This window comes from Hordeum vulgare, chromosome 7H, assembly GCF_904849725.1.
Source record: "Hordeum vulgare subsp. vulgare chromosome 7H, MorexV3_pseudomolecules_assembly, whole genome shotgun sequence".
NCBI classification, from domain to species: Eukaryota; Viridiplantae; Streptophyta; class Magnoliopsida; order Poales; family Poaceae; genus Hordeum; species Hordeum vulgare.
This window is the reverse complement of record NC_058524.1, coordinates 50,925,857-50,997,945: the sequence shown is the minus strand read 5'-3', so window position 1 is coordinate 50,997,945 and position 72,089 is coordinate 50,925,857. Positions and strand designations below refer to the sequence as shown.

General features: G+C 44.8%; 2 protein-coding genes across 4 annotated transcripts; one reads left to right on the top strand and one right to left on the bottom strand.

Moving 5' to 3' along the window:
• The first annotated feature begins 39,313 nt into the window (after positions 1–39,313).
• Positions 39,314–52,538, top strand: LOC123407268 (AT-hook motif nuclear-localized protein 10-like). 2 transcript variants are annotated; one of them, XM_045100371.1, is made up of 6 exons: positions 39,314–40,098; positions 49,132–49,697; positions 50,143–50,195; positions 51,058–51,186; positions 51,621–51,782; positions 52,124–52,538. In XM_045100371.1, the coding sequence occupies exons 2-6, from the start codon at positions 49,214–49,216 to the stop codon at positions 52,307–52,309; spliced, it is 1,014 nt and encodes a 337-aa protein (XP_044956306.1). In that variant the 5' UTR covers positions 39,314–40,098; positions 49,132–49,213; the 3' UTR covers positions 52,310–52,538. The 2 variants fall into 2 exon arrangements, with proteins under 2 accessions (XP_044956306.1, XP_044956305.1); XM_045100370.1 differs by lacking the exon at positions 39,314–40,098 and adding an exon at positions 40,546–41,681 and having other exon boundaries at positions 42,138–49,697.
• A 140-nt stretch (positions 52,539–52,678) lies between these two features.
• On the bottom strand, positions 52,679–56,829 carry LOC123407267 (uncharacterized protein At5g41620-like). 2 transcript variants are annotated; one of them, XM_045100367.1, is made up of 4 exons: positions 56,024–56,829; positions 55,249–55,663; positions 55,040–55,138; positions 52,679–54,025 (listed from the first exon to the last, which is right to left on the bottom strand). In XM_045100367.1, exons 2-4 carry the CDS (start codon positions 55,630–55,632, stop codon positions 52,805–52,807), a joined length of 1,704 nt encoding a protein of 567 aa, XP_044956302.1. In that variant the 5' UTR covers positions 55,633–55,663; positions 56,024–56,829; the 3' UTR covers positions 52,679–52,804. The 2 variants fall into 2 exon arrangements, with proteins under 2 accessions (XP_044956302.1, XP_044956303.1); XM_045100368.1 differs by lacking the exon at positions 56,024–56,829 and adding an exon at positions 55,757–56,005.
• Positions 56,830–72,089: the final 15,260 nt, after the last annotated feature.

The following is a 72,089-nucleotide window of genomic DNA, read 5'->3' as shown; positions in this document are numbered from 1 at the left end:
CTTCAGGCTCTTATGATCAGTAAATATATCACAATGATTACCAACGAGATAATGCCTCCAAGTTTTCAATGCATGCACAACCGAGGCTAACTCCAAATCATGTGTAGGATAATTATGCTCATGATTCTTAAGCTGGCGTGAAGCATAAGAAACAACTTTACCTTCCTGCATCAAAACACTCCCAAGTCCCTGACGAGAAGCATCACAATATACCTGAAAGTCTTTGTGTATGTCTGGCAGAATTAAAACTGGTGTTGTGACTAAACGTTGCTTCAACTCCTGAAAGCTAGCTTCGCAATCATCGGTCCAAACAAACTTATTCCCCTTCTTCAACAATTCCGTCATAGGCTTTGCAATCTTTGAGAAATGCTCAATAAACCTTCTATAATAACCTGCTAAGCCCAAAAAGCTGCGAATCTCACCAACTAACGTGGGTGTCTCCCACTCTGTAACAGCAGCAACCTTGGATGGGTCAACTGCAACTCCATTACCTGATATAACATGGCCAAGGAATGCTACCTCATCCAGCTAAAACTCACATTTGCTGAACTTGGCATACAGCTGGTGCTCCCTCAGTTTCTCCAACACCAAACGCAGATGCACTTCGTGCCCTTGCTTATTCTTGGAGAACACCAATATATCATCAATGAAAACAACCACAAATTTATCCAAGAACTCCATAAACACCTTGTTCATCATATTCATGAAGTATGCAGGGGCATTAGTCAATCCAAATGGCATAATAGTATACTCATACAGCCCATACCTCGTAGTGAAAGCGGTCTTTGGAATATCTTGCTCACGAATCTTTAATTGATGATAACCAAAACGAAGATCAATCTTACGAAACACAGTAGCTCCCTCCAACTGGTCAAACAAATCATTTATCATAGGCAAAGGATACTTATTCTTAATGGCTACCTCATACAGAGAACGATAATCAACACACATCCTCAAGGTTCCATCCTTCTTCTGAACAAACAAAACAGGGGCTCCCCAAGGTGATGAACTTGGGCGAATAAATCCTTGTGCCTGCAATTCCCTTAACTGCTTCTTCAATTCCTCCAACTCTTGAGGAGGCATTATGTATGGTCTCTTTGCAATAGGCCCAGTACTAGGCATTAAATCAATGAGAAACTCAATATCTCTATCTGGTGGCATACCTGGCAACTCCTCTGGAAAGACATCTGGATAATCCTTCACAACTGGCACCTCTTCCAGGCTACCCCCCTTAAGAGAGTTCACCTGCATCCTCTTATGCTGATACTTACATACATATTTGATTCTCTTCCCTCCTGGTGCACTGAGAGAAATAGATCGACTAGCACAATCGATAACACCTTCATATAATTGTAACCAGTCCATACCCAAAATAATATCCAGACCTTGTGACTTCAATACGATCAAATCTGTAGGGAACTCATGCTTCCCAATAGACAAGTTTAACTGATGACAACCAACACCTGCTATCATCTCAGCTCCTGGGGAACTCACTCTAATAGGCATACTAAGGGTTTTGGTTGGCAATCCATGTTTATCAACGAATAACATCAAAATAAATGAATGTGATGCACCAGTATCAAAAAGAACAAGAGCGGGTACTGAATTGATCAAAAACTTACCAATCACTGCATCAGGCTCATTATAGACCTCCTCCACATTAACATGGTTAACATGACCCTTTTGGAAGGGGTTTGGCTTGATGACTCCAGAATTCCCATTACCATTATTGCTCTCCGGGCATGCATTGGAGTAGTGGCCCATCTTTCTGCACTTGAAGCACTGGACCTGATTAAGGTCTCTCCGCACTGGCACATTCTGGCGGTTCTGGTTATTATTACCTCCATTACCATTGCCATTACCATTGTTACCCTTGTGTCCATTATGATGATGGTGGCCATTATGATTGTGGCCATTACCTCCATGATGATGATGCCCATTACCTCCATGGTGATGATGTCCATTACCTCCATGATTATGATATGAAGTGTGTGGCTTCTGCTGTGGTCCTGAATTAAACTTGTTGTTGCTATACTTCCCCTTGCGGTTCTCTATTGCCTGATGCTTTCCCTCAAGCACAATAGCCTTATCAACAAGCTCCTGATAATTACCATATGTGGCCACAGTCAACTGAACTCCCAAATCATCATTCAGGCCCTCCAAGAACTTCTCCTGTCTAGCTGCATCAGTATTAACATCATTAGGAGCATAACGTGCAAGTTTATTGAACTCCTCCACATACTCATTAACTGAGCGACCTCCCTGACGCAAGCCGCGAAACTCCTTCTTCTTTAGACTCATGGCGCCAGCAGACACATGTGCGGCGCGGAAAGCTGCCTCAAACTGTGCCCATGTGATAGTATCAATGGGATAGGTGACCAAGTAATTGTCCCACCAAGCTGCGGCAGGACCCTCCAATAGATGTGAGGCAAACCTCACTCTCTCTGCATCTGTGCACCCAACGGTCTACAGGTTCCTACCAATAGAACGAAGCCAATCATCTGCCATAATAGGTTCAGGGGTGCTGGAGAACCTCTGAGGATTCAACCTCAAGAACCTAGTGAGCATATCCATAGGTGGGGGAGGCGGTGGGTTGTTGTTGTTATTGTTAGCCAAACTCTGGGCAAGCAACTGGATCAACTGGCCTTGTCCCTCAAGTATTTGCCGCACATATCCTGGCGGTGCATCATTACCATTGCCATTATTGTTGCCTGCTCCTGCATTCCTGTCCCTAGGCTCACGTCTCGGCGGCATCTGGTGGGCAAGAATAGATAAGAAAATAGATAGAATAGGTCTAGAGGAATATAGATATTCTACCCATATGCATATTATGATCAAGGTAATAGATATGAGGCAACAAAACATCATAACAAATAACACAAACAAGCATAATAACATTCAAGCAAGCAACCTAGTATCGTCATGCCACAAAGCGGGCATAATCAGATACGCTAACACGTTAATATCGCAAATAAAACCAAGATAAGTGGTGGTCTCAGCACTAGTTCCTACTTAAGTTGGTCAAGATACTAGAGTGGTTGTCTAATGAAACAGTAAGATGTAGACGAAGTTTATAGAATAATTTTTTCACTCCTATGGCTTTTCTAATCCATTTTCTAGGGCCACGACCTACAGTCAACGCATTGCTCTGATGCCATCTGTAACGACCAAACCTCGAAGGATTTGAGTCTCTGTGCTTTACTGTGTTAGTCCCTGGATCGACTCGCTAGCACACAAAGTATAGATGAAAACCAGATATAGCAAGTGCATCATTTATAATAACGTATGATCCAGAATTTATAAAATATAACAATCTGCATAGCACTTAGCTAGCTTTATTCTATCAAACAGCGGAAAAGTAGCAGAATAATAACGATGAGTCCCATCATAGCCCACTGGCGATGTTGAGTGAAGACTCGCGACTCTAACGGTACCTTACTCCTCGTCTGAATATCCTGCAACATGATACGTTGCAGCCATATAGGTCAATACTTTGAATGTATTGGCAAGTTACACAGGAAAAAATAATATAACAGACCTACATGTATATGCATAGTATAACAAGAGAAAGGCTGATTGTTATTTTGCAGAAAGCTGATTTTATCCTCATAGCTACCTAATAGTCAATTTTAATTTGTTTGCTACAATAACTCACATATGGTTGAATTGGCATCTCCAACTCCAACCTATTACCATCATTAAGTTTCCCATCAAGTTTTATTAAGTGTGTCATCTGTCAAGATCATCCAACAACTGTAATGGCCTAGCTGCTCAAAATTGTCCATAACCGGGGACACGGCTAATCATGATTAGTTTATACACTCTGCAGAGGTTAGTACGATGTACCCACTGGACCCAACACGAAGATTGAGAAGAAGTCTTTCAGAAGCAGTCACCTAGTCCCACAGGAGGCCCATCCCACCTACCATAGCTACATCAGCTGGCACATCCGGGTAAGGTTTCCACAACTGATCAACTAAGCTAGAGCCCATAATAGCTAGTGGTCGCACAAGGAAGCTACTAGTCACTAAGTCTGTTTGATCTTTTTGAACCTGGGCTGCATCCACTTACATTCAGAGGGTTGATACCATGATGTTCTTGAAACCACCCAGCAATACCATATCCGCCCAGAGGTGAATTAAATCCTTAATTACTACCCAAATTTATTGTGTAGTAATCCTCACATAATCTCAATGAATACAGGAACCAATCCCCGTCTACATAGCATAGCAAAATTTTATCTAACACGATCTTCATGACAAGGGGATATAGCTCAATAGCATAGCAATACCAATAATATTCCTATACATGCATAATTTTCATAGGGTGATATAATACTACATGCATAGAAAAAATAATAGGAGAAGGATGATCAACATGTAACTTGCCTTGATTCTGGTTCAGAAAGTCACACTCCTGACAATAGTTTGCGTCGCACTCCGCACAATCTACACGTTGCAAACAATCACAACAATCAATCACCACAATCACATACACCAAATAAAACCAATGGCAATAAAACAACTTGTTTAAAACCAAAGCATAAATAGCATGGCAGTAGGTATAAAATTATCTACCTGCTGATACGATGACAACGCAAAAAGAATAAACTAAATCGGATGAACGGTTTGCAAAATATGGCCTCCGGTAGGTCTAAAATAAATCTGATTTAACAAAAAAAATCGCAAAACTGAAAACTACTGGTTCTATCATGTTCTACTCATCAATACGAGATCACGGGAAAAAGAACTTCCTGATTCGGAGTGACGAGTAAAAAGATAAACGCGTTTCAAAATTATACCGAGAATCTGACAGAGCTAAAAACAGGTTAGAAATAGATTTTATTCGCCCAGAAGCTGTTCATCGGGGTTTGTGGAATCGGACCGTGTGTGCGTTCTCACCACGAACAGCAGGGAAAAACGGAACCGTCTCGGTGTGGTGCCTCCGATGGTGCTTCTCCGGTGGCGGACGGACAAACTCCGGTGACGTGCGCAAACTCCGGTGAAAACGGATGAACTCCGGCGATGGCGGCTCCGCGAACTCCGGCGTCACGTTCAACGGCAGCAAGACGGCGACACGGGAACTCCTGCGGTCTCGGCGAGATGCAATCGGGGCTGTAGGGAATTCGGTTCCTGGGATCTCTGCTTGCGGGAGAAAAAGATCCCGTGGAACGATGGGAGTCCGGCTCGGTGTGGTTTCGGGACTCCTGTGTCTGGCTCGAAAAGGAATACGGGTGCGGGGGTGATGCGCTGGCGCTGGGGATCACTGGGGCTGGCCTGGGCTCGCTCGGAACTGGCTCGGTGGAGCCTGGTGCTCTCGTGGGTGGTGGTCAACGCTGGCCACATGGGAGCTGGCTCGATGGGAACAGGGTGCTGGCCTGCCAGCTCGGTGCTGGTGGGCTGGCCCCTGGTGGTTTCCCTTTTCTTTTTAAGAAAACAGCTACGAAAAATAAAAATTGAAAGAAAAGAAATAAATATTTTTTAGCTAAATAAATACCAACAAATATATACTGATATAAATATATACTACGATAGTAATATATAGATACACAAAATATATACATATAATATACGCATATAGTAATATATATATATGTACATATAGATATATACATATATTAAAATGCTAATATAGACATATATACAAGTATAAAATAAATCCACCTCATAAATAATAAAGGAACCTAGTTCCACCTAATGCAAACTTTTGAAAATAGCTTTTATGCAATAGGACGAACAACGAGCTTTTAAAACTCAACTAAAAATAATTTCGGACATTATAAAATTTGCAAAACCAAATCCGTGACTCCAAATAATATTCGAAACATTATGCACTTTTATTTGACAGGGGAGAAGTCATATTATCTCCACTCCAATAAATTGCCCGAAGTTACATAATGAATAGAATTTCCAGAAGAGAAAATAATGCATAGGAAAATATGAGATGCATATGAATGATCTATTAACATCCGAATTTAAGAAAATTGGGATGTTACACATACCAGCTTTTCCAGGCTCAGTCACTTCATCATATATCGTCATTATTGCCTTTCACTTGCACGACAGAATGATGTGAACAATAATAAGAGTGCTCGTGCATTGGACTACGCTGGAATCTGCAGGCAAACACAAAGGAGAAGACAAAGTAATATGGCTCTTTGATAGATAAACAGATATGCATGCGAGAACTACTAAACATTGTAACCATGGTCCTCTACCTTGACACAAAGAAAAATAAAACTATTTACACGGGAAAGCTCCCAACATGCAACAGAAGAACAAGAAAATCTTTTTGGGTTTTCTCAAACTAGACAGACACACAAAAAGAAAACGAGAAAAAGAAATAAACTAGCATGGATGATACAGTGGCAAAGTGTGAACACCGACTAACAAAGTGAAAGCATAAGCAAGAATATAAAGTCGGTGAGAAACACGTACTCCCCCAAGCTTAGGCTTTTGGCCTAAGTTGGTCTACTCCCAAGGAGGGAAATAACCAGCTCCGGGGTAGTCCAGAGTGGACTGAGGATGCCACTGATGTGTGAGCTCCTCTGGCTCACACTGATAAACTGGCATCTGGTACTCGACTGGTGGCTCGGGCACGGGCACCTGTGGTTTGGCTATGCCCCAATATGCGTAGATGTCCGCGGGCATAATAATGTACCTGCCTGCATGAAGATTGAAAAAAATAGGGAGCAGGCAAAGTAATAGTCTCACGAGTACCCTGACTAAATACCAGGTTATAAATCATCCTTCTATTTATATCTCTATTAAGAAAGTCATGGCGAACCATGCTATCATAATCTAGATATCTCTCAGGAAGAAGAATCTCTTCTTCCTCGTCCAGTCTAATAGGTATCTCAAAATGTCTAACAAGATGAGTAACATAGATAACTCCATAGACAACACCTTCAGAACGGTTCGTGTTCAACCGTTGAGCTACTATAGCACCCAAGCTATAAGTTTTATCATTATAAAGGGTTTCGCGCAAGACCGCAAGATCTGGGGAGCTAAGGGACCCAGCTTTCCCACGGCCAATCAAACATTTTCCCACAAATAATGAGAAGTACCGAAGCACGGGAAAATGTATGCGAGCAGCTCTAGCGCAAGATACTCCTCTCTCCTCTCCTACAGAAATAGTGTCGATGAAAGCTTCCAAGTCCCGTGGACGAGGTTCATGAATATCCCCAACGTAAGGTAATTTGCAAACATTGCAAAAATCCTGGAGTGTCATGCGCTGGGGGATATCATATAATTTGAACTCAACCATAGGAGGGTTCTTCCTTGGATAAAAGTGAAAGCTTTGCACGAAGATATTAGTGAGGAGGAGGTATTGTGGACACTTATCTCAGATAAACGCGGTAAGGCCTGCGTTCTCCACCAAGTGATAAAAATCCTCATATAGGTCGTCGGCGTGTAAGAACACATCGCTTGGCCACTCGCACGCTCGAACTTCCGCAACTCGAGGGACCAGATACTTGGGCTCTCACTTCCATCATCCTTGGGGTCACGGCTTGAATTACCTCTTAAGAACCTCCTCATCTTTTCCTTTTTCTATCTCTGAAAATTTCTGAAATTTTAGTGATTCTAAGGAAAAGTAAACAAGGCTCAACTAAACTAGTAGCAACTACTCCGACAAGTGCCTAGAGGCCATATTACGCATCAAAACTACTTGGGACCAGCTAAAATTAGCATGCAAAGCTCAAGAACAGGGTCACCAAGGCAGCAAAAATACGCGATGTATAAGGCACTAGAGCAAAAACTAATTGGACCAATAAAGGAGTCAGTTACCAAGGAGTAATTTCCCCAAAACAGTTCGGAGAATGGTGCTTTGAGCAATGAGATCGAAAATCCCAGCAAGAAGAGCAAGAACATGGGTTTGAGCTGCGAAACGATTTTTTCTGGAGGTAGTAGAAGCAGATGGGAGCTAGAATGAGTGGAGGGGGTGCACGTGGGCCCCACAAGCCTGGTAGGCGCAGCGAGGGGGGTGCCCGCGCCTCCATGGCTTGTGGCCCACTGGTGCAGCCCCCAGACTAGCTCTTCGTCTCAGTATTTTTCAAAAATTCCAGAAAATTCATACTTGATTTTCACGGCGTTCGGAGAACTTTTATTTTCGGGGTACTTTTCTATGGGACGCTAAAACAGAAAACAAGGAAAACTAAACTAAACCTATCATTTTTCTTCTAAGCAACCGAAGGTGAAAGCTTGGATCAGAGGTTTGTGACTCCTCGATTCATCCATCTCATGGTCATTGAAAGAAATCTGTCAATGAGGTTGATCAAGTCTCCTTGACAAACATTTTCAAATTGCAAAAGAGAACGGAGAATTTTCGAATAGCCACTAGGTCACCTCAATGGGGATGTGTATCTACCCAACAAGCAAATCATACTTCAACTTAGCAGGAGGTATAGGGCATTCAAAGCTCCCAATAAGAACCGATGAAGTCTTTTCGATAGCATTGATGCAATGTACTCGATATTGTTTCTTCGGAAAGTGCACTGTATGCTCATTACCGTTGACATGGAAAGTGACATTGCCTTTGTTGCAATCTATAACAGCCCCTGCAGTGTTTAAAAAGGGTCTTCCAAGGATGACCGCCATGGCATCGTCCTCGGGAATATCCAGAATAACAAAGTCTGTTAAGATAGTCACATTAGCAATCACAACAGGCACATCCTCGCAAATGCCGATAGGGAAAGCAGTTGATTTGTCGGCCATTTGCAGAGAGATTTCAGTGGGTGTCAACTTATCCAGTTCAAGCCTACGATAAAGAGAGAGAGGCATAACACTAGCACCGGCTCCAAGGTCGCATAAAGCAGTTCTAACGTAGTTGCCTTTAATGGAGCAAGGTATAGAGGGCACTCCGGGATCACCTAGTTTCTTAGGAGTTCCACCCTTGAAGGTATAATTAGCGAGCATGGTGGAAATCTCAACCTCAGGTATCCTCCTCTTATTAGTCACAATATCCTTCATGTACTTAGCATACGGAGACATTTTGAGCATATGTGTCAAACACATTTGCAGAAAGACAGGTCTAATCATTTCAACAAATCGCTCAAAATCTTCATCATCCTTTTTCTTCGATGGTTTGGGAGGAAAGGGCATGGGTTTCTGAACCCATGGTTCCCTTTCTTTACCATGCTTCCTAGCAGTGAAGTCATTCTTATCATATCTTCTCTTCTTAGGCTGTGGGTTATCAAGATCAACAGGTTCAATCTCCACATCCTTATCATTGCTACGTTGAGCATCTACGTGAACATCACTATCGATATTATCATTAGGCTCATGTTCATCACCAGATTGTGTTTCAGCATCAGAAACAGAGGTATCGTTTGGACTCTCAGGGGTAACAGCATCTCGGTTGCTAGCGCGCAAGTTCCTATCATCTTTCTTCTTCTTTCTAGGATGACTAGGTGTGTCACTGCTAACTCCTTGAGAATCTTGTTCAATTCTCTTTGGATGACCCTCAGGATACAAAGGTTCCTGGGTCATTCTACCGCCTCCAGTGACGACTCTGACAGAATTGTCATTCAACTCATTGAGCAAGTCATTTTGAGCCTTAAGTACTTGTTCTAATTGAGTAGTAACCATAGAGGCATGTTTACTCAAGAGCTTAAGATCATTGACATTTCTGTCTACACAAGCACTTGAATGACTAAGCATACGAGCATTCTGCTCCAATTGTCTGCTAACATAATCATTGAACTCTGTTGTTTGGCAACAAAGTTATCAAATTCATCCAGGCATAAGATAGCAGGTTTATCAAAAGGAATATCACTCTCATCAAACCTACGCAGAGAATTTACTTCTGCTACCTGTATCGGGTTATCAAGACCATGGATCTCTTCGATAGGTGGTAGATTTTTGACATCCTCAGATTTAATGCCTTTCTCTTTCATAGATTTCTTAGCTTCTTGCATATCTTCAGGACTGAGGAATAGAATACCTCTTTTCTTAGGAGTTGGCTTAGGAGGTGGTTCGGGAATAGTCCAAGCATTCTCATTGCACAAGATATTATTCAATAGGATCTCAGCTTGTTCTACAGTTCGTTCCCTAAAAACACAACCAGCACAACTATCTAGGTGGTTTCTAGAAGCATCGGTAAGTCCATTATAGAAGATATCAAGTATTTCATTCTACTCAAGAGGGTGATCAGGCAAAGCATTCAGTAGCTGGACAAGCCTTCCCCAAGCTTGTGGGAGACTCTCTTCTTCAGCTTGAGCAAAGTTGTATATTTCCTACAAGGCAGCTTGCTTCTTATGGGCAGGGAAATATTGTTGAGAGAAGTAGTAGACCATATCCTGGGGGCTACGCACACAACCAGGAGCAAGAGAAGTGAACCAAGTCTTAGCATCATCCTTTAGCGAGAAAGGAAACAGCTTGAGGATATAGTAGTGGCGGATCTTTTCCTCACTAGTGAATAGGGTGGCTATATCGTGCAGTTTGGTAAGATGGGCTACAACCGTTTCAGACTCATAACCGTGAAAAGGATCATATTCGACCAGAGTGATTAACTGAGGGTCGACAGAGAATTCATAATCCTTATCGGTCACAAAGATAGGCGAAGTAGAAAACTTCGAGTCGTATTTCATCCTAGCGTTCAAAGAATTTTCTTTCCACTTGCGCAGTAATTTCTCAACATCATAGCTATCCTTACACACAAGAAAGTCCTCAGCTATCTCTCCATCCATAACAAAACACTCAGGCATATCAGGCAATTCATGTCTAGGAGAGCTAGTTCTAGCACGCAAAATAGCAGGTTCTACTTCAATAGTATCAGCAGTTTTAGAAGTATCATCACGTCTAGCAACAACTCTAGCAATTTGTGCATCAAGGAATGCACCTAGTGGCAAAGCAGTATCAAGCATAGCATCATCACAAGCATCATGGATAGCAGAAGTAGCATCATCAAGCACAGGCGACATATCAAGATTTCTAGCAGGAGGTGGTGTCGCAAACTTACTCATAACTGAAGGTGAATCAAGTGCAGAGCTAGATGGCAGTTCCTTACCTGTCCTCGTAGTTGAGGGCAAGACTTTAGTTCCTGGATCTATCGGATTCCTCATAGTGATCAGCAGACGTAAATCCCAAGTGACTCGGAGAATATTGCTAAGCCTCCCCGGCAACGGCGCCAGAAAAAGGTCTTGATAACCCACAAGTATAGGGGATCGCAACAATTTTCGAGGGTAGAGTATTCAACCCAAATTTATTGATTCGACTCAAGGGGAAGCCAAAGAATATTCTCAAGTATTAGCAGTTGAGCTGTCAATTCAACCACACCTGAAAGATTTAGTATCTGCAACAAAGTAGTATGATAGCAGCAGTAGCAACAGTAACCAATAGCAGCAAAGTGACAGCAGTAGCAGCAAAGTAACAGCAGTAGCAACAGCGTAACAGTAGCAGCAGTGATAGCAATAGCGGCAAAGTAGCGTAGCAAGGACCAGTAGGAAAAGACTCGTAGGCATTGGATCTGTGATGGATGATTATGCCGGATGCTATTCATCATGTAACAGTTATAACACGGAGAGATAAGTAACTAGCTCCAGTTCATCAATCTAATGTAGGCATGTATTCCTTATGTAGTCATGCGTGCTTAGGGAAAAGAACTTGCATGATATCTATTGTCCATCCCTCCCGTGGCAGTGGGGTCCTAATGGAAACTACGGGATATTAAGGTTTTCCTTTTAATAAAGAACCGGACCAACGCATTAACACTTGGTGAATACATGAACTCCTCATACTATGGTCATCTCCGGGAGTGGTTCCGGCTATTGTCACTCCGGGGTTGCCGGGTCATAACACATAGTAGGTGACTACAACTTGCAAGATAGGATCAAGAACACACATATATTGGCGACAAGATAATAGGTTCAGATCTGAAATCATGGCACTCGGGCCCTAGTGACAAGCATTAAGCATGGCAAAGTAGTAGCAACATCAATCTCAGAACATAGTGGATACTAGGGATCAATCCCCGTCAAAACTAACTCGATTACATGATAGATCTCATGCAACCCATCACCATCCAGCAAGCCTACGATGAGATTACTCAAGAACGGTGAAGCGCATCATGGAATTGGTGATGAAGGAAGGTTGGTGATGACGATGGCGACGATCTCCCCTTTCCGGAGCCCAGAACGGACTCCATATCTGCCCTCCAGATGAAGAACAGGAGGTGGCGGCGCCTCCGTATCGTAAAATGCGATGAACTCTTCTCCTCGATTTTTTTTCACACGAAAGGGACTAAATAGAGCTGGATTTCGAGGCGGTGGAGCGTTGTGGGCCCCACAAGCCTGCCAGGCGCGGCCAGGGGGGGCGCGCCTAGTGCGCTTGTGGGCTCACAGCTCCACTTCCTCCGCTAATTCTTGCGCCAGTATTTTTCATATATTCCACAAAATTCTCCGTAAATTTTCAGGTCATTCCGAGAACTTTTATTTCTGTGCAAAAACAACACCATGGCAATTCTGCTGAAAACAGCGTTAGTCCGGGTTAGTTCCATTCAAATCATGAAAATTAGAGTCCAAAACAAGGGCAAAAGAGTTCGGAAAAGTAGATACGACAGAGACGTATCACACCCCGCCAGCCCGACACGGAGCACGACGCTAGTCTACCACCGTGTCAGCGGACTCCATCCCAACCCGGCATGGATCCCGGCGCTATTCCGCCACCACGTCAGCCCACTCCATCCCACCCCGGCATGGAGCCCAGCGCGAGTCCACTGCTACCTCTTGAGCTTGCGTTGGTTTTTCCCTTGAAGAGGAAAGGGTGATGCAGCACAGTAGCAGTAAGTATTTCCCTTAGTTTGAGAACCAAGGTATCAATCCAGTAGGAGTATCAAGGCAAGTCACCAATGTACCTGCGCAAAAACAAAAAACTTGCACCCGACGCTATAAAGGGGTTGTCAATCCCTTCATGATTGATTGCAAGGTGAGATCTAAAGGCGGAAAGTGCAACAAAGTGAAAGTGAAAGTGTACAGCTGAAAATATGAAGTGAAGTAGACCCGGGGGCCATAGTGTTCACTAGAGGCTTCTCTCATGATAGCAAATATTACGGTGGGTGAACGAATTACTGTCAAGCAATTGATAGAACCGTGCAAAGTCATGATGATATCTAAGGCAATGATCATACATATAGGCATCACGTCCGAGACAAGTAGACCGATACTTTCTGCATCTACTACTATTACTCCACACATCGACCGCTATCCAGCATGCATCTAGTGTATTGAGTTCATAACAAACAGAGTAACGCCTTAAGCAAGATGACATGATGTAGAGGGATAAATTCATGCAATTGATATAAACCCCATCTTTTTACCCTTGATGGCAACAACACGATGCGTGCCTCGCTACACCTTATGTCACTGGGTGAGGACACCGCACGGTATGAACCCAAAACCAAGCACTTCTCCCATTGCAATAATTATAGATCAAGTTGGCCAAACGAAACCCACAACTCGGAGAGAATTACAAGGATACGAAATCATGCATATAAGAGATCAGAGGAGACTCAAATAATATTCATAGATAATCTGATCATAAATCCACAATTCATCGGATCTCGACAAACACACCAAAAAAGAAGATTACATTGGATAGATCTCCATGAAGATCATGGAGAACTTTGTATTGAAGATCCAAGAGAGAGAAGAAGCCATCTAGCTACTAGCTATGGACCCGAAGGTCTGTGGTGAACTACTTACGCATCATCGGAGAGGCAATGGTGTTGATGAAGAAGCCCTCCGTGTCCGAATCCCCCCTCCGGTAGGGCACCAGAACGTGCCCCAGAGGGGATCTTGCGGAGATAGAAGCTTGCGGCGGCGGAAAAGTATTTTCGTGGCTCTCTCTCGTGGTTTCAGATTTTTAGGGAATTTATAGGCAGAAGAAGTAGGGCAGGGGAGCCACAGGGGGCCCATAAGCCTGCTAGGCCCGCCCCCCACCCCCCTAGGGTGGGCCTGGGTGGCTTGTGACCTCCTTCGAGGTCCCCTACCTTGGTTCTCAAGTTTCCTATGTGTCTTCTGTTATGGAAAAAATCATTCCACATGTTTTATTTCGTTTGGACTCCGTTTAATATTCTCCTGTGAAAAAGGTCAAAACACGGAAAAAACAGGAACTGACACTTGGCACTGAGTTAATAGGTTAGTCCCAAAAAAGATATAAAATAGCATATTCATGCATACAAAACATCCAAAGTTGACAAGATAATAGCATGGAACCATCAAAAATTATATATACGTTGGAGACGTATCAAGCATCCCCAAGCTTAACTCCTGCTTGTCCTCGAGTAGGGAAGTGATAAAGACTGAATTTTTGATGTGGAATGTAACCTAACATACTTGTCCTTTGTAACTTCTTTCTTGTGGCATGAATGTTCAGATCCGTAAGATTCAAAACAATAGTTTGCTATTGACATGAAAACAATAATACTTCAAGCAAACTAGCAAGGTAATCATGAACTTTTGAAATAGTAAGGCCAAAGAAAGTTATCCCTACAAAATCATATAGTCTGGCTATGCTCCACGATCCCCACACAACGAATTTAAATCATGCACAACCCCGGTATTGGCCAAGTAATTGATTTCGCACTCTTACTTTCTCAAACATTTTCAACTCTCACGCAACACATGAGCGTGAGCCATGGATATAGCACTATAGGTGGAATAGAGTGTGGTGGAGGTTGTGAGGAAAAAAGGAGGAGATGGTCACATTGACTTGGCGTATTAATGAGCGATGTAGATGCCCATAAATAGATATCAATGTGAATGAGTAGGGATTACCATGCAACGGATGCACGAGAGCTTTAAGTGTGTAAAAGCTCAAAAGGAGACCTAGTGGGTGTGCACCTGCTGCTGGCTATGCCTATAGGGATTTCCTTGGCAACTATGCAAAGGATTCCCCCGCGGCCTTGGAGCCTTGCGTTGGTGTTCCCTTGAAGAGGAACGGGTGATGTAGCACACCGGCGGTAAGTATTTTCCTCAGTTTGAGAACCAAGGTATCAATCCAGTAGGAGGATCGCGTCAAGTCACAAGTACCTGCACAAACACAAAGAGCTTGCACCCAACGCTATGAAGGGGTTGTCAATCCCTTATAGATTGTTTGCAAAGTGAGAACTGGAAGCAAAAAAGTAAACAAAGCAAAGTAAAAGTAAAAGCTGAGATGATAATTGTGAGTAGACCCGGGGGGCGTAGTGTTCACTAGTGGCTTCTCTCATGAAAGCAAGTAGGCGGTGGGTGAACGAATTACTGTCGAGCAATTGATAGAACCGCGCAAAGTCATGACGTCATCTATGGCAATGATCATACATATAGGCATCACGTCCAAAACAAGTAGACCGATACTTTATGCATCTACAACTATTACTCCACACGTCGACCGCTATCCAGCATGCAACTAGTGTATTGAGTTCATAAGAACAGAGTAACGCCTTAAGCAAGATGACATGATGTAGATGGACAATCTCAAATCTATGATGGAAGCCCATCTTGTTATCCTTGATGGCAACAACACGATGCGTGCCTTGCTGCCCCTTCTGTCACTCGGAAAGGTCACCACACGGTATGAACCCAAAACCAAGCACTTCTCCCATTGCAAGAATCATAGATCTAGTTGGCCAAACAAAACCCAAGACTCGGACAGACTTACAAGGATATCAAATCATGCATATAAGAAATCAGCAAAGACTCAAATACAATTCATAGATAATCTGATCACAAATCCACAATTCATCAGATCTCGACAAACACACCGCAAAAGAGGATTACATCGGATAGATCTCCATGAAGATCATGGAGAACTTTGTATTGAAGATCCAAGAGAGAGAAGAAGCCATCTAGCTACTAACTATGGACCCGTAGGTCTGAAGTAGACTACTCACGAGTCATTGGAGAAGCAATGATCTTGATGTAGAAGCCCTCCAGCTCCAAAGTCCCCTCCGGCAGGGCACCGGGAAGGGTCTCCAGATGAGATCTCGCGGAAACGGAAGCTTGCGGCGGCGGAGAAGTGGTTTCGTGGACGCCCTTATTTTTTCTAGGATTTTAGGGAATATATAGGAGAAAGAGCTAGGGCAGGGGAGCTCCAGGGAGGCCACAAGCCTGGTAGCCGCGGGGCCCCCCTGGTCGCGGCTACAGGGCTTGTGGGCTCCCTGTGGGCCTCCTGCCTTGGCCCTCAAGTCCCCCAATCTTCTTCTGTTCTGGAAAAATTCAATTCAGGGATTTTATTCCGTTTGGACTCCATTCCAAAATCAGATCTGAAAAGAGTCAAAAACACAGAAAAAACAGGAACTGGCACTTGGCACTGGATTAATAAGTTAGTCCCAAAAAATATATAAAAGGTATATAAAACATCCAAAGTAGACAAGATAACAGCATGAAACCATCAAAAATTATAGATACGTTTGAGACGTATCAGCACCCAACTTGCTTGCTCACGAAGACCTAGGGCAATTTTGAGGAAGCCCATCATTGGAATATACAAGCCAAGTTATATAATGAAGATTCCCACTAGTATATGGAAGTGTCAAAACAAGAGACTCTCTATCATGAAGAACATGGTGCTATTTTGAAGCACAAGTGTGGAAAAAGATAGTAGCATTGTCCCTTCTCTCTTTTTCTCTCTCTCTCTTTTTGGGCTCTTTGGCCTCTTTTAATTATTTTTTATTTCCTCACATGGTACAATGCTCTAATAATGATGATCATCACACTTTTATTTAGATGACTCTATGGGAAATGCCTTCGGCAGTGTACCGGGAAGTGCAACAATCTAGCTTAGCGTATGACGTTGAAACATCTTGCTAGTTATCTTACGATCATGCAATGGCAATATGAGAGTGACGGCACAAGTCATGAAACGGAACGGTGGTAGTTGCATGGCAATATATCTCGGAATGGCTATGAAAATGCCATAATAGGTAGATATGGTCGTTGTTTTGAGGAAGGTATATGGTGGGTTTGTGCACCGGCGAAAGTTGCGCGGCACTAGAGAGGCTAGCAATGGTGGCAGGTGAAAGTGCATCTATACCATGGACTCACATTAGTCATGAAGAACTCATATACTTTTTGCGAAAATTTTATTAGTAATCGAAACAAAATGCTAAACGCATAGTCCTAGGGGAAGGGTTGGTAGGTGTTAACCATCGCGCGATCCCGACTGCAACACAAAGGATGACAATCAGTAAATCAATTATGCTCTGACTTCCTAACATAGCGGTTCACCATACGTGCATGCTACGGGAATCACTAACTTCAACACAAGTATTTCTAGATTCACAACACCCTACTAACATAACTCTAATATCACCAAATCTATGTCTCAAAATTTACCGAGAGGAATCATACTTCTCTTTATAATCAATGCACATGAATATGGAAGTTTTTATTATATCCTCTTTGTTTGCCTATCATCTTTTAGGACTACTTTCATAGCACACGCCAACTACCAAGTTACTTAGAGAGAGCACTCTCAAAAAGATATAAGTGAAGATCAAGAGTTCTTATTTCTCCAAAATATGACACCGCCGTGCTCTACAATGATTTAAGTGAAGCACTAGTGCAAAGTTATCTAGCTCAAAAGATACAAGTGAAGCACATGCGAGCTAAATTGCCTAACTCAAAAGATATAAGCGAAGCTCAATGAGTATTCTAGAAAATTCACGATGAATGCATGTCTCTCTCAAAACGTGTGCAGAAAGGATGATTGTGACACAACAAAAAGAAAAGACTCCTATAATACACGACGCTCCAAGAAAAACACATATCATGTGGTGAATAAAAATATAGCTCCAAGTAACGTTACCGATGAATTGAAGACGAAAGAGGGGATCCCTTCCCGGGGCATCCCCAAGCTTAGGCTTTTTGGTGTCCTTGAATTTGGCTTGGGATTCCTTGGGCATCCCCAAGCTTGAGCTCTTTCTACTCTTTATCCCATTGTCCATGAGAACATCACCCAAAACTTGAAAACTTCACAACACAAAACTTAAACAGAAACTCGTGATATCATTAGCACAAGAAAACAAACTACCAACTCTTTAGGTACTGTAGCAAACTTGATTTATATTTATATTGGTGTTATATTAATATATTCTCACTTTTCCATGGCTAGTACCCCCCGATACTATCCATAGTTTCATCAAAATAAGCAATCAACACAACAAAAACAGAATCTGTCAAAAACAGACCGGTCTATAGAAATCTGTATACCTCGTATACTTATGGTATCTAAAAAATTCTGAACAATTATGACAATTGGGGCAATTGGCATATCAACCAGAAGAAAAAAGAATCAACTCAAAAGTTCTTTCTGGATAAGAATTAAAAATAATTTCGTGAGCGCAAAGTTTCTGTCTTTTTCAGCAAGATCAAACAACCATCACCAAAAGTAGTCATAAAGGTTTTACTTGGCTGAAACACAAAAAACACAATCATAACAGAATTATAATGGTGTGGACACAACAAAACAGAAAGCAAAAAGCAAAGATAAATTCATTGGGTTGCCTCCCAACAAGCGCTATTGTTTAACGCCCTTAGCTAGGCATAAGGCGATAGAATCACGTATCGTCATCTTTGGTGCTCAAACCATAAGTATCCCTCATCATGGATTCATAAGGAAATCTTATTTTCTTTCTAGGAAAATGTTCCATGCCCTTATTTAATGGAAATTGAAATCTAATATTCCCTTCCTTCATATCGATGACATCACCAATAGTCCTTAGGAAAGGTCTACCAAGAATGATAGGACATGTCGGATTGCAATCAATATCAAGCACAATGAAATCTACGGGTACATAGTTCCTATTTGCAATAATAAGAACATCATTGATCCTCTCCATAGGTTTCTTAACAGTAGAATCCGCAATATGCAAACTAAGAGATCACTCATCAATCTCATTGAAGCCTAGAACATCACATAAAGACTTTGGAATAGCGTAAACACTAGCACCCAAATCACAAAAAGCATTGCATTCATAGTTTTTAATCTTGATTTTGATAGTAGGTTCCCACTCATCATGAAGTTTTCTAGGAATAGAAATTTCCAACTCAAGTTTCTTTTCAAGAGATTTCATCATAGCATCAACGATATGATCGGTAAAGGCCTTGTTTTGGCTATAAGCGTGTGGAGAGTTTAGCATGGATTGCATCAAGGAAATACATTCAATCAAAGATAAACTATCATAATTGAATTCCTTGAAATCCAAAGTAGTAATTTCATTACTACTCAAAGTTTTGATATCCTCTACTCCACTTTCAGTGCTTTTAGCATCAAGATAGATAGACTCCAAATCATTGGGGCGTTTCTCAACCAAAGTGGATTCATATCCAGCCCCATCATCATTAGGATTGACATTATAAAACAAGGATTCAATGGGAGTCACACCAAGCACTTTAAGATCTTCGTGATTGTCATCACGAGAACACGCCTTTTTAAGCCATTCATGTCTAGCACGAATTTGGGCGGTTCTTTCTTTACTCTCATTCATGGAAACACGCATAGCTTTTAAAGTTTCATACATATTGATCTTGGGAGGAGCACATCTCAATTTCAAAGCATCAATATCAAGAGACATTCTATCAACGGTCCTAACCAATTCATCAATTTTGAGCAGTTTTTCTTCTACGGACGCATTGAAAATCTTTTGCGAGTTGAAAAACTCTTTAATATTACTCTATAGATCAGAGGGTAATTTATTGTAATTTCCATGAGCAATGTTGTAGGAATTGCCAAAGTTATTAGAGGGATTACTAGGAAAAGGCCTAGGAATAAAGTTTCCTCTATAAGCATTGTTGTTGCCAAAATTATTCCTACCAACAAAATTAACATCCAAGCTCTCATTGCTACTCTCAATCAAGGAAGACAAGGGCATATCATTTGGATCTAAAGGAGCACCTTTACTAGCAAACAATTTCATTAACTCATCCATCTTAGCACTCAAAGAGTTAATTTCTTCTATAGCATGCACTTTCATACTAGTAGGTGACCTTTCAGTCTGCCATTGAGAATAGTTTGTCATGATATTGTCTAGGAGTTTTGTGGCTTCTCCTAATGTGATTTCCATGAAAGTTCCACCGGAGGCGGAATCCAAGATATTTCTAGAAGCAAAATTCAAACCAGCATATAAGATTTGTATAATCATCCAAAGACTCAAGCCATGAGCGGGACAATTTCTAATCATCAATTTCATTCTCTCCCAAGATTGTGCAACATGTTCATGATCTAGTTGCTTAAAATTCATGATATCATTACGGAGAGAGATAATCTTAGCCGGTGGAAAATACTTGGATATATAAGCATCTTCACACTTGTTCGAAGAATCAATGCTATTTTTGGGTAAAGATGAAAACCAAGTTTTTGCTCGATCTCGCAATGAGAACGGAAATATCTTCAATTTAATCACATCATTATCCACATCTTTCTTCTTTTGCATATCGCATAACTCAATGAAGGTATTAAGATGGGATGCGGCATCTTCACTAGGAAGGCCGGAAAATTGCTCTTTCATAACAAGATTCAGCAAAGCAGCATTGATTTCATATGATTCCGCACTAGTGGCGGGAGCAATCGGAGTACTAATAAAATCATTATTATTAGTATTCGAGAAGTCACAAAGTTTGGTGTTTTCAGCCATGGTGACTTCAGCAAGCAGACAAGCACACAAGCGAACAGAAAGCAAGCGAAAGAAAAGGGCGAACGAAAAAGGCAAATATTTTTGTAAATTTTTGTTTTTCGGAAGTGGGGGAGAGGAAACCGAGAGGCAAAAGGCAAAAAAAAGGAAATGCAAGAGATGAGTTTGCGATATTTACTTGGATAAGCTTCACTTAGAATAGTCCACGGTGCCAGAAATTGACATGTTGGAGGAAGACTATTCTTGACTTGATATTCCCTGGCAACGGCGCCAGAAATTCTTCTTGCTACCTCTTGAGCTTCCGTTGCTTTTTTACCTTGAAGAGGAAAGGGTGATGCAGCACAGTAGCAGTAAGTATTTCCCTCAGTTTGAGAACCAAGGTATCAATCCAGTAGGAGTATCAAGGCAAGTCACCAATGTACCTGCGCAAAAACAAACAAACTTGCACCCAACGCTATAAAGGGGTTGTCAATCCCTTCACGATTGATTGCAAGGTGAGATCTGAAGGCGGAAAGTGCAACAAAGTGAAAGTGAAAGTGTAGAGCTGAAAATATGAAGTGAAGTAGACCCGGGGACCATAGTGTTCACTAGAGGTTTCTCTCATGATAGCAAATATTACGGTGGGTGAACGAATTACTGACGAGCAATTGATAGAACCGTGCAAAGTCAAGATGATATCTAAGGCAATGATCATACATATAGGCATCACGTCCGAGACAACTAGACCGATACTTTCTGCATCTACTACTATTACTCCACACATCGACCGCTATCCAGCATGCATCTAGTGTATTGATTTCATAACAAACAGAGTAACGCCTTAAGCAAGATGCCATGATGTAGAGGGATAAATTCATACAATAGATATAAACCCCATCTTTTTACCCTTGATGGAAACAACACGATGCGTGCCTCGCTACCCCTTCTGTCATTGGGTGAGGACACCGCACGGTATGAACCCAAAACCAAGCACTTCTCCCATTGCAAGAATTATAGATCAAGTTGGCGAAACGAAACCCACAACTCGAAGAGAATTACAAGGATACGAAATCATGCATATAAGAGATCAGAGGAGACTCAAATAATATTCATAGATAATCTGATCATAAATCGACAATTCATCGGATCTCGACAAACACACCGCAAAAGAAGATTACATCGGATAGATCTCCATGAAGATCATGGAGAACTTTGTATTGAAGATCCAAGAGAGAGAAGAAGCCATCTAGCTACTAGCTATGGACCCGAAGGTCTGTGGTGAACTACTCACGCATCATCGGAGAGGCAATGGTGTTGATGAAGAAGCCCTCCGTGTCCGAATCCCCCCTCCGGCAGGGCACCAGAACGTGCCCCAGGTGGGATCTTGTGGAGACAGAAGCTTGCGGCGGCGAAAAAGTATTTTCGTGGCTCTCTCCCATGGTTTCAGATTTTAGGGAATTTATAGGCGGAAGAACTAGGGCAGGGGAGCCACAGGGGGCCCACAAGCCTGCTAGGCCCAACCCCCCCCCCCTAGGCCGGGCCTGGGTGGCTTGTGACCTCCTCCGAGGTCCCCTGCCTTGGTTCTCAAGTTTCCTGCGTGTCTTCTGTTATGGAAAAAATCATTCCGCAGGTTTTATTCCATTTGGACTTCGTTTAGTATTCTCCTCTGAAAAAGGTCAAAAACACGGAAAAACAGGAACTGGCACTTGGCACTGAGTTAATAGGTTAGTCCCAAAAAAGATATAAAATAGCATATTCATGCATACAAAACATCCAAAGTTGACAAGATAATAGCATGGAACCATCAAAAATTATAGATACGTTGGAGACGTATCATCCGCCACCGTGTCAGCCAACTCCACCCCGCCAACCCGCCACTGGGCGGACATTTCATTTTTTGATGAAGAACCAGAGTCCAAAGCGTAATAAGCCAAGGAACAAACGCACCCCTCCTCCCCCGCCAAAGTTGGCTTACGAGAAGACCATCGAGGAAAGAGACGAGACAATGGCTACTAAGTTGCGGGCCCATTTAGCCAAGAGAAAGCCCCCGCCAAAGGAGATAATACCTCTGGAAACCGTCAAGCGCACTCTGGCCAATCTTGCGGACCCGTCGACTCCTAAGATAATTAAATCAGACTATGACCGCTCTATTATCAATGCTCCTTACTAAAAGAAGCAGGAAAACCATTCACCGATTGGGAGAATAGTAAGTGCAATCGATCCCGCCGCTCAAGATGGGTATCGATGAGTTGGTAATCGATCCCGATGTTGCTAAAGAGATGGCTAGAGAGGCGTGTGTCATTGTTGCACAACTCCTAGTCTACGAAAACATTCCCACGATAGAAGGGGGTAACCAACTAGTATGGACATTTCAACCCAAGAAACCTCTCGTCACGCATGAGCTTGTCAAGTAGCTATCAACGAAAGTGTAAACATTCCATAGTTGGTACATGAAGGAAGCAGAACTCGGGTCTACGCGCCTCATGGTGAAAGTCAAGGCAGAGCATTTCTTCAATGAAAAAGATTTGTGGATTGACAATCCAGAATCTTGGCAGATATACAATCAAGACGCACTCGAAAAATCTCTCGTTAGTTGCTATTGTCTGTTAGTGATTTATTTCTATAATTCAAGTCCCTAGCTCATCGGCTCGTTCATTTCCCTCTAATTATCTTCACTATATTCTTTTGTGTGTGGTGTTATGCAGAATGAAGATGTTTGAAATGAAGAAAGATGGGGTATATGGCATTGGCTTCATTGACCCAAATAGCATTTATGAGAAAGCAGTAATAGAATTCCCAAAAGATACAGAGGAGAACTTGTTCCGGTTTTTGTAGATACTAAGTCACAATGAAAAAATATTATTTTCTTACAACTTCACGTGAGTGTTACTGTCTTGTACTATAAATTCTATTTTGCTTACCCGATCGATGTTAAGTTTGCGTATAGTGCTTGATGAGTTGCATGCATTCCCGCTTATACAAAGAAGATTCCAATAGATCCTGCTAGTCATTAGTTCACGAGGGACACGTTCACGTACTAGACTTACTAAGAAAAGACGAGGACGAGTACATGTCACTGAAGTTGGTGCTCGACCGATAATTTTAATCATTGTTACACTATATCGTCCTCTTTAGTTCATTTCCTGATATAAATTAATCAATTACTCCATGTATTATTTTTCTTTGTCGAACAGGGTTTGGAGCCGGTTCATCAAGAATGTTCACGGTGAATGGAAATCAAAGCTGCAATGGACAACGTCCAGGGTAATTAAGTAGTACTAGCTACGTCCGTGCATCTCTTTAGTGCTAGTTTCAATACCATTATAATGCTTGATTATTATCTAGTTAAATTCTATTCTTGTAAAGTGTTGTATGCGGCAGGAACCGGAGAATAATCTATGTGCATACTATGTTTGCGAGAACATTCGCTTTATGACCGAACGGGTCAAAAATCCAGAAACTCTTGAGGTACGTAAACAGTATTCATTTTTTATCATGGTCTAATATATATACGCACATATTAAATATTCATATTGGTCTCCTTCTTTAAAAAGATGTTGGAAAAGCGGGAGGAACTCCTTCGAACGGAACGCATAGGAGCACTTCAAGAGGAAATTTCAGGATTTTTGCCGGAGCACGTAATAGATCCCAACGGAGAATACCACTTCACCAATTAATACATGCATGTAATTGATGCGGAAGTTGTAGGAGAAATTGAATATATCAAATTATATATATATATATATATATGTATGTGTGTGTTATATAATATGCATGCATGATTGTACGAGAAATACTATGATATATGATTGGTCCTACGAGAAATCCTATGATATATGCAAAACATGTACGGTACGTACTAGCATAAGATATGTTATAAATGAAAAAAATTAAACGAAAAACAGAAAATGGAAAGCAAAAATAAACAATAAACCCCCTAATCACCAAAGCGTGTAGTCCCTGGTGTTACCAGCCGGAACTAAAGATCCTGGCCACGCCACACACGCTGCCACCCACATGGAAGGGTATTAGTCCCAGTTCATGACAAACCGAGACTAAAGGGGGGTCTTTAGTTCCAAGTTAATAGTCCCGGTTGGTGAACCGGGACTATAGGCCCATACCAACCAGGAATATAGCTCCGTTTTCTACTAGTGTGAACCCATATCTCAACGGAAGGAATTGGCCAGGTTCTAATGTCAACTTGTCCGATGTGGAGACACTCTTGAAGGTGACTTCTAGGGGTCCTAGCTCTAGTATGTTTCTACTCTGCATCGACATGTCATACCTGCAGCCCCACAGTCTCACATGTACCACAGAAAAAAGGAAGCATATGTACAAAACCTCAAAACCAGTGGTGGAGCCATGATGTTTTTTCAATGGGTGCACTTATGATTTGAGTATGAATTAGCCATAATACAATATGAGACCATCTCATAGAAGACTATAAATAGTACCAAATCTATGTGTATATGGCGGGAGGGTGGAGGGGGGCAATTGCCCCCAACCTTCAAAATAATGTGAAGTTGAGAAAAATTGCAAGGCTTCGATGGATTATTTTTTGTTTGTCCCTCTCATATCAGCATATTTTATTATGTCTCTTTTTCTCTAGCTCCATCATTGAGTATAGATAACATTTAAAGAAAATATAAACAATAAAAAATATAATCACGTATAACTGTTACACTATAACAAAATAAGGAAGACATGCCAATTTAATGCACACCTCACACCACTTGCTTAGATATTCCTAATAAAGTAGTAAATAATAACTTTGTAGCTTTATAGGGAGCTTTGTTCTTACTAGAAAGATTTAACAAAATTAACATGTAAATTTCACAAGCTTTTAACAAGTACATTAAGCAAAACATTTCAAAGTTTCCTTTTCCTTGATTGCTTTTGTTTCTTGAGTCTCAATGTAGTGCTTGCATAATTTGAGAGATGATCTAGATCAATCAAGGCCCATTTCACCTTTGCAAAATTTGTGCGGCAAGATTTGGCCTTTAGGCCTAGAGTTATCAAAATCCAATAGTAGTTTACATATAGTTTTGTCTCTGGTTGTTTTCTTCATGTCCCTCTTAAACATGCCAAAATGTACATATTTTCTCCTTAGTGAAAAGGCAGTTCCCGTGTCGTTTTTCCAAAGGAAATATACCATGAGTATGACAATATGAATCTCGTACCGAATATGTGTTGTGTATAGGATTGCTTCATTTTACTTGTGTATTATCAATACTAGTTTGAATATTTCAGAGGTTGATACATCAAAAAACAAGTAATATGAAAAAATTGTCTGCATGAGTAATATATGAAGATCATTGATCCTATCCAAATTGATGAACCTCTAATCTACACGCACATTGTTGTTGTGATTATGAAGTTCAAGACCTAGACCATCTTTTTTTGCGAATAATAATTATCTAAGCTAGTTTATTTATGGATATAATTAGTTGGGAGAGTATCTGAGATAATGACATTTGATGGACTTCGCTTATAGAGTGGCCTTGAAGTGCCAACATTGTTATCTGAATTTGATGATCTATTTGTTTTCTATGAAGTATACCGCTCCATAACCTAGATTAATCAAAGCTCAAGAAAATGCAAATGAAAAATTAAGGAAAATATCATTACCAAAATAAGCTACTTGATTAGATTAGACATGCAAAAAGAGGAAAGATGTGATAAACTAGTGATGTAATCCTTCGTACCTTAAATTGGACCGGACATGTTGTTGCTGACGGCTTGTCTGGCTATCGAATGACGGACCAACAAATGGGGCCAGGAGGGACAGGACGAGATGATATCACGGTGGAGGAGTTACCGAGCGATCTAGTCAAGTTAGAAGCTTGGGCGTCTTGCGGCCCGTGGTACATGGACGTACAACACAAACCATGGGAATCGTTCAGTTAATCAAAGGCTACTATTGTGCTTCTGATCGGGCTAATCAAGTTAGAATATTTTAAATGGACTAAAGTCTTTGGTTGTATATTGTAGCTACTTTTCGATGGGTTCAGTCTTGAAAAATTGATGGTTCATATTACTCGGTAACTATGTACATGTACGTGTCACAAAAAAGTTATTGGGTTCAGTTGAACCCAATGGTTGTACGCTGCCTCCGCCCCTGCTCAAAACTGTCCGTGACTCCGTCTCCGTCGTGGCTCCATCGGTGGCATGTCTCCACGAGTCCAAACTGGCCTCACTTGACGAGCATAAAGCTCGCTCTTTCCTCCCCGTCTGCCTTTCCAAGTTTGTGACCAAGGAGGCGGATGGGTCTAGGGGGGTATGGTCACGGCTTGGGACTTGCGTCTCATGTCTCTCGATCATGTCGCTAGGTTCCATTTTTCGCTTTCCACTTCGCTCGTTTCCACGGTCTCTGACATTGCGTCCATTGTCACTAATGTTTATGCCCCCGCCGATCATTCCCTCACCTGGCTTTCGTTGATGACATGCTCGCCCTTGCCCCCATCATGGATGGCCTGTGGTTGGTCGTGGGCGACTTCACTCTTATTCGTCTCGGACAACGACTAGTTTGATGCCGGGTGGGTGTTGGTGTTTAATGCCATGATTAACGTTTTGGCATGGTTCAGAGGATGCTTGGATACGTTTTAGTCCCATGACTAAAAGTAATGAGACTAAAACTAGCTAGCCTCACCCATGCTTGGATCCAAGTACTAAAGAGACTAAAATCAAGTTAATGAGCATTTATTATCCTTCAAATCCTCCAATCCAGAACTCGCATGAGGAGTTAAATGAAGAGAGAGAGGACTAATGCACATTTTAGTAGGGGTACCCCTGACTAAAAGATTTTAGCCTCAAGACTAGTTTTAGCCTCTCTTTAGTCAGACCTGCTTGGAACTTTAGCCTCTTAAAGAGACTAGTTTTAGTCAGACTAGTTTTAGTCTCTTGGATCCAAGCACCCTCTCAAGCTTCCGCTGATGGATCGTCTTTTCACTTGGACTAGCAAGCGGGACCTTCCTACACTCGCAAGGCTCGATCGTGCATTTTTTATATGAGCTGGCACTCTCTTTTTCCGGATTCCTCGCTTTGCTCACGTCCTCGGACCACGTCGGACCATGTCCCCTGGTTGTCATTGTCTCTACGTGAATCCCCTATGCTGGAAAATTCTTCTTCAAAAATTCTTGGCTGCTGGACCCGCAGTTCCTCCCCTCGGTTTTGTCGGTCTGGACAAGTGACCCCCCCCCCTCCTCCTGTGCCGCGTCTCCCCTTGCTCGCCGGGAAAACGTCCTCGGGGGTGCCAAGGTTTGGAAACGACAACACAAATTCATTCCCGCTTTTGATAATGATTGCAAATTTATTATTGATCTGCTTAACTTTTTGGAGGAGCATCGTAGGATATCACAGGCCGAGGGTGAGCTGAGGTGCGACGCTCGCGAGGCGCTCGCTACGTCTGTTGCGCATCAGGCCGCGTACTAGCGGCAGCGAGGGAAATGTCGTGTCGTGGTGAAGAGCAACGAGAACACCGGCTACTTCCATGCCCGGGATTCTCAGCAACGGCGGTGCAATGTCGTTCGTGTGCTCGTCGGCGGCGGGATCGAGCTCGTCGCGCACAACGACAAGGAGGCAACGCTTTGAAGGTTCTACTCCTGCCTGCTGGGACGGACCCCTCCTATCTCCTGGGGCTTCGACCAGGAGGCCCTCTACTCTTGACGTGCCATATGTCGATGCCCCCCCTCTTCATCACTCCTTTCACGAGGGACAAGATCAAGGCGGCCGTTTTCGCGCTAGACTAGACAGTCGCGCTAGACTAGACAGTCTCGGGCCAGCCTTCTACCAGATCGCCTAGCCGAAGGTCGTGGGGGACATCCAACGCCTTCTCGAAGAGGTCCACTACGGGCGCGCGCGTCTTGACGGGCTCGACAAGGCGCTGGTGGCCCTCCTCCCCAAGACGGTGTGGGGGTCCCTGGCCTAGGGGATTTTTGTCCCGTGTTGCTGTAGAATGGGAATGTTAAGATCCTCTGTCGGGCCCTCACTTCTCGGCTTCAGCAGCATATTGTTGGTCTTATCGATGAAGACCAGTCTGGTTTTCTCTCTCGTAGGAGCATCTCTCAGAACTTCGTCTATGCGACGGAGCTGGTGCAGTGTTGTCATAAGTGTATTGTGCCCACCCTCATGTTCAAGCTCAACTTCACCAAGGCCTTCGACTCCATTGCGTGGTCCAGCCTGCGTCAGATCATGGAGACACGCCCCCCCCCCCCCGCTTGGTGCGATTGGATGGACCTCATCCTTCGCTCCTCAAAGGCGGCGGTGCTGCTCAACGGCATTACGGGGAGGTGGTTCGCCTTGAGGAAGGGTCTGAGCCAGGGGGGCCCTGCCTCGCCCTACCTTTTCCTCCTGGTCATGGACGTGCTTAAACGCATGATTCAGGGGACGAGGTCCTTCGTCACCCCCTGGTGGACAGGGCGTCGTCGGTGCTACTATAGTACACGGACGACACGCTTATCATCTTACATGTCGACCCGGCGGCGGCTCGGCAGCTTGTAATTCTCGACCTTTTTGCCGCACCTACAGGGCTCATGATTAACTTCTCCAAGAGCACCCTCGTGCCCATGCACGTCGACCCCGTGGTACTGGCCACGGTTGTGGGGTCCTTCCAGTGCAGTGTCGGCTCTTCCGCGCAGTCCTATTTGGGGCTACCGCTCTCCTGCGACAAACTCAGGCTCGATGACTTCGCTCCCTTGATTGCTAAGGTGGATCACTACCACGCGGGGTGGCGGGCGTGCCTGCTATCTCCCGCGGGGAGGCTGGAGCTCATCAACGATGTTCTCGATTCCATCCCCACCTATGCCATGGCCGCCATGCGCCCCCCTCCCCACAGTGTCCGCAGCGCTCGACAAGCTGAGGACGGTGTTCATGTGGAATGTTGCCGACCAAGCCTCCGGGACATAGTGTCTGGTTGCGTGGGAGCATGTATGTTGGTCCAAAGCGGAGGGCCAACTAGGAGTCCGGGCTCTTGAAGTCGAGAACGACTGCCTCTCCTTAAGCTTTTGCACCGTTTGCACTCTTGTGTCCCGTCGAGAGGTGGGCTTCGTGGGTTTGGGAGCATTTGGGCGGGCGCTCTCTCGTCACCCACGGTCGCCCCCCTCTGAGGGGGAGCACTGGCATGCCCTTAGGGGAGGTGAAGTTGCAGTTGAGTCGCAAAGAACCATCTCATTGTCACGAGATCAAATAGGAATGTGAGATGCGGAAGCCGAAGAAAACGCAAATTTGGCAAGAACAGAGCCAAGAATTTGCTCCGAGGCGAATGCAATTAAGGTCCAGTTCTTTTGAGCAGATTCTAGAGAATCTGAGTCCCGAAAATCCCGAGCCAAAAGAACTAAATTGACCTTTCAAAATCTTGATCGGATTGTATAGAATCCTAGTACAATCCAAAATCCAAAAAAAACCCGATCTTTCCCACAATCTCAAGATTCTGGGTAATCCCACAAAAACACGTTTCAAAATAAAATTATGCCCCTATTGTGTCAGGTAATTACGGCCAAACTACCATCAATTAAGGCCCAGTTCTTTTGAGCAGATTCTAGAGAATCTGAGTCCCGAAAATCTCGAGCCAAAAGAACTCAATTGACCTTTCAAAATCTCGATCGGATTTTGTAGAATCCTAGTACAATCCACAATCCCAAAAAAACCCGATGTTTCCCACAATCGCAAGATTCTGGCTAATCCCAAAAAACACGTTTCGAAATAAAATTATGCCCCTATTGTGTCAGGTAATTACGGCCAAACTGCCATCAAGGGGTCCAGCCCTGAAAACGACCGGGTGCCCCCGAACGAGCGATCTCGGCGGTCATATTCTGATGCATGTTATGTTAGGGTATGTTTGGTTGGAGAACCAACTGTCATGGAATGGTTCCATTTCAAAGGAACGGGTCGGTTCCGTTCCTCTGTTTGATCAAATTCAGGAAGAATCAAGAAGCGGGCATGGCGGACTCACCCCAGCCGAACGTGGAAGGGGAGGGATGATCTCCCTGGCGGGGATGGGCTCCACGACCCAGTGCATCATCGTGCTCATGTCGTGGATGCCGTTGATGTTGCCGACGCTGGCGCCGTTGCTCCAGCAGAGGTACTTACCGTTGGCGCGGAGGTTGTCGCCGTTGAAGTGTTGGAACAGGACGTCGTCCCCGAATTCCGTCCGGACGGCCATCCAAAACACTGCCTCCACCTCAGGATGGTCGTAGCTGCGCTGTTCCACGCGGTGCCCACGGTGGCCTAGCGGCGTCGACGCACCCGTGGCGGCGAGGTACCGGCTGTAGGCGGCGCTCTGGAGGAGCAGGTACGACACCTACGCGTGGGGAGGCTGGTACAAGTGCACCGCCCAAGCCGCGTACATCGACGCCCGGCGGTGGTGGTGGGAGACGCCATGCCCGTCTTCGTCGGCGTGCAGGTACGAGCCGCGCTCGCGGTTCCGCGGCCGCACGTGGTGGCCGTTTGGGCGCGATGGCGGAATATTTCAAGGTGCCTGACGCCGTCGCCAGACTCTGCTTTCGGCACTAGGTGGGCTTGTGGGCCGTAGCCTCGGAATAGGAATACTACTCTTCTATGTTTCACGCGAAATCACTAACTTATTAAGAAAACAAATTCTCTTAATTTTTTTAATTAAGGTGTACTCCTTACAAAGGTCACTCACACCATTCCATGTAGCGACAAGTGACGCATTGCATGCATGCCACTTGTCGCAATTCAACAGTTTTTTTTTAAATCATTGATTTGTTTATTTAAAATGGTCTATATCTTAAATTATGAGTCCAAATCTTGAACCATTTTCATCGTGGGATTTCTCTGCAGTGCTATGATGTAGGTTCGATTTGGGCCAGCGCGCGCGAGTGGCGGCGCCACCCGTCAACCGGCGGGCGTGCGTGGGCACGACACCTTCCGGGTGCTCCCGCATCGCCTCTCCTCGCTTGGTGCTCCTAGAGGCTCCTGGCTTTGTGTTGGTGGATGTTGGGGCGAACAGATCTGGACCGTGCAGGCCTTCGGCCGGCAAGGGTGGTGGTGGTGTGAATGTTGTCGTTCCGGCTGGTGGTGGCGGTGGTATGGTGTTTTGCGCTGTGGCTCGTCGGTGAAACCATGGGCGGTGGCGGGCATGCCATGACCTTCTATGTCGGATGGTTCAGGTGAGCAGTTTACCCAGTTCAACTCGTGCTTTGGAGTTTGGTTGTGCATGCTCAACTCGGCGAAAGTCGTACTCTGACCAGAGCCAATGACGGTGACACCTTTGGGTGCCGCGGACCTTCTTGAAGGCGTCATTGTAGGTTGTTGCTTTGCCAATCTCTTCATGACTTCGGTGGAAACCTTGGTTCTAGGCTTGCCCGAAACGGATGACGGCGACACAATATGCGGTGCAACCCCTCCTTAATGCATCATCGAGAAGTCAACTTTGTTGTCATGTTCGGTGTTGGGTAGATGCTCGTTGCGGGGATGTCGATGGGTTTGTTGGTGGTGGGGATGCAGTCGGCTAGGGGTCGACGATGGCGTCATCTTGGCTCGGTCACTCCTTGGAGTGGTTCCGGTTCTTCCTTCCGAAACCGGGTTAGCGGGGTGCGATCCTGTGTGGACCACCTCGTTCCTGTACGATACCTCCTCCCTTTGTGGGGTGTTGTTGGGTGGCGACCAGACGACCAACGTTCAAGGCTCACCTTGCTTGGTAAGATGATGATGGAAGTTGAGACCCCGGGGAAACCCCTAGCCCAGGTCCTCCTGGTGCGGATGATGGCGACGCAGCTGGCGTCGTGCCCCTTCTTGAAGGCATCATCTTGGGGTATACTTGGGTGATGTGTCGTTGGTGCTTGCTGCGGTATGTTGGTGGTGGTGGTGCGACCGGATGGGTCGACGATGGTATGTGTTGCTTACGGTGGTGTTCTTCGGTGTCGTCCCTCTTGTTGTGCAAAGACATCCCATGGTTGCCATTGTGCTGCGATGAGTTTCATGTTCTTGGCGTTATCTTGGTTCTTCTTTGTCTTCGACTGTCCTTTGCGTGGTCTTCGTCATGTTGGCATGCTCAAGACCCTCCCATGGTTTTTCGTTGTGCTGGTGAGCCTCGGGCTTTTGGAGTTGTCTTGGTTCATCTTAGCTCAATGACGAAGCAATGATGCCTCCCCAACCTGCTAATCGTTTTGACCGTCCATGGCGGATCTTCCAGTCAAGGTTCGTGTTAAGTTTGGCACTCGTTGTTTTGGTTGATCCTCCGTTGTGCCAAGGGGCTCGGTACGCATGCTGGTGCGGTGCATTAGGTTTATTTGCAGAGTTGAAAGTGCAGTCATGCCCTTATTCATGTTTTGGTGTTGCTGACAACACACATATAGATAACTAATCACTAATCCCCTTTAAGTTGTTGTTAATGATCATGTGTTGATAAGGACAAGCTCATGTGCTAACAAGGACAAGATCAAGAAAAGCCTTCCTGAGTACTACATGCTTGAATCTTGTGGATGCTCACATGGTGGACAGATGAAGATGAATACACAAGCTAGGCTTTCCACATTGTGTATGGGAGAGCTTCTTGAAGACTTCATCATGTCTTGCTTTCAACTTGAGTCAAGAAGGAACAACAACACCAAGCTCAAGTGAAAGGCTAACTCAAAGGTATCAGTTCCTTTGACGTTAGTGGTGCGGAGTGATGATCAGCGAATAAAAGTATACACGCAAGTATAGATCATCGGTACCCCTTCTTTTTATGATTCTTGAGTCTTTAGGGATCCCGCACTATTAAGAGGGGATCACTGGGTATTGCGATAAATTTGCTCGAAACTACATCTCTACTTCTCTGCTCAAGCCACATCTCCTCTGCTATTGTTTGATTCCAAAACAGAACCAAAGCCTCGGACATCCGGCTCTCTCCGGACGTCCGAGGGGCGGACGCCCGACCACTTCGGAAAACCGGAGCCTTATACCAGAGTCAAAATCTCGGACATCCGGCTTCCTCCGGACGACCGAGGGCCGGACGTCCGACCACTTCGGAAATCCTAAACCTTATACCAGAGTCAAAGTCTCGGACATCCGGCTCCCTCCGGACGTCCAAGGGCCGGACGCCCGACCACTTTCGGAAATTCGGTGCCCTTGAACAGAGCTGAACTCTCGGACATCCGACGCTCTTTTCGGACGTCCGGTCCCTGTTCGACTACACAATGGCCAACTGATATGAACACTCCTTCGATCGTCCGACGCTTGTCAGACGTCCGGAAACCGTCGGACGTCCGACCACTGTCAGACTTAAGTGACCCCAACGGTTACTTTAGTCTCCCCACTATATATACCTCCCTCCCACTTCGTGAGAGGGAGTTCAACACAGCCATATCTTCATAAGAACACATTTCTACCTCACACACATTTGCTCACACCAAATCTTAGATCACAAGAGCATTTGTGAGCCCCTTTGAGAGTTGTTCGAATCAAAAGATAGATCGTCTCCCTCTCCTCCTCTCAACCCAAGCTATTTGAGATTTGAGCAAGTTTTGAGCATTCCCCGTGATCTTGTTACTCTTGGAGGTTGGAGACTCCTAGGCGGTAGGAGTTCTTCGGAGAGGAATCAATCCGTGTGGTTACCCCCGGAAAAATTTGTGAGGGTTTGGAAGCCACCTCAAAGGCTTACCACTAGTGGTTGAGAAACGCCTTCGTGGTGTTATCTCAAAGGGAGAATAGGATGAGCCTTCGTGGCGTTGGTGTGCCTTTGTGGTAACATCCACCTCTCTAACGATGACTAGCTTCACTCCAAGGAAGTGAACATCGGGATACATCTTTGTCTCAGTGACCTTGGTTATCCTTAACTCTAACTCCTTACTTGTGGTTTACTTGTGTTACTTGAGCATACATACATTGCATATTGTTTGTGCTCATTATATTGTGTTGGCTATTTCTTTGTACAAGATTAATCGTTCAAGCATACCCTCTATATCCACACGTTCACACTTGCAGCTTTTGATATATCGAGTGCTATAGTGTGATCTAGTATCTTGTGTCGTTCACCTACTCGTCGTGTGATATAGCTCAAGTAAGATTGTGTAACTTACTTGTGCTTGTTAGTAACCGTGTTGTGTCCATCTTGGTAGATCGTGTTGTTGGTGCACGTTGCGGTTCCTATTGCATTTAGAATTTGTGCTTGAAAAGTATCCTCTTAGTTTATTTCCGCATTAGTTTTAAGCCAAATCTAAAGAAGTTTTTAAATAGCCTATTCACCCCCCTCTAGGCGTCATCGTGGTCCTTTCAAGAGTCTAAGTATGATGCTTCGACAACATCCCACATCTACTTGTGTCTCCCATGGTATTGGTCTTTCTGCGTGCTAGCTAGGTCGTGGCAAATTTTTCCTCACCTTATGTAACCTTGTTATCTGTACGGTTTTCAGCCCGGTTTCCGTCATAAACGGGGTCAACTTGTTTAGTTTTTTTTGATCCGGTTTTTCTTATAAACTTGATCGGCCAAAATTCAAAGGATGACTCTTGACTTCGACAACTTTTTGAGCAATATATTCATGTAGGGATCCTCTTTACCTGATGACCATTCAAAAAAGGGCCGTTTGAGGTTCGTCTTTTTGCTGGTTCATTCGCCTATAGTTCCTTTTTTGGAGAGATTCTATTTGAACGCAGCGCAAACGGTCCGGCCCATACCCAGGCAACGAGCAAATGTAAAAAGTTAACGTAAAACAAAATGTTCAAGATGAAGTCGAACACACGACCTCATGCACAGCAGCAGTATTCATTGCTGCTCCTAATACTAGAGTGCCAATGCAGTGATATATCTACTTTTTAATCGAACAATTGTTTTAAAAATTTGTGAAAAATTCTCCTTAAAATTTTAAATAATGTTTAAAATTTGTGATTTTTTTAAAATACGAGCAGACTTTATAACATAATTATGTTTGAAAAACATGAATACTTACAGAAAACATGAACACAATTATGGAAATACAAACATTTATTAATTTTTCTTATATATGATGACCAACTTTTAGATGAGCAATGAACATTTTTTTAATATATGCGGAAAAAAATTAAGTACACATTGAACATTTTTGTAACATATGATGAACAACATTAAATACACACTGAATTTTTTTTATAAATAGATTGAACATTTTTGTAATATTTGATGAACAATTATTTAGTACACACTGAAAATTTTATGGATATATGTTGACTAATATTTCAATTTACATAGAACATTTTGTGATGTACATTTTTATATATAACATTTTGTGATATACGTTGAGCAAACTTTGAATTGTGAAATAAACTTTAACAATATGTAACTTTTTTAGGGCCAATAATTTTGGTAAATCGTGAACAAATTCTAAATACAAGAATAATTTTGGATTTGCAAAATAATATTTTAAATTTTAGAACAAATATTTGAAAAAAGAAAAAATAGCAATACCTATGTGGCCGGCCCAACTGGGGGCGTCTTCAGCGAAATCCCGATGTTGTGACGCTAATCGAGCTAACTTTCTAGTTCCGAAATCACTAATTAGCGAATACACTTTCCAACGATTACTTCCACCTTCACAGGTTGTGATAAATGACGCACTGCATGCGTGCCACTTGCCGCAACCTGGAAGTTTTCTCTTTTTTCGTAGATCCGTATTTTCAAAACGTTTTATCTCCTAAACCGTGCGTTCAAATCTCGAACCGTTTTCACCGTTGACTTCCTCGCGTCGAGATCTTCAAAACTAGATCCCATGTTGATAGGTTTTGATGGAAAAAAATCGTGAGAAAAACCAGAAGAAAAAAAACGGATAAAAAACCGTGCCTCACGCGATAGAAAAAAAAACAGAAAACGTGTTTTTTTCCTTTCCGAGAGGCACGGGTCGTGCCTCTCGCGAAGGCAAAACCGTGCCTCTCGTAAAAAATAAAGAGAGCAAAAAATGCGTTTTTTTCCTTTTCGGGAGAGGCAGGGCCGTGCCTCTCGCAAAGACAAAACCGTTTCTTTCGCGGAAGCAAAACCGTGCCTCTCGCAAAAAAAAACAGAAAACCTATTTTTTTCATTCAGGAGAGGCACGTGCGTGCCTCTCGTGAAGGCAAAATCATGCCTTTCGCGAAAGGAAAACCGTACCTCTCGAAAAAACAGAAAACACATTTCTCTCGCAAAAAAAAAACAGAAAACACGTTTTTCTTTTCTTTCGGGAGAGGTGCCTCTCGTGAAGGCAAAACCGTGTCTTTCGCGGAAGCAAAACTGTACCTCTCTAAAAAACAGAAAACACATTTTTTTTCCTTTCTCAAAGGCATGGGTGTGCCTCTCGTGAAGGCAAAATCATGCCTTCGTGAAAGCAAAACCGTGTCTATCGCAAAAAAAAACAGAAATCAAGTTTTTCCGTGAAAAAAAAGAAAGCGCGTTTTTTCATGAAAAAAAAATATTTTTTTCATCCAAAAGTTACAATAAACCGATGAAAAATCATAATACCAAAAATTTCAGAAAAAAACCATTCAAAAAAGGTGAAAACGCATGCGAAAAAAAAAGTATAATCCGAAGAAAACGCTCAACGTGCGACACGTGGCGGCGGTTGAAAACGTGCCAAGTGACGGCACGCGGGGGCGATCGCTGAAAGGTTCGCAAGGAAGCACTTGCTAACTAGTTGCTCGGCTACAATACGATAGCCCATATTGATGTTCTTTACATCAAATAGGCGGTGCCGCGCACAGGAGGTAGCCTGCCATTGGGCGACATCACATTGAGCAATACTGTGAGACAAAAAGACTTGAGAAAAGTACGATGCATTGGCTAGGAATCGAGTAGGCGCCCATGAATGTTGAATGCGTGTTCCTAACAAGTGGAGCTGACTAGCATTGTTAATTGTAAAGCAGCACATACCTTAAAGAACAAACCAAAGGCACAGAACCGGATTGCGCTATTGTAGGGTGTGTTTGGTTGCTGTCATCGGCTGGAATGTCACCGATCGGACCCGTTCCTAGTCCTCGTTCCTGCGTTTGGTTTACCAACTGAAACAAAACCCACTCATTCCAGTTTTAGGGAATATTCCACTCAGATCCGGAACGTGCTAGTACCACGAAATTGACGGAATCACACGGAACGGCTCGTCTCGCGCAACTCGTCTCCTCCTTTCCCAGATGCGCCGCTCGAGCTGCCCGTCTTCCTCGCCGCTGTCTGCCACGGACAAGGCGCCGCTGCGGCGCCAATCGCTGCGCCTGCTCGCGCTGCTCGGCCCCGCCCACCCGCGCGACGCCGTAGTGCCGCTCGTGCCCAGGCTCGTCGCCGCCGCGCTGCACTGACGCTACCCGGACTCGCCACCGCGCGCGCCATCGCCGAGGCCGCCGCGCCCTCGTCGCCGCCGCACTGCGCCGGGTGCGCGATCCGGACTCGCCGCCGCGCGCGCCATCGCCGGGGCCGCCGCGCCCTCGGCCCCCGCGGCGCTCGGCCCCCTTCCTCTCTGCTGCCGCGCCGCGCCGCCGGCCCCCTCCCTCCCTCTCTGCTGCGTCGCCACGCCGCCGGCCCCCTCCCTCTCTGTTGCCGCGCCGCGCCGCCGGCCCTCTCCCTTCCTCTCTGCTGCGTCGCCGCCGGCCCTCTCCCTTCCATTTTTCATTCCATGCCTCCCAACCAAACACTCGAACGGAACCATCCCGTTTCACTTTTTTGCTCGTACCAAACACAGGAACGGAACCGACCGTTCCTCTGGAATGGAACCATTCCATTCCATGACAGTTGGTTCTCCAACCAAACACACCCGTAGTGAACCAAAAGCAGTGACTATTGTGAACATTTTTTTATACCAAGATGAGAAATATTTTGAAAAGGTGTATATTTTTTAAAATCTGAATATTTTTAGAAAGTATGAATAATTTATGAATTTGCAAACAATATATCATAAACATATACATCTTTGAAAAATTGAAACATTTTTTGTATATGTGAACCAAAATTTTAAAAAGTTTGTATATGTGTACATTTGAAAATTCAAAAAAAGTGAATTTGTGAACATTTTTAATAAGTAGATAATTTTATGAATTTCATTCGAAAATTTTAAACCAATAATAATTTTTGAAATACGAACATTGTTTTAAATTGGTGAGTTTTGTTCAAACTGCGAAGTTTTTTTGAAATTCGAGAACATTATTTTTATATACAAACAATTGTTGAAATTAGAATTGTTTTATAAAATCCTGAACATTTTTAAATTTGTGATTTTTTAAAAACAAGAAAATTATTTGAAATTTATAGTTCTAAACTAATCTCTGTATAAAATGGTGACACTTATTTTGAATCGAAGGGAGTGATTTTTGTGACAAAGAGGAAACCGAAAAACAAACAAGGAAAAAGAAAAATAATTGAAACAAAAATATCCAAAAACTTTGAGTAACATAAAATATATTTTGAAATTCGAATAGTATTGTAATTCTCGAGCATTATTTCAAATAAATAAGATGAAAAAGAAAAAGAAACAGAAACAGGAAACATAAGATAAAAAGGTGGAAGAAAAAACTGGTTGAGGAACCTTCTAGAAGGTTGTCAAAACCGGTAAAAAGTTGCCGGGAACCTTCTAGAATGTTCCAAAACAGGCCCGTCCTATTTCTACTGTATGTATGTAGGCGAATGGGCCTGCCCATCGGTTAGCTTGGGTCGCCTCCTTTGCGCGAGGCCCATCATTTTGACGCATTGAGTGTCATATAGGTTTCTCCCCCGAATCCCCCTGCCATAGGAAAACCCTGCCGCTGCCACCAACCGAGACAACACGCCGCCGCCGCCCCGCCTGCCGCCGCCCCGCCTGCCGCTGGTTCCGCCCTGGGGATGCGGCGACAGCGAAACGAACGGCTCGTCTCGTCGCCGCGCCGTCTTCGAGCCTCCGCCCTTGTAGTTTGCGTTCTACACAGGATTCCCTCACCTCTCTGCTTGGTTCATACTGTTATTGTGGATTCAGTTCTGTCCTACTACCGCTATTGTTCCTGTTGAAACTAGGAGTGGTACCCTCCCCCTTTCAATTAAATTAGATATAAATATCATATTTGGTACCATGACAATGCTAATTCCAGTTTTGTTGTAGCTTTTTTTTTTCTTGGCCTGAGCAGCTTCTCTGTATTGGTTTTTGTTATAACTTTTTTTTTTCTATTTTTGTTGAACTGCCTTTCTTTCAGGGAACACCTTCGTATCCTAAAATTGATGTTATGCTATGGGATTCACAGAAGTTTGCCCTTGACTGAAAGAAGTTTGTCATGTAGATTGTTTTTCTAGATCTCCACCTTTCTGTAAGAAGTAGACCATGTTTTTTATTTATATTATCTAACGAAACCAATGTTGTGTCCCTAATAAGAAACCAACTTCGTATTTTTGGCAGACTTACCATTTGCTCCTCAGGCTGTGCTTGAATATATTTTCTTAGGAGGGGAATGCTCCCCTTGGCATTTCTTTAGCCATTTCGTTTGTATAATTTTTTGGGCTTACTGATCCTGCTGGCATTTTTTCATATGACAAAGGTACTGGATGGGACTCAGGATTCTTGAATCATTTGAAGCCAAACCTGCGAAGAGCTCGCGGCTGGAGAAAATAGTTGCTCCGGTATTGAGATCATGTTAATTTAGATTCGTCTATTGAAGTTTTATTTTGATTTACCTTTTTTTAACTGTTACGTCTATTATATCTGAAATCTGTTTTGTCTTTATCCACTTGTATATCCTGCTATCTTGGGATCGGCAATGTATCTTTTCTAAATTGAGAATAAGGTTCTATTAGCTGCTGGTGCAGTTTGGTGCTTAAGATCTTAGCATTACCAACTTATTTTCGAGAACCTGGAAAAATTGCACACTAAATGTCTTGGTTGGCTGAAATTAGATGGTTCTTGTTAGCTATGTAGTTTCTCCAGTCCGATCTATTTTTAATTACCATCTATGAAATAAGTTTCAGTGTAAGGTTAGCTATTTACTCCCTCCATAAACTAATATAAGAGCGTTTAGAGCACTATTTTAGTTATCTAAACACTCTTATATTAGTTTACAGAGGGAGTACATAGCAATGGAGTTATTGTCCTTTTTAGTCCTTTCCCTGCTATGAAATTAGATGTTCTTGTGAGCCATGTGGTTTCTTTGGTCTTATATACTTTTAGTTAACATATGTGAAATAAGTTTATGAGTGTAAGGTTAGCTATTATGTAGTTCAAAAAGGCGTTCACCTAGGTGTGCTTAAGCGCTGGGCGTTGGCACAAAGCCTTGCTTTGGACCCAGGCGCTCAAAAAAGCGGCCGGCGAGAAATCAGTCTCCTCCGGTGAGGAATCAATCTCCCCGGCGAGGATTTGTTCTCCCCAGTGAGGATTCATCCTCCGTGACAAAGGTTCAACTACTCCAACGGCAGGTTGACTGATTTTGCAAGGGATCGAGCTTCTCTGGCTGGTTCCCATCGGTGCAGCAAGGGAGAAAGGAGAGGAAGAGGCAGCATCGGTGCAGCAAAGGGACACATGAAAAGGGAGAGAGGCGGCGCGAAGAGGATAACTTGATTTTCGTTCTGATTGTGCACGTATGGGAGCTTTTAGTAGAAGAATAGGAAGATGGGCTTGTGGTTTAATGGGCTAGACGAGCCCATCTAGCATATTTCTTCACAATACAGTCATTCCTTCATGCTACAGTACTAAATGGATGGAGAAAGCACTATCTGCAGGGGGGAAAGAGTTTCTGATTAAATCAGTTGCTCTGGCAATTCCGACGTACTCCATGGCCTGTTTTAAACTCCCACGCGGTTTGTACCAACACATCAATGGATTACCACGGAAGTTCTGGTGGGGATCAAAGAAGGGCGAGAGGAAAACTGTCTGAGTGTCATGGGAGACTATGACGCAACCCAAGTTCACGGGAGGTATGGATTTCAGAGACATATAATTATTTAATTCGGCGATGCTGGCTCGCTAAGCCCGGCGCCTTCTGCAGGCCCCCCACTCCTTGAGTGCACGGATTCTCAAGTCTGTATACTATCCCACATGGTATCAGCGCGACGGCAGCACACAGGAGGTGGGCTGTGAGTGAAGGTGCTGCTGGAGGGTTGCTGTGGCTGCTGTAGGAGGAAGAAGTGTTGAGGTTGGTGCTACTGGCACTGCTGGCTGCGCTTGGTGCTGGTTGTGAGTTAGCCTGCTGGTTGTTGTTGGCTGAGCTGAAGTGAGTGATTTGGTGGTTGAGAGTGGATTTTCAGCTTCCGGGTGCCTAGGCACCCTCTATGAACAGTAAAATCAAAAGAAATAGAAAACAAAGTAAGAAAAATCTGAAACTTTGCAGCATCAAAGATGATGAAAGTTTGTAGGTGTTTGCAAGTTTTCATGCCAAAAAACTATTTGAGGAGCTCTACACACGGAAAATATTTCAATGCTTGAAGTTTTGAGCACTTTTTAGCTGTAATCTGAAACTTGTTTGTACATCTTTCTCTACATGATATTTTGACATGAAAACTTGTAGAAACCTACAAAGTTTGATCATCGTTGATGCTGCAAAGTTTCAGATTTTTTTGATTTTGTTTTCTATTTTTTTGATTTTACTGTTCATAGAGGGTGCCTAGGCACCCGGGAGCTATCACACCTTTCTCTGATGTAGTTGTTGTTGTGTGGGTGCTGATTGCAGAGGAAGGAGGAGAGAAGACTAGGGGAGGCATGGGGTCTGAGCTTACTGCTGATATAGAGAAACTTGCGCAGCTCATGATTGGGAAAGCTGCCTAGGGGTTACATCCTGCAAGTGGCGCCATTGTTGTGCCTCACGCAGATCATGGTTCAAGCTTGAGCTCATGCGGAATGATGTCAAGTTGAACAACGTGGCAACTACTTGAGTTGTTCGTTATTGGAATGACTGAAGAACCGACTGACACGGAGAGCTCAAAGTGGAAGAAGTGGAGTGTCAACTACATGACTCTAGCCTTTGGAGTGTCAACTACATGACTCTAGCCTTTGAAGTGGAGTGTCTGTTAAGACATTGCCAAATGTTTCTACTGTGTGGACCATGCTGTCCACGAGGTATTCCAGTAAGGGAAACCTGCTCATGTCTCAAATTGAAGACAAGATCCATGCTATTTGTCAAGGTGACAGAACCATGCTAGTGTATGTGAATAAGCTGTAACACCTTTGGGCAGATCTCGATCAGTATGTTTCCCTTCAGCTTCCACATGCAAAGTCCATGGATATTGCCGAAGTGGGTTGAGTGCAGGTGTGTGATGCAGTTTCTAAAAGGCCTAGATCAAGCTTTTGAGAGTAGGCATGCGCTACTACATCAGCCGACGCTTGTGTCCCTTGATGAGGCCACTGCTGTGATGTCCCAAGAGGAGGTACGCCTGCAGTTGAGAAGAGGAGACGGAAATGAATATGCTTACAGAGTGGCTAACCAGAGAGGTTTTGGGGAGTTTTATAATTGTAGTCAAACATGCCATTTCAACCGTTTCTACAAAAGAGACGGAGGCCGAGGGTATAGTACTGTTGGCAGTAGCAGCCGAGATGGTTGGAATGGGGGTGGTGGTCCTTGGAATGCTCCAAGGCAAATGTAGCTGCTTCAACTGAAGGGAAGCAGCATGCAGGAGGATATATAGGAGATACTACCAGCTAGGCCAACTTTGTCGATACAAATGAAGGTAACATTGAATATGCATCAATAAGAGCCCATCAAATAAACTCTAAATGGGTGCTTGACTCTGGAGCATCACAACATGGTGTAGGAGACTTTAATGAGCTTAAACCTTATGTTCCACACTGTCTCGCACATCAGAAAAACATTCACACAATAGATGGGACATCCCGACCCATCACAGGTGTTGGGAGAGTAAACTGCACACTGAATATTGGATTATCCTCAGTGTTGCATATGCCAGCTTTTTCCATGAACTTAGTGTCCTTGAGTGCTTTTTTTGACCAAATTGATTGCCGGATAATTCTTGAGAAGGTTGTGTTCTTGATCCATGAGAGATCCACGAGCAGGAGTCTTGGAATTAGAACAAGTCATAGGTGGTTATGGTACATGAAGCGCAACATGACGGACCAAGATGGAATGGGCATGCTAGCTGTTGTTGCCGAGGATAAGGAGACTAGAGACTTGATCCTGTTATGAAAGCAACTTATCTCTATAAGATAGCCCATGAAGCATATATATATAGTACACATGGCTTGGGGTAAAAGGCAAGGAAACCCTATTAAGGATTCCTAGACTAATAATAATACTTCATCACATAACCTACTAAGTGTAACACTAAAAAAATTAATAATCCAAATCCGCATCTTGAGAGTGTTGTCGTAGCATGAAGAGTCTTGAAAACCTATCGAGTCGCCAAAAAGGATAACGAAGAGATGGCAGCAGAGGAAGACACCACATCACTTCAAGATACAAGAGAAGTATTAAGAGAAGATGAGTTATCAAAAGAAGATGACACATGAAGAGAATAAAGCATTGCGCGGAAAATCATAGCTCACAACAACCGGCGGCGGAAAAAGCTTGGCGGCTAAAGGCAATGGGCGTAGATCGCCAATGCAAAAAAAGTCTAGAAAATTCTATAGAAAACAACAAGATCAAGTAGGCCATAAAAGTTGTATAGAAAGGATCAGGGTCAAAGAAAGGCTGACAAACAAAGGTATGGTGGACTCCATGGCATGAGAGACACAAAATATCAACAGATTTGATGGACGTAGGAAAAAATATAGAAAACTAGAAAGCTAGAAAGCACATACTAGACGAAGATGCAAAAGACATCATGAAAGCATAAGAGAAGGTATGGAGAAAGTTGTGCAGATGAGATGCTGACGAGGAACAACAAAGAGGAGCACATGTGCATGAGGATGTATCAATGCAAGTAGCACATGTGAGCAGCGGTAGTAGCTACAGGGAAGAAAGCAACATACAAGGAGCAACATGAACATCACATAGCAAATGCTAGGAGATACTAGTAGGACACAACACCTAAGCAAGCCATCAACGTGTAGGAGCTACATACGGGAGGCAAGTGCGCGTGCAGGCGGGAGCGGCTGGAACGATCAAGCAACAAGACGCAGGAGCGCGGGCGGAGGAGCACGCGCGCGGGTAGATGAGCGGAGATCGAGGACGCGGGGCCAGCCGAGGACCCTGGAGCTAGCAGACGGACAATCATGCAACATTGGATTGGAGACCTGTAAAACGGATGCGGCAGCCCCTCTTGGCCTGGTACAGCTGACACGTGCACCTGCAGCGGCTTGTAGGTCCTGGGCGATAGCAGATCGAGGCGAAGCGGTAGAGGAAATCGATCGGGGTAACGGACCAGGCGGGCGAGAGCAGCGCAGGATCAGTGCCAGATCTGGGTGGCGACCAGCGGGCGTCGCGGTGGACATTGCGGTGGGTAGAGGCAGCAACAACAACCAAGAGATATTGATGCGCGAAGATTAGATCGCGAGGACGAGAAAAAAATGGATCATAAGGACAAATTGCGGCGTCCGGAGACCATGTTATGAAAGCAACGTATCTCTATTACATAGCCCATGGAGCACATATATAACACGTGACTTGGGGTACAAGACAAAGAAACATAGCCTATTAAGGACTCCTAGACTAGTGGTAATACTTGCTAACAAATCCATCACTATAGGATGGGACATGTGTCTTTTGATAAAATGTCTCAAGTATTTCTTGATGTAATGAGTGGTGTGTTAGGCTACTGGCCATTGGGCGTTGCCAATGACTTTAGTCCCACCTCAGTTATGGGGCAAGGCTGGGACCACCTTATAAGGGAGAGAGCCACACTCCCTTCAGGCTTGTAGTGGTATATTTGATGCACACTGAAAATGTCTGAACGTGACCCGAAGATGTTAACATGGTGTGAACAAGAGCAAGTTACATTGTGACGCGTGGTAGTTTGTTGAACATATGAGGACCTCATATGTGAGTAAGGGGGTCAGAAGCATATTTCCTTTTGTGTTAATCCACTCTGATGTATGTACATGTCTAGTGTTATCTGTCAATGGTATGAAGTACTTCGTTGTGTTAATTGATTGCCATTTGCGGATGACTTGGGTCTATCTTCTGAAACATAAAATGAAGTATTTTAGTGTTTCAAAAAAAATTATGCATTTGTTCAGACTCAATTTAATGTGAAAATTCAAGCACTTAGACCTGACAATAGCATCGAGTATGGTAACAAGTAGGATGCAAATTTGGAACCTTTAGGGTACCCTCCAACCCTACTTAGTGCAACCAAATGAACTAAAGTTATAAAATTGAAGTGAATTTTGTTTTTTTTAGTTCATTTAGTTGAACAAAAGAGAGTCGGAGGGTATTCTCAAGATTTCAAATTTGCATGCCTATTAACAAGGTCATTGGTGCTTTCATGTTGGACAAGGACATCCTATATCAAACATCTTGTCTGGACACACCTCGGAATTGGGTGGCATAGAGGAAAAAATCGCCACCTACTGGAGGTGGCCTAGGCTTTGATGTTCACCATGAATGTGCCCAGGTTCCTCTCTCTCTCTCTCCCTCTCCCTCCCCCTCTCTCACTCTCTCTCTCTCCCTCCCTCTCTCCCTCTCTCCCTCTCCCTCTCCCGCTCTCTCTCCCCCCTCTCCCTCTCTCTTCTCTTCTCTCTCTCTCTCTCTCCCACCTTCTTGATCAACCACATGCCACCCCGTGAGACAGGTATGAAATCACCGAGTTAGTTGTTTTTCACAGCAATAAATTTCCAGTTCCTCCCAAGGTGTTCGGTTCCACTTGTTTTGTTCGTGATCATAGGCCATCATTAAACAAATTGGATCATCAGGAGTGCATTTTTATTGGGTATTCTTCAAGTCAAATAGGGTAAAAATGATGGCGTACGTCTGAGAGGCGGACATTTGTGAGCATGGATGTTATGTTCCTTGCATCAGAACCTTTTTATGGTGAGAAAACTGATCTAAATGTCTTGTTTGAAGGACTTGACCAATGTCTCCAACCAGAAATTGGTCAAAGACGAGGAGAGTAGTAGCACACGGATGCAGATGATGCAGTAGTCGCCTTTAGCAACAGGCGGCTCATTGGTAACTCTTGTGGTGCATGTGATACAAGCATCAACTTCCACTGGTGATGTAGTTACACCAGGTCATATTGGTAGTGTGCTGAGGTGGACAATAGAGCAAGAGGAACAACTAAAGGTTTATTCACGGAAGCATGCACCGGCTCAAATTGGTAGTGTGCCAAGGTGGACAACAGAGCAAGAGGACCAACTAAAGGTGTATGCACGGAAGCAAGGTGATGGGGTTGCACTTTAGGGGGGCAACTAGACCAGCCACTCATGGAACAACAAGGTAGTACTAATGTGATTTCCATCTCCTCTGGCGGGGATCAGGCTGAAGGGTCAATTAAGGGGATTTTTGCTTTGAGGAGAACTACTCGAGCAACAACTGGAATACAAGAGAAACGGTATTTGTTCGATGACAATGGTATTGGAAAGTATGTCTCCTATGAAGCATTATCTTCATCCCACAAAACATTTGTTGCTTCTCTTTAGTATATGTCAATTCCAACTGACTGGAAGAAGGCAAAGGAGGACTCAAAGTGGCGAGTGGCCATGGTGGAAGAGTTGGAGGCTCTGTGTAAGAACAAGACATGGGTACTAATGCCCTTTCCAACAGGAAAGAAGGCAATTAGCTGCAAGTGGGTATACAATGTGAAGTAGAATGCAGAAGGAAATGTTGAAAGGTACAAAGCAAGGGTTGTGTTGACTATGATGAGACCTTTGCTCCAGTAGCAAAGATGAACACCGCGAGGATTCTGATATCATATGTAGCAAATTCAGGTGGCCTTTACACAAACTTGATGTGAAGAATGCCTTCTTGCATGGGGGCTTGTAGGAGGAGGTATACATGGAGATTCCACCAGCGTTTTCGCTTCTGAAATGGCAACTCTAGTTTATGTCGCAACTACAATCTTGGTGAGTTCCCTCCTCTGTTTCCATTGGTTTGCTCGTATAGTCTCTTTTATGGAATATGGCAACGATCTATCATGGAGGTGGTGAAGGTAAAATCGATGATGAAACTTAGGGGAGTTGACCACCGGAGTAGACCTTTGTTTCTACCATAAGAACACCTACTCATCCCAATTCTTTTGTTATTTGGATTGTGATTCATTATTCGAATCTTTTTATGTGTAAAGATCATGACATGCCTTCATCCATTTCTGATCATGCAACCTTTGCTTCCCTCTCTTCCCTTACGCCTAGAGAAAATGCAACAAGAAGGCAACCCCTTGATAAATTATTCTGAGTTCCCGTGTTTTGCTCGCTACAACCACCACTCCGGCGGTCAGAGGGGCAGGTGAACCATGTTTGCCTTCCCACAATTGCATAGAGGTAGGGTTAGGTTTTAGTGTCTGGCCTGAGGGCAATGAGGGTATTTAATATTCATGCATCGGTTCTTCGTCACCACGGTGAAATAAAAGATTTGGTGGCCTTTGTCGGCTTGTTATCCGCTTAGGGCAGCGAGATTCAGTTTTCTGTTTGCGGATGGTGTTGCCTCTCGGAGGCAAATTGCCGAGATGAGATGGGTGATGGCTTTGTTACATGGGTGATTGTTCAGAGTGGATGAATCTATCGTTCTTCCATAATATTGTCGGCGAGATGCATGTGGCGAATCCAGACCCAGGTCAGCACGGGGTTGTTCCACGACCAATGTGCCTCAATGCTTGCGACGAGCCTATTATTCGACCCTAAAATCCTTTTCGATGATGGCATTTAGTTCTAGCGTTGATGGACGTTTGGCTTCTCTTCAAATGAACACCTTGATGGTGACTGAGGTTGGCAGTAATTACTGGCTTTGGCGTGTGCAAGAGCCACTCAGCGCCTAATATAAATTTTCAATTCCGTGGGTTCTTTGTTGCACAAATTCCAGTGACTACTCGCGGTCTCTAGCAGTTTTTGGTACATTTTTATCCACGCCTTGTTGCTATGAGGATGCACGGTTACGACGAAAAGTTTGATCATGTAAAACATAAACCATCTCATGTATAACACCGACTCGAGTGCACGGTAACCACACCCGTCTAACCTATCCCTCACACAATGTAAATCCAAACATGGCCAACTTAAAAAGATAACCATTGGTGGACTCCAGCAGTGCCCATGAAAGTCCAAAGATGGCATAACAATCAATCAAAGTCCAAAGATGGCATAGCTATTAATCAAAATCTTAAGATGGCATAGTAATCAATCAAAATCAAAATATGGCATGATATAAATCAAAATCTAAAGATGGCATAGCAATCAATGAAAATCCATATTTAGATTTTCATTTATTCTTTGCCATCTTTGGTTTTCATTTAATGATTTGCCATCTTTGGATTTGTATTTATTACTATGCCATCCATACCATTTATTGTTTGCCATTTTTGGATTTTCATTTATTTTTTTCCATCTTTGGGTTCTCATTTAATGATTTGCCATCTTTGGGGTTTGTATTTATTACTATGCCATCTTTGGATTTGAAAACCAAAAATTAGAAGAAAAAAGATCTCTGCACATCATCCGAAGACATCCACACCAGGATGATTGTAAATAGGTCATGTGAATTCCATGTATTTTTGGGGTCCTCTATGAAATTTTGACCCGCCCTTGCCCTATAAAAGCTCCGGGTTTGTGTGTATTTTCAGTACCGAGTTGTCGAGAAAAATTGAAGGGGGAGTTTTCTGGTTGTTGGTGTTGTGCTTGAGAGGTGAAATTGAAGGAGGGGCCATGTCGGAGGCGGCGGGTGAGGCGGCATATGGCGCGGGAATGCCCAAGAGCCTGCTTCATCCTCAGCCACAACCCATCGTTGATGACGCCCACGAAGGTAGCGCTTCCTATTCTGCGCCGCGCTCATCATGTCCCATGGTCGGCAATGGTGTTGTGCATGTGCCTGCCATGAGCGCAAGCTCTCAGCCACCCAGGCAGAAGCGCGGCCGTCCACGGAAGAACACCCCAGATGGTACCAAGCTGCCAGCTATCTTCCCTGCAGCATATCCTATTGGTCTTGTCGCTTCCCCGACACCAGCTCTACCCCCGGGCTTCACGTTGGGATTGTGGGGCGTAGGCGTCGTGAGGCCCCAGGCACCACCAGCACTGCCGTCGCCATTACCCCCACCACCCTTTGAGAATTCAAAACAACGGGCCAAGAAGAAAAGGGTATGGCCGCCGAGCTCCACAACCAGCAAGAAGCAGCGGGAGTTGGCTGTAGCAGGTATATAACGTTTTTGCTTGCCTCTGTTAGTTAACTAACTAGAGTAGCGGAAAGAGAAAAGGTGCAAAGATGGATATGATTGTTAGATGGTATTCTAGTCCTTTAATGTTAGCATATTAGTTTGTACATTGTATCAAGCATGTAATTATTTATCCATGTTGGACATTCAGTAAGAGTTGCCACATGTTAGACATAAAAACTAAGCTTTCGTTGTGGATGTATTAAAACATCAGTTAGTGGTTTATTTCACTACAATCATTCATGGCGTGTTGGGATTTCTCGCAGAAGTATTCCCTGGTGCTTTGGAATTATATTTCTAGGATGTTAGTTCAGTCATGTACTATTTATAGGCTCATGCACATCAGTTCTATACTCAGTTTGCCAACATTACAATATACTCCCCAATGGTTTCTAATTTGAAATGGATCTTTTTTTTTCTGGGCAGAGCCAGGTGCCACTGGATTAGTTCCTCAGGTCATCACAATCCAAGGTGGAGAGGTAAATTTTCCTACCGTTATGATGCTCCTAGAGACATTGCAGTGATCTATTAATATTTTATCATAGTATCTGGATACTACTGGATATCAGGGTATCTAATTGAAAGTGGTTGTTCCTTTTAGAAAAATATGATTTATTTTTGTGGATGTATTTAGTGTTAAATAATAAAAATATTGAGCAAAGTTGCCCCTACTTAACATTATGTGATCTGTACATACATATTTTTTCACTTGCACTTCATATGGTTGTTAAAACTTTCAATAAATACTGCTTCTTTTTTCTGGCCATATAGAAGCTCCTGCTTAGTATGATTATGTGTATGTGTTGTCGGCTTCTGCAAGAAATAATTGTATTTCCACATGTTTATGTATTTCAACATATTCAAAAGTTGTTTCATTGATTCCAGATGTGCATGAGGCATTAGTATGTCCTGAATATAAATGCAGATTTGATACACGAACATTCAGTAATAAGTTGGAGCTTCAGTATGATGAACATGAATGCAATTATGAAGTTAGGCCATTTGTTAGATTCTCAAAGATATCCAGACAAGATTAGTTTTCATTTTTGTGACTTGTGATATGAGTGTATTCTTCAATACCAGTTAAATTCATTTGTTCGGTTGTTCTATTTATTTAATGTATTCCCTATTCAGTGGCCAAGTTCTATTTCTTGATTCTTTTATAACTTTTTTAACCGGTTATATCTATATCCATCGTGCGTTATTTTGAAGAGAGCTTGGTGGTGTCCCTCACATTTCCTGTTTTTTAATATCTTTGCCATCTTTTCGATAGGTTATCTATTCTACCACTACTTGTGCATGTATCATTCTAAAATTCTAATAAGTAATCTATGGTTTCAGGATGTAGCAGCGAAAGTCATGTCCTATTGTGGGAATGGGTGGGCAGTTTTTATCATGTCTGCCGAGGGCGCCGTACGCAATGTGACATTGAAGCAACCAGCTTCTTCCTGTGGAACTGTTATTTATGAGGTTTGCTCAATTGTTTTAGCTTGGAATCTGTACACTGAAAATCCTTTTTTGCTGGAATGCTTTACAACTTATACTTCAGCTCCAATCAAATTAAGAGAATGGTAAAGCAAAATGAAATGTGAAGTACTCCCTCCTTTCCTAAATGTAAGGCCTTTTAAAGATTCCACTATGGACTACATACGGAACAAAATAAGTGAATGTGCACTCTAAAATATGCCTATATACATCCGTAAGTAGTTTATGTTGAAATCTCTAAAAGGTCTTATATTTAGGAACGGAAGGAGGAGTAGTTAGATAAATTGTCTAACTGTTAGTATCAGCATACATAATGTTTGTAGTTCTGGTCTTCCAAAATGAAATGCCGTTGTTTGGCCTCTAGAGATGATTCCAATCCAATCCTAAACAATATCTAATTCTTTGCATTCAATATGCAGGGTTATTTTGACATTGTCTCTTTGTCTGGCGTGTACGTGCCGTCAAAAAGTAATGGACTGAGCACTCTAAAAGGTGGATTCAGTATTTCGCTTGTTGGTCATGATGGTCGTCTCTTCGGCGGTGGGTTAGCAGGACCTCTGATTGCAGCTTCACCTGTTCAGGTTACCATCTTTCACTTGAATTGACATGCTTCTGAAAGACCAACTTAGAACTTCATTCCATATACACGTCAGTTAGCTTCCACTCCATCTTCCTCTGTTTGTTGGAGTAGTTAAAGGCTACGTGGGCTTCCTAAGTCTGGAAAACTATATGAAACAAAAGTGTGGTGCCATACGATGTACGTCGTACACATATTAATATCCCCATGTAAAATCAGTATTTGCTTCTTTTTGTATACAGCTTGTTAGGGAAATGGCAGCGTTTCACGAAAACACACATCCATCGCAAGTGAGAACCTTGTGCTTTCTCTTAACGCTTTGCATTTTGTTGTGCCGATGCGCAGGTGGTCATTGGAAGGTTTGCAGCTGATGAGAAAGAGGAGATCAAACAGGATGTGGCCAGTGGAAGGGTTGCAGCTGATGAAAAGGAGGAGATCAAACAAGATGTTGCCAGTGGAACTCCAGGTGCTACTACACCAACTGCTGGTCCGAATGAACCCTCTAGCGGTCCAGGAAGCCCATCAAACTAGGGCGCGGCTCGCACATTCAACAGCAGCTTCCTATTTCCAGATGCCAGTCAGCTTAAAATCCTAGCTTTTCCCTACTATTTCCAAATGCTTATCTTTCAACTCGAACTTGTTGAACTTTTCGGTCTCGTTATATGATGTATGGCCCCTGGATATGGTCAGGTTAATTATGTGTTTTGTAACTGTTTCATGATGCTTCGTGATGTTATTGTTATGAAATGTTTCATGGTCATATTGCGCACATCTGATCATTGAAAACGTATTGCCACTCTCGAGGGTGACCCGTATCACAAAACCATGCTACCCTTGGTGCTTATTTGCAGGAAGATCTCGTTTGGAAGAAGAAAAAAAGTTTTATGTACAGAAACAGAATTGACGTTCCTATCAAGGAATGGTCGTCCACCTTTCAAAAAAAGAAGAATGCATGGTCGTACAGGAAGACTGAACCCACCAGCTATGCACACATGGCTACATGCCAAACCAATCTCATAATCGTTTTCAGGCCGTGTAATCTCCTTCGTATGCTCCCGACAGGAAAATGGAGCCCAACCCATGGCCGGCGAGCATCTGCTCCCTGAGGTTCTTGATGGCCTGGTACCTCTCCGAGTCCTCCTCGTCGACGTCGCTGCACCCTTCGTCGTCGTCGTCCCACCGCCGACCTCCTTCCGATTCCTCCAGCGATTGCCGGCCGCCGGCCCACGGGTCGTAGTGCGTTCCCCTGCTGTCCGCAGACGCCGCCTTCCTGGCCGTCGTTGCCATCGTCTCCTTGGAAGCTGTGCCGCTGTAGCTCCAGCCGCCGCAGTCCTTGCTCTTGCCGTCCATGTTCAGCTCGATGGAGTGCATGTCGCTGCCGTCTGAATCGTCACCATCGTCGTCTACGTCCGTCCTCTTGCCGACGTCAACACGAGCAGTTCCATCGGCACCTTCAGCTTCGAAGAACCCATGGTGATCAACGTCGTGAGTAGCTTGGTGGTGTTCTTCATCAGCGGCGGCAGGTGATGCCAATTCCAGGAGGAGGCCATGCTTCTTGGTCTCCAGGAAGGCCTCCAGCTCGCCGCGCAGCTGCTCGACGACGGCGTTCTTCTCCTCAAACTGGAGCCGCGCCTCCAGCAGCTTCATCTGCACCCTCTCCTCGCGAAGCTCGTCGGCGAGCCGCAGCATCTCCCGCTCCCGGTCAACCTCCGCCTGCGCCTCCTGGGCCTCCCGCCGCGCCTCCTCCTCCACCTCGCCGCCCCTGACGAGCTCGTCGCACACCTTCTCCAGCCGCTCCCGCGACCTGCGCTCCCTCTCGAGCTCCCGCTCCGCCTCGGCCAGCGCGTCCCCGAGCTTGGCGTTCACCCGCTCCGCCCTCCGCCTCGACCGCCGCTCGCCGTCGAGCTCGTCGCACACCACCCGCACGGTGGCCGCCACCTTCTCCCTCTGCTTGCTCTTCCACGCGCGCGCCTCCGCCTCCAGCCGCTTCTTCATGAGCTCCACCTCGCCGCGTCGGCTGCTCTGCTGCCCGGCGAGCTGCCGCGCGTGGGCGCGCGCCATGTCGAGCTCGGAGCGCAGGGCGGAGAGGAGCGACGCCGTGGACGGGCTCAGGTCTCCCGGCCCCCACACGTTGCCGAGGACTCTGACCAGCTCCTTGCACGCCGTCAGGCTGTTGTACATGTCCTGCAGGCGCGCCGTCCTGTCCGCTGAACACGTGGAGCTCCAGTCTTGAGCGCCTGCCTGCACCTGATCAAGAACAGAACGAACAAAATGAAACGATGAGACGTTACAAAATTATCATAAACGCGTTCAGTTACTTGTACAATCTATTTTTTGAACCATAGTACTATACCATGATGCTGTCATACACACGCGTTCAGCATATATTAATGCACATACATATATACATACACTCATCGTTATGAACGTGCACATAATATCATGCTTTTGTGAGCATCTTCGAGAGACGGTGGCACGCATTGTTGATTTGCCAGATGGAACATGAAAGTTCATTTGCTAAATTTAGGACCAGTGGCGACTGATTAGGTTGAGAAAATGAAGAAAATTATTAACTAGACTGATTAAATTTAGGAATAATTAATGGGTATGATGAGGAGCTCTTGTCTTGACAGACAGATGCACAGTCGCAGCTGAGGCTGTCATGGCCCTCTTGAACGACTGCGGCACAGCACACCAATTGAAAACACAAGCGTCAACTAACTTGGACAACCGCCGAATCTGCCATGCCATCCTCCGATCCTAACGAGATGGTCAAGTTGCAACTGAAAACCGATTAATTTACGCCGCCGTCGACCTACCGACGCCGCATATATACGTCCTAATGAACGAGGTGCTCAATCACAAGGCCTCGTCTAATCTAATCAAACAATAATAATTAACAGTCTAGACATCACATGATGAGGAGAGCAGCAGCAGCAGCAGCTGGACAGACAAATTAAAGGTGCATGCATCATGCATGTGGCCATCACAATGAAGACGAATCCTTGGAAATGCAAGCCATGTTTAGTGTCAGGCTGTACCTATACTGCTACTGCTAGTAGTGTTCTACTATACAATACTATATGTGTGAGGTACCAAAAGGATCATCGACGTTAATTAAGATAGATGAGAAGATCCATATATACGAGTGATGTGGGAAAATGTAAACATTTTATTCTCCATCTTCAAAAGGCAGATCAACAGTACAGTATTGCTAATAGATGTGCAAATGAGTAGATCAGGAGTTGATTAATTACGTACCCCGATTGTGCCGGCACTGCTCAGTTTATCTGAAAGCCAATGGCGCCCATGATCATCATCCAGAACCACCTTGCTCCTCGTTCTTGACCTCTTGGAGATCTACACCACATACGGGGACAACACCATTACTATCAAACTGCAGGAACAAAGGGGCTAATGATGCGTGCAGCGGAAGAACCCACCGGCCGGCGGCGGCGGCTAACACTCACCTCCACGGACGACGCGCAGCGCCGGTGCGTCGCCGCCGCGTCCCTGGCGGTCCGGGACTCCTCCTCCTCGAGCAAGCCGCCCTCGCTCATCTGCCAGAGGGCGTTGACGAGCTTCCGGGCGGACACCGACGAGTGCATCCCGTCGGCGCGGCACGCCCGGTTCCAGGACGACTCGGACATCTTCCAGCTGGTCGGCAACGGCGAAGAGACGCCGCCTGATCCCCTCCGGTGGAGCGACACCACGCCTCGCCTCAGCCTCAGCCTCCTCAGAGCCCCCGACGCGCCGGACGACGACGACAGAGCGCACCGCTTGCGGATCTTGGGCCTCGCCGTCACCTCCTCAACAGCAGCGACAGGTTCTTCCGCGTCGCGCTGGCTCAGCATTGCCGCCTTGGGTTCGGGCTCCGGCTGCCTTCTTCTTGACAAGAAGAGTAATGGTGTTAGGCTATACATGTCAAGAACTGAACAGTAATGTGATCCTTTTATACATGGAATCAAGAAGCTGTACTTGGATGGATGAACAATGTCACATCAATCAATCCGATCAAACGGGAAATTAAAAGGAGGACGGACGCAGCTTTATTGGAAGGAATAGGAAGCAAGCGAGGATGGAAGAGGGAGATGTTGCCTTCATTCGCACCTTTTAATGGCGGAAAAAGACCGTCTATTCCATGGTCCCTCCTAATCCTTATTTGAAAAAGAATGCAAGAACAACAAGAAAAGCATGGAAGTAAAAGGCACCAAAAACTGGTTCAAAAATAAGTGTCGAACGTACCCATCAAAGGGGAGGAGGATGGAAGCTTGGCAAGTCGAGTCCCGGTTAGTTGCGCAGTCGTCTTAAATCATCCGCTCCATGATGAGACGATGATCGAGCTGAGCTGAGCAGGCAGGCAGGCAGTCGCAGCTGCTTGGACACGGACGGCACACGATCGGGGTGGGGGGAGAGGGAGACAGGATGATGGACTTGTATATGGGGCGTGGGGGATCCCGGGCTGGAGGTATACAGATGGAGAGCAGCATGAGCTGTATTTGTATGCCCGTTGCATATGATTGGGGATCGGATATGTGTCAGACTAATTTGTGTTCCTGAATGAATGAATGGATGGATGGATGGATGAATGATTCTCCTGTTCAGCTTGGGGGAGGTCTGATTACGTGGAGAATGGAAAGCGGAGATGTGTTAGCGTGGGAGATTGGCCAGCCAGAGAACGTGAATGATGATCCACTTTAAGTAAGGGCGAGAAGTACTCTGTAGCTCAATCAATCGACCGTGAGCCGGCCCAGCGAACCTGGACATTTTGCGGAACCGAGTGGTTGGTCCATGCATGCAGTGGGTGGATTGCTGCATGCATCAATATGTACGTGTATTGGTATAGTATATACTACCACTACCAATTAAGTTTGTAGCCACTCAAAATTGTATAATACTGCTACTACCCTAGCTAGGAGTAAATTTGAAGAGAACATTACAGGATCGACGACACTTGCATGCCGCCCAACCAAACCTCGATCGGAGACGGGCGCCACCGGCGTGCAGCTGCGTTCATCCTCCGGCGCCGATTAAACAAAGGAGGATCTGCTCATGGCGCACATGGGGGGGGGGGGGGGGGGGGGGGGGAGATCAAGGAGAGGGGCCTTTGTTCTCCCACAGGGTGGCACGGAAGGAAGGCCGACGAGGCGACGAGGATCGGAGCGCGCGGAGCCATGCATGTGCCCTCAGATCTCGAGAAGGAAAAGCGGAGGTGAGGGGAGCGGCCGGACATCCCTCGAGCGCTGGTCCTCATCGGGTCGTGCCCGGCACGCGCGCGCGCGCGCGCCGGTCCGGCGCCGCGGCCGGCACGGCGATGTGCGCGGTGGTCGCCGTGCACGTCGTTCCTTCGTCGGCGTTCGCGGTCGTCGCCGCAAGATCCGCAGGGCGCGGACGGTGCTCGACCAAGATTCAGTCGGCTCGTGATGCTGATCCGATCCGTCCCCGTGTTTTTGAGTATCGCGTACGTGGATCGGGGATCGGCGATGCTTGCTGCACGTCGTGGCGGAACGTTCGGATGTCTCGCGTTTTCATCAGGGATCAGGCGTACTTTATCCATCCGCTTTCACCTTGCATGTTTGACTTTGACCGGTCAAACACGACTAGTATGCTTTTATACAATTCATATACTCCCTCCGCCCCGAAATTCATGTCAGGTACCACACATTTGCAAAAAGGTTTTTCAGATTTACCCGACACGACCCATGTTCCGGGCTAGAAATAGCAATGGATACCCATTACCCACGTACCCTAGAGATAAAACCCCTATTAGAGTAAGGGTATGAAATAAAAATTTATCTATGGATATATAAATAGAAATACTTAAAACCCATCGGATGGATCGGTTACGGGTATGGGATGATATAACACATACCTACGTACCATGTACCCATGTAAAATCTATGTAAATTAAAAGTTATCTATACAATCTAAACTATGTGAAGAATTTGTGAACTGAAGATGTATATCCATGTGTTGTTGTTTATGACTATATGATGTTGGTTATAAGTATATGTTGTTTTTATAATCTATTTTTTGTAAACTGTGTTATATGATGCAGTTTATGACTCTAAGTTGTTCGAGTTGATGCTTTGCATACATGGGTAACTTTACCGGCAGGTATCCGTCTACCCCGTCGTGTAACTGGCATGGAAAAAAATTATACCCATTGATGGGTATGAGTAAGGATGATTCCGTCCCTACCTTTGTCCAATCCCTGCCTTGTCCGTCCATTCGCAGCGCCCACCACAAACCCAGTCCCTGCCACTCGGAGAAAATTTCAATCTTTGCGGTGGCGCAGAAGCGTGTGGTGGCGATACACGAACGCCGAGGAGCATGCCGCCAGACGCAGGAGGTTGTGGATCCGTCAAGCACCGCTTCTACTACTGCGAGGAGCGCGACCGGGCGCTCGACCTGAAGTGCATGGCGTCCAAGCCCTCTGTGGTTGTCGCACCTGGGGAAGGTTGCGGCGGCACAACAGCTCGAGCTTCCTTCCTCGATCCAAACTTGACGTACGACTGTCACAACAGTTGGAACTGGGTCATCAAATCATTGTCTTCATCGAGTACCTGGTTCTATTTATTTAACCCTTTCATTTCCTCATTTATGTGTTGATGAAATTGATCGTTACTGTTTGAAGAATTTGACTGAAGACTTTCACAACTTCTTCACCCCAAATTCGTCACTTCTCTTGTTCTTCATCTGCGTATCCTGAACACGCTACTTGTGTGAATTGTCTGTACCATTTCATCATGACGACTATGTTGTTGTTGTGCTGCAGGTTCGCTTGAGTACTTAATCCGCTGCTCTTCGTTCGTGACTGAGCAATTTCCTCACAAGGGATTTCCTCAGTGACGAATTCATAAAAGTCGCATATTCACCCCCCTCTAGTCGATACAACGCACTTTCAATAGCGATAGGTACCAAGGAGACGTGGAGTGAGAATCGTTGACAAGAATAGCTAGAGTGGCCTTCTAGCCATAGGCCTACAAATGTGATGTGGACCTTAATGAATGAGACTCTTAGGGCATATTTCTACCTAAGTGTTTTTAGTGACTGATGACAATGCCTGTGCGGACTAATCCCATGCATTGAGCATTTCAGATAATTCATATCTAGGCACAAAACGATTCGATGCCCCTCAGAATCTCTCAAAGACGGTTGCTTTCTATGTTTCACTCTGGTGGATTTGAGTCGTAGGAAAGTCGTACTATTAAGAGGGGGTCCTCGTCGGAAAGGTTTGGGTGGAATCATCACACACACATTTAGTGCACCACCTTTTCCCTAGCTACAATGGAGCTCAATACCCATCTTTGTTGTTTATGCAAAAGGGCCACCGTAGTACCGCTTTAAGAGTGGTAGTAATTCTTTATTACCGCTCCATGAGCGGTACTACCGCCCTCAGAGCGGTAGTAATTTTTTACTACCGCTCCGACGGTAATTTTTCGCATACTCCCCCCTCCCCACAGTAGTAGGCACGGTAGTAATTTATTACTACCGTGGTTGGTGAGATGCAGAGTGGTAGTATTGCTCTTAGGAGCGGTAGTACCGCTCCCAAAGCGGTAGTATCGCTTGGCTATTGCTATGGTGGGTGGGTAACGATTGGTTTTTACCCCCCCCCACTATATAAAGGTGTCTTCTTCTTCGAGGAGCTCACCTTTAACCTCTCCAAGCTCCATTGTTGCTCCATAAGCTTATTCTTGCCCGATCTCTCTCCCTAGCCAATCAAACTTGTTGATTTTCTAGGGATTGCTTGAGAGGGCCTTGATCTACACTTCCAGCAAGAGATATTTGATCCCCCACTGATCCTTTGCGGATCTTGTTACTCTTGGGTGTTTGAGCACCCTAGACGGTTGAGGTCACCTCGGAGCCACATTCCATTGTGGTGAAGCTTCGTGGTCTAGTTGGTGTTGGAAATATGCCCTAGAGGCAATAATAAATTAGTTATTATTATATTTCTTAGTTCATGATAATCGTTTATTATCCATGCTATAATTGTATTGATTGGAAACACAATACTTGTGTGGATACATAGACAAAACACTGTCCCTAGTAAGCCTCTAGTTGACTAGCTCGTTGATCAAAGATGGTCAAGGTTTCCTGGCCATAGGCAAGTGTTGTCACTTGATAACGGGATCACATCATTAGGAGAATCATGTGATGGACTAGACCCAAACTAATAGACGTAGCATGTTGATCGTGTCATTTTGTTGCTACTGTTTTCTGCGTGTCAAGTATTTGTTCCTATGACCATGAGATCATATAACTCACGGACACCGGAGGAATGCTTTGTGTGTATCAAACATCGCAACGTAACTGGGTGACTATAAAGATGCTCTACAGGTATCTCCGAAGGTGTTCGTTGAGTTAGTATAGATCGAGACTGGGATTTGTCACTCCGTGTGACGGAGAGGTATCTCGGGGCCCACTCGGTAATACAACATCACACACAAGCCTTGCAAGCAATGTAACTTAATGTAAGTTGCGGGATCTTGTATTACGGAACGAGTAAAGAGACTTGCCGGTAAACGAGATTGAAATAGGTATGCGGATACTAACGATCGAATCTCGGGCAAGTAACATACCGAAGGACAAAGGGAATGACATACGGGATTATATGAATCCTTGGCACTGAGGTTCAAACGATAAGATCTTCGTAGAATATGTAGGATCCAATATGGGCATCCAGGTCCCGCTATTGGATATTGACCGAGGAGTCTCTCGGGTCATGTCTACATAGTTCTCGAACCCGCAGGGTCTGCACACTTAAGGTTCGACGTTGTTTTATGCGTATTTGAGTTATATGGTTGGTTACCGAATGTTGTTCGGAGTCCCGGATGAGATCACAGACGTCACGAGGGTTTCCGGAATGGTCCGGAAACGAAGATTGATATATAGGATGACCTCATTTGATTACCGGAAGGTTTTCGGAGTTACCGGGAATGTACCGGGAATGACGAATGGGTTCCGGGGGTTCACCGAGGGGGGGGGGGCAACCCACCCCGGGGAAGCCCATAGGCCTTGGGGGAGACACACCAGCCCTTAGTGGGCTGGTGGGACAGCCCACAAGTGGTCTATGCGCCAAGAGAAGAAAAATCAAGAGAAAAAGAAAAAAAAGGAGGAGGTGGGAAGGGAGGAGGACTCCCTCCCACCAAACCTAGTCCAACTCGGTTTGGGGGGGGGGAGTCCTCCCCCTTGGACTCGGCCGACCCCCTTGGGGCTCCTTGAGCCCCAAGGCAAGGCCCCCTCCCTCCCACCTATATATACGGAGGTTTTAGGGCTGATTTGAGACGACTTTTCCACGGCAGCCCGACCACATACCTCCACGGGTTTTCCTCTAGATCGCGTTTCTGCAGAGCTCGGGCGGAGCCCTGCTGAGACAAGGTCATCACCAACCTCCGGAGCGCCGTCACGCTGCCGGAGAACTCTTCTACCTCTCCGTATCTCTTGCTGGATCAAGAAGGCCGAGATCATCGTCGAGCTGTACGTGTGCTGAACGCGGAGGTGCCGTCCGTTCGGTACTAGATCGTGGGACTGATCGCGGGATTGTTCGCGAGGCGGATCGAGGGACGTGAGGACGTTCCACTGCATCAACCGCGTTCACTAACGCTTCTGCTGTACGATCTACAAGGGTACGTAGATCACTCATCCCCTCTCGTAGATGGACATCACCATGATAGGTCTTCGTGCGCGTAGGAAAATTTTTGTTTCCCATGCGACGTTCGCCAACAGTTGGGAGCCTCCAAGCTTTGTGTGAAGATAGCCCCAACCTTGTTTGTAAAGGTCCGGTCCCCGCCTTCAAGGGCACCAATAGTGGAATCACGGCACACCTCGCATTGTGTGAGGGCGTGAGGAGAATACGGTGGCCCTAGTGGCTTCTTGGGCAGCATTGTGCCTCCACACCGCTCCAACGGAGACGTACTTCCTGTCAAAGGGAAGGAACTTCGGTAACACCTCCTCATCTCCACCGGTTCTACTTGCGGTTATCTCTTACCTTTACTTTGTACTTGTTGTTTTTGTGGTGTATTATTTGCTTGCACTAATTATCCTTGTAGTTAGCATCATATATGTTGCTCACCTAGTCGTTCATATAGAGAACCTTTTGTTGCTAATGCTAATTTGTTAAGACAAGCTAAAAAATGGTAGTTTCCTATTCACCCCTCCCCCTCTAGTCAACCATATCGATCCTTTCAATTGGTATCAGAGCTACGTCTCTTTATTAAGGGTTCCACCACCCGAAGAATATGATTGACGATGGTGAGGTTCGAACTGAAGGGTCCGAGGTCATGGAGGTGGTTTCGGTCACACGGGATAACTTGAATGCGGTCATGGCTTCACTTAAGACGTGTGTGACTACCAAAGTCAAATACATGCTTAAAGAATTACTTGAGGGGGTGAGAAATTCTCCCGACCCGTTGCTTGTGGTTAAACCCACCTCATCCGTGTCAGAGGCCAATTCCGATAAGGAAGCGGTTAAAGGTACTCAAACCTCCTCCCCTCATGACAAGAATGGGATGGGGACTTTTGCCTCGGTTCCCCCTCCCCCGGTCTATGGAGAACCGGTTCCTACCCCGCATATTAATAACCTAGGACCTCCTCCAAAACTTGTTAAAGGTGATTTCGCTAATTTGGTTTTTTCTATCAAGTCTCATTTGAATCACAACTCAACAAATCTTTGGAGAATCATCGAGCAAGGTTATTTTCCTCATGATCCAAGGAACCTTACTTCAAGAGAAGAGGCGGACAACCAATACAATCACTCCGCATTGTTCATCCTTCAATCTGCAGTTCCACCAGAAGATCTCCCACACCTGCGCCCCTTCACTCGTGCAAAGGATTGTTGGGAGCACATCATGGTGCTGTACAAGGGGAGCTCAAGCATTCAACAGTCTAACTTTGAAGTGGTCCTTGATCAGGTCGATAATTTTGTGATGCTAGAAGAAGAGGACCCCCGTGATCTCTATCGAAGGGTGACTGCCCTCGCTTTTGCTCCCAAAGACCTGGGAGCAAAGATTTGGATGACACGTGGATCAAGCGCAAGTTTCTCAATGCCATCATGCCTTTCAACAAAGTGTTAGAGCATATATCTCCATATGTGGTTTTGGTAATTGATGACAATTCCTATGGACTAATGGTTGCCTTAAGTTATATTTATAGGATTTGTCCATAGGCACTTCTTGAAGTCCATCTGTTGGGTTCAAGGAGTTTATATGTTGACCAAAAGGTTATTCAAGGTATTATCCAAAGAATGGTCATAGAAACAGTAGGTTGATGAAGATCTCAGACAAAGAGTAAATCAAGATGATCAACACAGAAAGCGTATAAGATGTACCGAGAGGGATCAAGTGATCCCATGGTATGGTAAGCATTGTCCATTACGTGTTTGTGTACTAAACCATGGTCTTTGTGAGACTCCTATGTGGGGGTTAGCTGTGTTTCCATTGGGCTTGCGTCAAAAGGAAGATCTCATACAACCCATGAAGGATGACGTCAAGTGGTGATCGTCATCAAGATTGTGGTGTGCATGTTCAAGTGGATCAGCACGAATATATCATGGAAACTATTGTCAATGATCATGTGTTGATAAGGACAATCTCATGTGCTAACAAGGACAAGATCAAGATAAGCATTCTTGAGCACTACATGCTTGATTCTTGTGGATGTTCACATGGTGGACAGGACAAGATCAAGATAAGCATTCTTGAGCACTACATGCTTGATTCTTGTGGATGATCACATGGTGGAAAAATGAAGATAAATACATAAGCTAGGCTTTCCGCATTGTGTATGGGAAAGCTACTTGAAGACTTCATCATGTCTTGCTTTCAACTTGAGCCAAGAAGGAACAACAACATCAAGCTCAGGTGAAAGGGCTAACTCAAAGGTATCAGTTCCTTTGACGTTAGTGGTGCGGAGTGATGATCAGCGAATAAAATTATACACTCAAGTATGGATCATCAGTAATCTTTTATGATTCTTGAGTCCTTAGGGATCCCGCACTATTAAGAGGGGATCACAGGTTTTGCGATGAACTTGCTCAAACTACAACTTCACTTTATGCTCAAACCACATCTCCACTGCTTTGCTGTTATCTGAAAACAGAACCAGTGCCTCGGACATCCGGCTTCCTCCGGACGTCCGAGGGCCGGACGACCGACTGCCTCGGAAATCCGGAGCCCTGCTCCAGAAGAACATGAGCTCTATAACGCGGATATCCGGCTCCCTCCGGACGTCCGAGGGCCAGACGTACGACTTCCGTCGGAAATCCGGAACCTACCACCAGTAGAATTTGAGTTGTATAACTCGGATTTCCGGTCCTCTCCGGACGTCCGGTCACTGTTTAATTCAAAATAGTTTCAGTCGTATCTACAGGCCTCGGACGACCGACCCGTGTCGGACGTCCGACCTCTCACGGACGCCCGGACTTCCGACAACTGTCGGACGTCCGGATCCTGTGTAACTGAAAGTGTCCGCAGTATTTTCAATGATATCTACAGGCCTCGGACGTCCGACCCCTCGCGGACGCCCGGACTTCCGGCAACTGTCGGACGTCCGGACCCTGTGTGACTTAAAGTACCTCCAACGGCTGGATTTCACTCCACACTATAAATACCCCTCCCACTTCGTGAGAGGGCAGCCCAACACAGCCTTATCCTCATAAGAACACATTTCCACCTCACACACATTTGCTCACTCCAAATCTTAGATCCCAAGAGCATTTGTGAGCCCCTTTGAGAGTTGTTCCAATCAAAAGATAGATCGTCTCCCTCTCCTTCTCTCAACCCAAGCTATTTGTGATTTGAGCAAGTTTTGAGCATTCCCCGTGATCTTGTTACTCTTGGAGGTTGGAGACTCCTAGGCGGTAGGAGTTCTTCGGAGAGGAAACAATTCGTGTGATTTCCCCCGGAAAAGTTTGTGAGGGTTTGGAAGCCACCTCAAAGGCTTACCACTAGTGGTTGAGAAACGCCTTCGTGGTGTTATCTCAAAGGGAGAATAGGGTGAGCCTTCGTGGCGTTGGTGTGCCTTCGTGGTAACATCCACCTCTCTAACGGTGACTAGCTTCCCTCCAAGGAAGTGAACATCGGGATACATCTTCGTCTCAGTGACCTTGGTTATCCTTAACCCTAACTCCTTACTTGTGGTTTACTTGTGCTATTTGAGCATACATACATTGCATATTGGTTGTGCTCATTATATTGTGTTGGCCATTTCTTGTACAAGATTAATCTTTCAAGCATACCCTCTATATCCACACGTTCATACTTGTAGCCTTTGATATATCGTGTGATATAGTGTGATCTAGTATCTTGTGTTGTTCACCTACTTGTCGTATAGCTCAAGTAAGTTTGTGTAACTTACTTGTGCTTGTTAGTAACTATATTGTGTCCATCTTTATAGATTGTGTTGTTGATACACCTTGCAGTGCCTAGTGCATTTAGGATTTGTGATTGACAAGTACCCTCTTAGTTTATTTCCGCATTAGGTTCAAGCCAAATCCGAAGAAGTTTTTAAATAGCCTATTCACCCCCCCTCTAGGCGTCATCGAGGTCTTTTCAATGTTGGAATTATGCCCTAGAGGCAATAATAAATATAGTTATTATTATAATTCCTGTATCAAGATAATAGTTTATTATCCATGCTATAATTGTATTGAATGAAGACTCATTTACATGTGTGGATACATAGACAAAACACCGTCCCTAGCATGCCTCTAGTTGGCTAGCCAGTTGGTCAATGATAGTAAGTGTCTTCTGATTATGAACAAGGTGTTGTTGCTTGATAACTGGATCACGTCATTGGGAGAATCACGTGATGGACTAGACCCAAACTAATAGACGTAGCATGTTGATCGTGTCATTTTGTTGCTACTGTTTTCTGCGTGTCAAGTATTTATTCCTATGACCATGAGATCATATAACTCACTAACACCGGAGGAATGCTTTATGTGTATCAAACGTCGCAACGTAACTGGGTGACTATAAAGATGCTCTACAGGTATCTCCGAAGGTGTTAGTTGAGTTAGTATGGATCAATACTGGGATTTGTCACTCCGTGTGACGGAGAGGTATCTCGGGGCCCACTCGGTAATACAACATCACACACAAGCCTTGCAAGCAATGTAACTTAGTGTAAGTTGCGGGATCTTGTATTACGGAACGAGTAAAGAGACTTGCCGGTAAACGAGATTGAAATAGGTATGCGGATACTGACGATCGAATCTCGGGCAAGTAACATACCGAAGGACAAAGGGAATGACATACGGGATTATACGAATCCATGGCACTGAGGTTCAAACGATAAGATCTTCGTAGAATATGTAGGATCCAATATGGGCATCCAGGTCCCGCTATTGGATATTGACCGAGGAGTCTCTCGGGTCATGTCTACATAGTTCTCGAACCCGCAGGGTCTGCACACTTAAGGTTCGACGTTGTTTTATGCGTATTTGAGTTATATGGTTGGTTACCGAATGTTGTTCGGAGTCCCGGATGAGATCACGGACGTCACGAGGGTTTCCGGAATGGTCCGGAAACGAAGATTGATATATAGGATGACCTCATTTGATTACCGGAAGGTTTTCGGAGTTACCGGGAATGTACCGGGAATGACGAATGGGTTCCGGGGGTTCACCGGGGGGGGGGGGGGGCAACCCACCCCGGGGAAGCCCATAGGCCTTGGGGAGACACACCAGCCCTTAGTGGGCTGGTGGGACAGCCCACAAGTGGTCTATGCGCCAAGAGAAGAAAAATCAAGAGAAAAAGAAAAAAAGGAGGAGGTGGGAAGGGAGGACTCCCTCCCACCAAACCTAGTCCAACTCGGTTTGGGGGGGGGGGAGAGTCCTCCACCTTGGACTCGGCCGACCCCCTTGGGGCTCCTTGAGCCCCAAGGCAAGGCCCCCTCCCTCCCACCTATATATACGGAGGTTTTAGGGCTGATTTGAGACGACTTTTCCACGGCAGCCCGACCACATACCTCCACGGTTTTTCCTCTAGATCGCGTTTCTGCAGAGCTCGGGCGGAGCCCTGCTGAGACAAGATCATCACCAACCTCCGGAGCGCCGTCACGCTGCCGAAGAACTCTTCTACCTCTCCGTCTCTCTTGCTGGATCAAGAAGGCCGAGATCATCGTCGAGCTGTACGTGTGCTGAACGCGGAGGTGCCGTCCGTTCGGTACTAGATCGTGGGACTGATCGCGGGATTGTTCGTGGGGCGGATCGAGGGACGTGAGGACGTTCCACTACATCAACCGTGTTCTCTAACGCTTCTGCTGTACGGTCTACAAGGGTACGTAGATCACTCATCCCCTCTCGTAGATGGACATCACCATGATAGGTCTTCGTGCGCGTAGGAAAATTTTTGTTTCCCATGCGACGTTCCCCAACAGTGGTATCAGAGCTAGGTTCATGCGTAGATGTCTTCTCGAGTAGAACACAAAAGTTTTTGTGGGCGGTGATGTGCGTTTTTCTGCCCTCCTTAGTCTTTTCTTGATTCCGCGGTATTGTTGGATTGAAGCGGCTTGGACCGACATTACTCGTACGCTTACGAGAGACTGGTTTCATCGTTACGAGTAACCCCCTTTGCTCAAAGATGACTGGCAAGTGTCGGTTTCTCCAACTTTAGTTGAATCGGATTTGACCGAGGAGGTCCTTGGATGAGGTTAAATAGCAACTCATATATCTCCGTTGTGGTGTCTGCGTAAGTAAGATGCGAACCTACTAGATACCCTTGGTCACCACGTAAAACATGCAACAACAAAATTAGAGGACGTCTAACTTGTTTTTGCAGGGTATGATTGTGATGTGATATGGCCAACGATGTGATGTGATATATTGGATGTATGAGATGATCATGTTGTAATAGAAATATCGACTTGCACGTCGATGGTACGGTAACCGGCAGGAGCCATAGGGTTGTCTTTATACTAACGTTTGTGCTTGCAGATGCGTTTACTATTTTGCTAGGATGTAGCTTTAGTAGTAATAGCATAAGTAGCACGACAACCCCGATGGCAACACGTTGATGGATGATCATGGTGTGGCGCCGGTGACAAGAAGATCGTGCCGGTGCTTTGGTGATGGAGATCAAGAAGCACGTGATGATGGCCATATCATGTCACTTATGAATTGCATGTGATGTTAATCCTTTTATGCACCTTATTTTGCTTAGAACGACGGTAGCATTATGAGGTGATCTCTCACTAAAATTTCAAGACGAAATTGTGTTCTCCCCGACTGTGCACCGTTGCTACAGTTCGTCGTTTCGAGACACCACGTGATGATCGGGTGTGATAGACTCAACGTTCACATACAACGGGTGCAAAACAGTTGCGCACGCGGAACACTCGGGTTAAGCTTGACGAGCCTAGCATGTGCAGACATGGCCTCGGAACACATGAGACCGAAAGGTCGATCATGAATCATATAGTTGATATGATTAGCATAGGGATGCTTACCACTGAAACTATACTCGACTCACGTGATGATCGGACTTGGGATAGTGTAAGTGGATCATGAACCACTCAAATGACTAGAGAGATGTACTTTTTGAGTGGGAGTTTAGCATATAATTTGATTAAGTTGAACTCTAATTATCTTGAACATAGTCTAAGTCCACTTTGAATATATTTGTGTTGTAGATCATGGCTCACGCGACAGTCATCCTGAATTTTAATACGTTCCTAGAGAAAGCTAAGTTGAAAGATGATGGAAGCAACTTTGTAGACTGGGCTCGTAATCTTAAGCTAATCTTACAAGCTGGGAAGAAGGATTATGTCCTTAATGCTGCGCTAGGAGATGAACCACCCGCTACGGCTGATCAGGATGTTAAGAACGCTTGGTTAGCACGTAAGGAGGATTACTCAATAGTTCAATGTGCAGTCTTGTATGGCTTAGAACCGGGACTTCAACGTCGCTTTGAGCGTCATGGAGCATTTGAGAGGTTCCAGGAGTTGGAGTTTATGTTTCAGAAGAACGCCCGGATCGAGAGGTATGAGACCTCCGATAAATTCTATGCTTGCAAGATGGAGGAAAACTCGTCTGTCAGTGAACATGTGCTCAAAATGTCTGGGTACTCAAACCGTCTAGCTGAACTGGGGATTGAACTCCCGCAGGAAGCTATCACTGACAGAATCCTTCAATCACTGCCGCCAAGCTACAAAGGCTTTGTGTTGAACTACAACATGCAAGGGATGAACAAGTCTCCCGGCGAGTTGTTTGCGATGTTGAAAGTCCCAGAGTCTGAACTCCGTAAAGAGCATCAAGTGTTGATGGTGAATAAGACCACTAGTTTCAAGAGAAACGGCAAAGGCAAGAAGGGCAATTCGAAGAAGAGCGGCAAGCCTGTTGCCAATCCGCCGAAGAAACCCAAAGCTGGACCTAAGCCTGAAACGGAGTGTTTCTATTGCAAGGGTATGGGTCACTGGAAGCGCAATTGCCCCAAGTATCTGGCAGATAAGAAGGCGGGCAAAGAAAAATCAGGTATATTTGATATACATGTTATTGATGTGTACTTAACCGGCTCTCGTAGTAGTGCCTGGGTATTCGATACCGGTTCTGTTGCTCATATTTGCAACTCGAAGCAGGAACTGCGGAATAGACAAAGGCTGGCGAAAGACAAAGTGACGATGCGCGTAGGAAATGGTTCCAAGGTTGATGCAATCGCCGTCGGCACAGTGTCACTTCAGCTACCATCGGGATTAGTGATGAACTTAAATCGTTGTTATTTAGTGCCTGCGTTGAGCATGAACATTATATCTGGATCTTGTTTATTGCGAGACGGTTACTCTTTTAAGTCTGAGAATAATGGTTGTTCTATTTCTATGAGTAACATCTTTTATGGTCATGCACCAAATGTGAGAGGATTGTTCATATTGAATCTTGATAGCGATACGCATATACATAACATTGAGACCAAAAGAGTTAGAGTAAACAATGATAGCGCCATATTTTTGTGGCACTGCCGCTTGGGTCATATTGGTGTAAAGCGCATGAAGAAACTCCATGCTGATGGACTTTTGGAGTCACTTGACTTTGATTCACTTGACACGTGCGAACCATGCCTCATGGGCAAGATGACTAAGACTCCGTTCTCCGGAACAATGGAGCGTGCAAGTGACTTGTTGGAAATCATACATACCGATGTGTGTGGTCCAATGAGCGTAGAGGCACGCGGCGGATATCGTTATTTTCTCACCTTCACTGACGATTTAAGTAGATATGGTTATGTCTACTTGATGAAGCACAAGTCTGAAACATTTGAAAAGTTCAAGCAATTTCAGAGTGAAGTGGAAAACCATCGTAACAAGAAGATCAAGTTCCTACGGTCTGATCGTGGGGGTGAATACCTGAGTTTCGAGTTTGGTGCTCACTTAAGACAATGTGGAATTGTTTCGCAGTTAACACCGCCCGGAACACCACAGCGTAATGGTGTGTCCGAACGTCGTAATCGTACTTTGTTAGAGATGGTGCGATCTATGATGTCTCTTACTGATTTGCCGTTATCATTTTGGGGTTATGCATTAGAAACAGCTGCATTCACTTTAAATAGGGCACCATCAAAATCCGTTGAGACGACACCATACGAACTGTGGTATGGCAAAAGGCCGAAGTTGTCGTTTCTTAAAGTTTGGGGATGTGATGCTTATGTCAAAAAGCTTCAGCCTGAAAAGCTGGAACCCAAAGCGGAAAAGTGCGTCTTCATAGGTTACCCAAAAGAGACAGTTGGGTACACCTTCTATCTCAAATCCGAGGGCAAAGTGTTTGTTGCTAAAAACGGAGCTTTTCTCGAGAAGGAGTTTCTCTCGAGAGAATTGAGTGGGAGGAAGATAGAACTTGACGAGGTTGTCGAACCTCTCATCCCTCTGGATGGTGGCGCAGGGCAAGGGGAAACCTCTGTCGTTGCGACGCCGGTTGAGGAGGAAGTTAATGATGATGATCATGAAACTCCAGTTCAAGTTTCTGTTGAACCACGCAGGTCGACGAGATCACGCGCTGCTCCAGAGTGGTACGGTAATCCCGTCTTATCAATCATGTTGTTAGACAACAATGAACCTGCAAATTATGAAGAAGCAATGGTGGGCCCAAATTCCAACAAATGGCTAGAAGCCATGAAGTCCGAGATAGGATCCATGTATGAGAACAAAGTGTGGACTTTGGAGATACTACCTGAGGGACGCAAGGCTATTCAGAACAAATGGATCTTTAAGAAGAAGACGAACGCTGACGGTAATGTGACCGTTTATAAAGCTCGACTTGTGGCAAAGGGTTTTTCACAAGTTCCAGGAGTTGACTACGATGAGACTTTCTCACCCGTAGCGATGCTTAAGTCCGTCAGAATCATGTTAGCAATAGCTGCATTTTTCGATTATGAAATCTGGCAGATGGATGTCAAAACAGCGTTCCTTAACGGTTTCCTTAAGGAAGAGTTGTATATGATGCAACCCAAAGGTTTTGTCGATCCTAAAAATGCTGACAAGGTGTGCAAGCTCCAGCGATCCATTTATGGACTGGTGCAAGCATCTCGGAGTTGGAACAAACGCTTTGATGAGGTGATCAAAGCATTTGGGTTTATACAAGTGGTTGGAGAATCTTGTATTTACAAGAAAGTGAGTGGGAGCTCTGTGGCGTTTCTAATATTATATGTGGATGACATATTACTGATTGGAAACAACGTAGAGCTTTTGGAGAGCATAAAAGGTTACTTGAATAAAAGTTTCTCTATGAAGGACCTAGGAGAAGCTGCTTACATTCTAGGCATTAAGATCTATAGGGATAGATCAAAACGCCTGATAGGACTTTCACAAAGCACATACCTTGATAAAGTTTTGAAGAGGTTCAAAATGGAACAGTCCAAGAAAGGGTTCTTGCCAGTTTTACAAGGTACGAGATTGAGTAAGACTCAGTGCCCAGCAACTGATGAAGATAGAGAGCATATGCGCTCCGTCCCCTATGCTTCAGCCATAGGTTCTATCATGTATGCGATGCTGTGCACTAGACCGGATGTTAGCCTGGCCATAAGTATGGCAGGTAGGTTCCAGAGTAATCCAGGAGTGGATCACTGGACAGCGGTCAAGAATATCCTGAAGTACCTAAAAAGGACTAAGGAGATGTTTCTCGTGTATGGAGGTGACGAAGAACTCGCCGTAAAAGGTTACGTCGATGCAAGCTTTGACACAGATCCGGACGACTCTAAGTCGCAAACCGGATACGTATTTATTCTTAATGGGGGTGCAGTAAGCTGGTGCAGTTCCAAGCAAAGCGTCGTAGCAGATTCTACATGTGAAGCGGAGTACATGGCTGCCTCGGAGGCGGCTAAGG

What these genes read in the sequence shown, in the direction of transcription:
- LOC123407268 (XM_045100371.1), top strand. Translation starts at nt 49,214, where the DNA reads ATGTCGGAGGCGGCGGGTGAGGCGGCATATGGCGCGGGAATGCCCAAG. An exon ending in GCGGGAGTTGGCTGTAGCAG is followed by an intron (nt 49,698 to 50,142) that starts GTATATAACGTT and finishes TTTTCTGGGCAG; the next exon opens with AGCCAGGTGCCACTGGATTA. An exon ending in TCACAATCCAAGGTGGAGAG is followed by an intron (nt 50,196 to 51,057) that starts GTAAATTTTCCT and finishes CTATGGTTTCAG; the next exon opens with GATGTAGCAGCGAAAGTCAT.
- LOC123407267 (XM_045100367.1), bottom strand. Translation starts at nt 55,632, where the DNA reads ATGCTGAGCCAGCGCGACGCGGAAGAACCTGTCGCTGCTGTTGAGGAG. An exon ending in GCTGCGCGTCGTCCGTGGAG is followed by an intron (nt 55,139 to 55,248) that starts GTGAGTGTTAGC and finishes TATGTGGTGTAG; the next exon opens with ATCTCCAAGAGGTCAAGAAC. An exon ending in GCAGTGCCGGCACAATCGGG is followed by an intron (nt 54,026 to 55,039) that starts GTACGTAATTAA and finishes GTTCTTGATCAG; the next exon opens with GTGCAGGCAGGCGCTCAAGA.